General features: G+C 41.6%; 2 protein-coding genes across 2 annotated transcripts; both read left to right on the forward strand.

Moving 5' to 3' along the window:
* The first annotated feature begins 26,431 nt into the window (after positions 1-26,431).
* Positions 26,432-35,079, forward strand: LOC149455532 (interleukin-17A-like). Its single transcript, XM_089685980.1, has 3 exons — positions 26,432-26,461; positions 29,510-29,703; positions 34,863-35,079. Exons 1-3 carry the CDS (start codon positions 26,432-26,434, stop codon positions 35,077-35,079), a joined length of 441 nt encoding a protein of 146 aa, XP_089542106.1.
* A 7,954-nt stretch (positions 35,080-43,033) lies between these two features.
* LOC149455533 (interleukin-17A-like) lies at positions 43,034-50,996 on the forward strand. The gene is made up of 3 exons (XM_089685981.1): positions 43,034-43,240; positions 44,945-45,150; positions 50,631-50,996. The coding sequence occupies exons 1-3, from the start codon at positions 43,034-43,036 to the stop codon at positions 50,860-50,862; spliced, it is 645 nt and encodes a 214-aa protein (XP_089542107.1). The 3' UTR covers positions 50,863-50,996.
* Positions 50,997-72,089: the final 21,093 nt, after the last annotated feature.

The following is a 72,089-nucleotide window of genomic DNA, read 5'->3' on the forward strand; positions in this document are numbered from 1 at the left end:
AAAGCACCCAGAAATGGTTTCAGACAAAATGCTGGTGAGTACTGAACTGGCCAGCAATGAGTCCAGATCTCAATCCCATAGAGCTCCCATGGAGAAATCTTAGAACAGCAGTTGGGAGACCTGAGAGACCTGGAGCATTTGGTGAAAGAAGAGTGGTCCAAAATTCCAGTAGAAAGGTGTAAGAAACTCGTTGATGGTTAGAGGAAGCAATTGATTTCAGGTATTTTTTCCAAGGGGTGTCCTACCAAATATTACATTGAGGGTGCCAATAATTTTGTCCAGTCCATTTTTGGGGTTTTGCATGGAATGTGTCAGATTTGGCTTTTGTCTAAACATTTGTAATTGCAACAATTTTCTGGGTGAAGTGGTGAATTATCTGCAGGGGTGCCAATATTTTTAGTCATGACTGTATATGTGAACTGATTTGCTAGCCTTGTTATCCAAGCATAGACAATCATTTCTCAGGTCATTCCTCTGCTGTTATCGCTTGAAAGCAAGTTCACAGGGTTGACTGGCTTGGGATAACAGAAGGCTGATATGAAAACAGATATTGGGAGCTGTATGTAGAAAAGCATGTAGTAATCTGTTAATGACTGCTCATACACACATTCATTTTTTAAAACATCTCCTTGAATTTACCATCTAAACATTAACTGATATTTTGACTGCTAAAGTGTATTATAAAACATTTTTTAAATGATAAATTTCACTTTTCACCTTTTTGTTCATTTATTTTTCCATCTTGGTGCTGCTGATCTCCTGCCGCCTATTTCAGCTACTACCTATCTACATGTACTAGTTCCAGCAGCCTTAATGGTGTGAACCTCCTGCGCTCAACAATGCCCAACTACATAAACTCAAGAGAAGCTGCTAACATTAAATCATATACCAATGATTAACATGAACATATAAATGGAAACAATGTAGCGCTACTCACATTCACAAGTGTGCATACATCCATATACATATCGATATATACATAAATATATATAAGTGTCAAATCGTGTATCATAAGTGAAAATTAAATAAACTAATAACAAAGTGATATCATGCAAAAATCTTTAGGACATTATTGAATGTGAACTCAATCATAAACACTCCAACCGTGATGGTGATGAATATTAATTACTACTTATGCTTATTAAATGCAACCCTCAAAACAGGATACATAAAAATACAGACCAAACCGTGTAAAAATACACACATATATCTCTCTCTATAAATACCCCATTCAGTGAAAAAAATATATGAAATCAAATGTGCATATAGTGAACATAATACAGTGCAACCACAAAACTAATCAGTGCTCTTAATGTCCAATATATGCTGATGATAACCCTTAGATGAAAAGCACTCGTGCTGGTATTTGTGTGCACGTGGATATGGTAGTTGACAGAAGACAATCCGACCACCGGCTGGATAAGCCTCTCACCTTATAACTTCGACCCTTTACGGGATCCTCCTCACAGATCCTCCAAGTTCGCTGTCACTCCAAACAACCACTCTCACCGCACACAAATCCCTCAATGGGTCAGCACTCCACTATTGGCTCCTCTCCAGGTAAGATCAAGTATAGCGCCAGTATCTCATTTGGAACATAAAACACATGCTCCCATAGTGTAGTATATTTATTACATAGGGACAGTAACAGTAAAAAATGCGCACTCACATTTGAATAGCAGCAGTCATAGCTCCAACCCCATGCTTTCGGATGAGGTGAATATGTATGGGTGTACAACAGGTGTACCAAGATGGCCGCTACGCGACGCGTTGCGTCACAGTACCATGTGACTTCTTCAGGAATGTGATTCCTAAAGATTTTTGCATGATATCACTTTGTTATTATTTTATTTAATTTTCACTTATGATACAGGATTTGACACTTATATATATTTATGTATATATCTATATGTATATGGATATATGCACACTTGTGAATGTGAGTAGCGCTACATTGTTTCCATTTATAAGTTCCAGCAGCCTACCATTGCTCTGGATCGGCCTGTGTAGACCATGCCTGTGCAAGGTGTGTCAACCTGGTCACTTGTAAGGTCCATCAAGGAGAGCAATTGGGAGTCATTTGTCACCCCATTACAGGAAATGCCTAGAAAAGGTCCTTCATGGTATAGTGATAGCAAAGTCAGTTTTTGTACTTGTACCTACAGGGAAGCCTATAATAAGGCTTACCTGTATGTACTGTAAATATCTCCTAAATGCGCACCGTTTAGGAGATATTTACCTGTGTAGAGCACCAGTGCATGCGCTCTGAAGGGACAGCATGCTGAGCGATGCATACTAGCACATTATACATTGTCTTGCAGGTTTTTTTTATTAAAAAAGGTCATGGTTTACTACCACTTTAAGGAAAGTCCATATTTAAAACTATTGAAAACAATTTTTTCATTAAATGTTAAGCTATGTTAAAACGTATATGATACTTCAGTGTAAATTGGGTACTTTAATAATTATATTTTGTAAAATGTAATCTATTTCAACCCCTAAAATCTATCGATCTGAATATAACTTCTAATGTATGTTTTTTTTTATCCTTACCAGAATTTCATGTTTCAGCGACTGACAACTGTGTGTGTGTCAGCAATTTACTACATATATAAAATGCTCCATTTACTTTTTTAATATTTGTGGTTGAGTTTTTTCTGAGATTAAAAAGAAAAACATACTTGCAGTTCTAGGAATTATTAAACCTCAAAGCTAAATGAGGACGCAGGATCTTCTCATAACTCCTGCAAGCAAAAGGACCTTTTATTTTTCCCCAAGATTCTACCTGGGCCATGAGACATCATGACCATATTGTCTTCCTACAAGAGCCAACGATATCATATGGTTGCTGCTCTCTTTTAACCAAGACTGTATATAGGACAACTTCGTAGTATCTGTGACCTGTTTTTTCATTTTAGGTGAGATCACATCAGTCACAACATGCAAATCTTGTGGTGTCATTACAGAGCAAAATGCATTGCTTGGTTAATGGCCAAACTGCATGTTACATGTATTACCATAAATAACTACAGTATCCTATACAAATAAAGCTATTAAAGATGATCCCATTAAAGGAGAAAAAATATGTCTTCGGTCAGTTTAATTTTTGTTTTAGACTGCATTTATACCCGAGTTTTTCTTTTTGAACATTTTTGTGAACATATACAAGCGTTTTAGAAATGTATTACATGAACTTTACACATATTTTGAAGCTTTATGCAATTTTGTTTCTTTGTTGTCTATGAAGCTACAAACTCCCAAATCTGCCTCAAAAATACATTATATTGCCAAAAGTATTGGGACACCCCTCTAAGTCATTGGATTCAGGTGTTCCAATCACCTCCATGGCTGCAGGTGTATAAAATCAAGCACCTAGGCATGCAGTCTGCTTCTACAAACATTTGTGAAAGAATGGGTCGCTCATAGGAGCCCAGAGAATTCAAGTGTGGTGATAGGTTGCCACTAGAGATGAGCGAAGTATTCAAAAATTCGATTCGACTGATTCGGCTAATTCGTGGAAAAATTTTGATTCGAGTCGAATATATTCGCTGTGAATTTAACTTAAAAGAGGGTGTTTCTAGGCTTCAGAGAGACTTAATATTAGTGCAGAACACTGTACCTTTAATTTAAATGCCCTTGGAGTCTGCTGGGGAAGAGAAATAATACTGTCAGTCAGTATGACATGCAGATGAGTGCCGTCGATCTTAGAATCACCGCACACTTCACTCATTTGGGCAGTCACGGGGCCAAAACCAGAGTGTGGAGCCACAGTGTGGCGGTGGAGGCAGCAGCAATGGGAGGCCATACAGCACCCTATGACAAAAATGGAAACCACCAGCAGTGTGAGGAGACCTGAAAGTGGCACATGGCAGAGTGTGGCGATAGAGACAGCAGCAATGGGAGGCCGTACAGGGACCCATGACACACTCTGGACCTGGCAGCAGCATGAGGAGGCGGTACAGGGGCCCATGACAGATTACGGGCCTGGCAGCAGCATGATGAGTCGGTACGGGGGCCCATGGCAGATTACGGGCCTGGCAGCAGCAATGGGAGGCCGTACAGGGACCCATGACACACTCTGGACCTGGCAGCAGCATGGGGAGGCGGTACAGGGGCCCATGACAGATTACGGGCCTGGCAGCAGCATGAGGAGTCGGTACGGGGGCCCATGACACACTCTGGACCTGGCAGCAGCATGAGGAGGCGGTACAGGGGCGCATGACAGATTACGAGCCTGGCAGCAGCAACTTGGACAGGAGGACGTTCAGCTTCTGCACCGTCGGGTGCGTGCTCGCAAACTGTTGTCTCTTGGAAACGGATTCCAAGAAAGACTGCTGACGGAATCCGTGAAGAGGAGTAGCAGGAGAAGGAGCATCTGAACGAGCGGAATATGCCAACAAGCGACAACAGGGGCCCATGACAGATTACGGGCCTGGCAGCAGCATGAGGAGTCGGTACGGGGGCCCATGGCAGATTAGGGGCCTGGCAGCAGCTATGGGAGGCCCGTAATCTGCCAGCACCCTATGACAAAAAATGGAACACACCAGCAGTGTGAGGAGACCTGAAAGTGGCACATGGCAGAGTGTGGCGATGGAGACAGCAGCAATGGGAGGCTGTACAGGGACCCATGAGAGACTCTGGACCTGGCAGCAGCATGAGGAGGCGGTATAGGGGCCCATGGCAGATTAGGGACCTGGCAGCAGCTATGGGAGGCCCGTAATCTGCCAGCACCCTATGACAAAAAATGGAACACACCAGCAGTGTGAGGAGACCTGAAAGTGGCACATGGCAGAGTGTGGCGATGGAGACAGCAGCAATGGGAGGCCGTACAGGGACCCATGAGAGACTCTGGACCTGGCAGCAGCATGAGGAGGCAGTATAGGGGCCCATGGCAGATTAGGGGCCTGGCAGCAGCTATGGGAGGCCCGTAATCTGCCAGCACCCTATGACAAAAAATGGAAAACAACAGCAGTGTGAGGAGACCTGAAAGTGGCACATGGCAGAGTGTGGTGATGGAGACAGCAGCAATGGGAGGCCGTACAGGGACCCATGAGAGACTCTGGACCTGGCAGCAGCATGAGGAGACGGTATAGGGGCCCATGGCAGATTAGGGGCCTGGCAGCAGCTATGGGAGGCCCGTAATCTGCCAGCACCCTATGTCAAAAAATTCAACACACCAGCAGTGTGAGGAGACCTGAAAGTGGCACATGGCATGAGACACTGTGGACCTGGCAGCAGCATGAGGAGGCGGTATAGGGGCCCATGGCAGATTAGGGGCCTGGCAGCAGCTATAGGAGGCCCGTAATCTGCCAGCACCCTATGTCAAAAAATTCAACACACCAGCAGTGTGAGGAGACCTGAAAGTGGCACATGGCAGAGTGTGGCGATGGAGACAGCAGCAATGGGAGGCCGTACAGGGACCCATGAGAGACTCTGGACCTGGCAGCAGCATGAGGAGGCGGTATATAGGGGCCCATGGCAGATTAGGGGCCTGGCAGCAGCTATGGGAGGCCCGTAATCTGCCAGCACCCTATGTCAAAAAATTCAACACACCAGCAGTGTGTGAGGAGACCTGAAAGTGGCACATGGCAGAGTGTGGCGATGGAGACAGCAGCAATGGGAGGCCGTACAGGGACCCATGACAGACTCTGGACTTGGCAGCAGCATGAGGAGGCGGTATATAGGGGCCCATGGCAGATTAGGGGCCTGGCAGCAGCTATGGGAGGCCCGTAATCTGCCAGCACCCTATGTCAAAAATTTCAACACACCAGCAGTGTGTGAGGAGACCTGAAAGTGGCACATGGCAGAGTGTGGCGATGGAGACAGCAGCAATGGGAGGCCGTACAGGGACCCATGACAGACTCTGGACCTGGCAGCAGCATGAGGAGGCGGTATATAGGGGCCCATGGCAGATTAGGGGCCTGGCAGCAGCTATGGGAGGCCCGTAATCTGCCAGCACCCTATGTCAAAAAATTGAACACACCAGCAGTGTGAGGAGACCTGAAAGTGGCACATGGCATGAGAGACTGTGGACCTGGCAGCAGCATGAGGAGGCGGTATAGGGGCCCATGGCAGATTAGGGGCCTGGCAGCAGCTATGGGAGGCCCGTAATCTGCCAGCACCCTATGTCAAAAAATTCAACACACCAGCAGTGTGTGAGGAGACCTGAAAGTGGCACATGGCAGAGTGTGGCGATGGAGACAGCAGCAATGGGAGGCCGTACAGGGACCCATGAGAGACTCTGGACCTGGCAGCAGCATGAGGAGGCGGTATATAGGGGCCCATGGCAGATTAGGGGCCTGGCAGCAGCTATGGGAGGCCCGTAATCTGCCAGCACCCTATGTCAAAAAATTCAACACACCAGCAGTGTGAGGAGACCTGAAAGTGGCACATGGCATGAGAGACTGTGGACCTGGCAGCAGCACGAGGAGGCGGTATAGGGGCCCATGGCAGATTAGGGGCCTGGCAGCAGCTATGGGAGGCCCGTAATCTGCCAGCACCCTATGTCAAAAAATTCAACACACCAGCAGTGTGTGAGGAGACCTGAAAGTGGCACATGGCAGAGTGTGGCGATGGAGACAGCAGCAATGGGAGGCCGTACAGGGACCCATGAGAGACTCTGGACCTGGCAGCAGCATGAGGAGGCGGTATATAGGGGCCCATGGCAGCTTAGGGGCCTGGCAGCAGCTATGGGAGGCCCGTAATCTGCCAGCACCCTATGTCAAAAAATTCAACACACCAGCAGTGTGTGAGGAGACCTGAAAGTGGCACATGGCAGAGTGTGGCGATGGAGACAGCAGCAATGGGAGGCCGTACAGGGACCCATGACAGACTCTGGACCTGGCAGCAGCATGAGGAGGCGGTATATAGGGGCCCATGGCAGATTAGGGGCCTGGCAGCAGCTATGGGAGGCCCGTAATCTGCCAGCACCCTATGTCAAAAAATTCAACACACCAGCAGTGTGAGGAGACCTGAAAGTGGCACATGGCATGAGAGACTGTGGACCTGGCAGCAGCATGAGGAGGCGGTATAGGGGCCCATGGCAGATTAGGGGTCTGGCAGCAGCTATGGGAGGCCCGTAATCTGCCAGCACCCTATGTCAAAAAATTCAACACACCAGCAGTGTGTGAGGAGACCTGAAAGTGGCACATGGCAGAGTGTGGCGATGGAGACAACCCACCGACTGTTTTGCTCGCTGCCAAGCTGCCACCCTCTTCTCCTGATGATGCGGAAGCAATAGCCTGATGACGACGAGGCTGCCAAGTGCGATCAGCCTCATCATCATCAATTAGGGTCTCCGCCTCACTACTAGCCCCCTCGGCTGCGTGTGGGTCAGGAGACAGACCTGTCTCTACACCGGCTACCGTGCCACTCTCCTCGCCACTACTTCTTCGCCTGGCTGCTGAAGAGGCGGATGTCTCCCCCCGTTCCTGACCGCCCTCTGTTAGCTCTTCCTCATTGTACTGGATGACACCGGGAGCACTAGCCTCTGGCTGCGAATAGTGCTGCCTCGACCCCTTCCTCTGCTGCCACGTCTGCTCGCTCCTAAAACATTGCCTCCTCTGCCACTCCTCTGCATGTTGTCTGACATACTCTTTAATTAAACGATTCTGTGACCCTGAGTAACAATTCTGTGTCCCTGAGTAACGTTTCTGTGGCCCTAAGTAACAGTTCTGTGGCCCTAAGTAACAGTTCTGTGGCCCTCAGTAACAATTCTGTGTCTGTCCCTGAGTAACAATTCTGTGTCCCTCAGTAACAATTCTGTGTCCCTGAGTAACAATTCTGTGTCCCTGAGTAACAATTTTGTGGCCCTCAGTAACAATTCTGTGTCCCTCAGTAACAATTCTGTGTCCCTGAGTAACAATTCTGTGTCTGTCCCTGAGTAAGAATTCTGTGTCTGTCCCTGAGTAACGTTTCTGTGGCCCTAAGTAACGGTTCTGTGGCCCTCAGTAACAATTCTGTGTCCCTGAGTAACAATTCTGTGTCTGTCCCTGAGTAACAATTCTGTGGCCCTAAGTAACGGTTCTGTGGCCCTCAGTAACAATTCTGTGTCCCTGAGTAACAATTCTGTGTCCCTCAGTAACAATTCTGTGTCTGTCCCTGAGTAACAATTCTGTGTCCCTCAGTAACAATTCTGTGTCCCTGAGTAACAATTCTGTGTCCCTGAGTAACAATTCTGTGGCCCTCAGTAACAATTCTGTGTCCCTCAGTAACAATTCTGTGTCCCTGAGTAACAATTCTGTGTCTGTCCCTGAGTAAGAATTCTGTGTCTGTCCCTGAGTAACGTTTCTGTGGCCCTAAGTAACGGTTCTGTGGCCCTCAGTAACAATTCTGTGTCCCTGAGTAACAATTCTGTGTCTGTCCCTGAGTAACAATTCTGTGGCCCTAAGTAACGGTTCTGTGGCCCTCAGTAACAATTCTGTGTCCCTGAGTAACAATTCTGTGTCCCTCAGTAACAATTCTGTGTCCCTCAGTAACAATTCTGTGTCTGTCCCTCAGTAACAATTCTGTGTCTGTCCCTGAGTAACGTTTCTGTGGCCCTAAGTAACGGTTCTGTGGCCCTCAGTAACAATTCTGTGTCCCTCAGTAACAATTCTGTGTCTGTCCCTGAGTAACAATTCTGTGTCGGTCCCTGAGTAACAATTCTGTGTCCCTGAGTAACATTTCTGTGGCCCTAAGTAACATTTCTGTGGCCCTCAGTAACAATTCTGTCTGTCCCTGAGTAACAATTCTGTGTCTGTCCCTGAGTAACAATTCTGTGTCTGTCCCTGAGTAACAATTCTGTGTCCCTCAGTAACAATTCTGTGTCCCTGAGTAACAATTCTGTGTCCCTCAGTAACAATTCTGTGTCCCTCAGTAACAATTCTGTGTCCCTGAGTAAGAATTCTGTGTCTGTCCCTGAGTAAGAATTCTGTGTCTGTCCCTGAGTAACGTTTCTGTGGCCCTAAGTAACGGTTCTGTGGCCCTCAGTAACAATTCTGTGTCCCTCAGTAACAATTCTGTGTCTGTCCCTGAGTAACAATTCTGTGGCCCTAAGTAACGGTTCTGTGTCCCTCAGTAACAGTTCTGTGTCCCTGAGTAACAATTCTGTGTCCCTAAGTAACGGTTCTGTGGCCCTCAGTAACAATTCTGTGTCCCTGAGTAACAATTCTGTGTCTGTCCCTGAGTAACAATTCTGTGGCCCTAAGTAACGGTTCTGTGGCCCTCAGTAACAATTCTGTGTCCCTGAGTAACAATTCTGTGTCTGTCCCTGAGTAACAATTCTGTGGCCCTAAGTAACGGTTCTGTGGCCCTCAGTAACAATTCTGTGTCCCTGATTAACGTTTCTGTGGCCCTAAGTAACGGTTCTGTAGCCCTCAGTAACAATTCTGTGTCCCTCAGTAACAATTCTGTGTCTGTCCCTGAGTAACAATTCTGTGGCCCTAAGTAACGGTTCTGTGGCCCTCAGTAACAATTCTGTGTCCCTGATTAACTTTTATGTGGCCCTAAGTAACGGTTCTGTGGCCCTCAGTAACAATTCTGTGTCCCTGATTAACGTTTCTGTGGCCCTCAGTAACAATTCTGTGTCCCTCAGTAACAATTCTGTGTCTGTCCCTGAGTAACAATTCTGTGGCCCTAAGTAATGGTTCTGTGGCCCTCAGTAACAATTCTGTGTCCCTGAGTAACAATTCTGTGGCCCTAAGTAACGGTTCTGTGGCCCTCAGTAACAATTCTGTGTCCCTGATTAACGTTTCTGTGGCCCTCAGTAACAATTCTGTGTCCCTCAGTAACAATTCTGTGTCTGTCCCTGAGTAACAATTCTGTGGCCCTAAGTAACGGTTCTGTGGCCCTCAGTAACAATTCTGTGTCCCTGAGTAACAATTCTGTGGCCCTAAGTAACGGTTCTGTGGCCCTCAGTAACAATTCTGTGTCCCTGAGTAACAATTCTGTGGCCCTAAGTAACGGTTGTGGCCCTCAGTAACAATTCTGTGTCCCTCAGTAACAATTCTGTGTCTGTCCCTGAGTAACAATTATGTGGCCCTAAGTAACGGTTATGTGGCCCTCAGTAACAATTCTGTGTCCCTGAGTAACGTTTCTGTGGCCCTAAGTAACGGTTCTGTGGCCCTCAGTAACAATTCTGTGTCCCTGAGTAACAATTCTGTGTCTGTCCCTGAGTAACAATTCTGTGGCCCTAAGTAACGGTTCTGTGGCCCTCAGTAACAATTCTGTGTCCCTGAGTAACGTTTCTGTGGCCCTAAGTAACAATTCTGTGGCCCTCAGTAACAATTCTGTGTCTGTCCCTGAGTAACAATTCTGTGGCCCTAACTAACGTTTCTGTGGCCCTAAGTAACAGTTCTGTGGCCCTCAGTAACAATTCTGTGTCCCTGAGTAACGTTTCTGTGGACCTAAGTAACAATTCTCTGGCACTCAGTAACAATTCTGTCTGTCCCTGAGTAACAATTCTGTGGCCCTAAGTAACAATTCTTTGGCCCTCAGTAACAATTCTGTGTCTGTCCCTGAGTAACAATTCTGTGGCCCTAACTAACGTTTCTGTGGCCCTAAGTAACAGTTCTGTGGCCCTCAGTAACAATTCTGTGTCTGTCCCTGAGTAACAATTCTGTGGCCCTAACTAACGTTTCTGTGGCCCTCAGTAACAGTTCTGTGGCCCTCAGTAACAATTCTGTGTCTGTCCCTGAGTAACAATTCTGTGGCCCTAACTAACGTTTCTGTGGCCCTAAGTAACAATTCTCTGGCACTCAGTAACAATTCTGTCTGTCCCTGAGTAACAATTCTGTGGCCCTAATAACGTTTCTGTGGCCCTAAGTAACAGTTCTGTGGCCCTCAGTAACAATTCTGTGTCTGTCCCTGAGTAACAATTCTGTGGCCCTAACTAACATTTCTGTGGCCCTAAGTAACAATTCTCTGGCACTCAGTAACAATTCTGTCTGTCCCTGAGTAACAATTCTGTGGCCCTAACTAGCGTTTCTTTGGCCCTAAGTAACGATTCTGTGGCCCTCATTAACAATTCTGTGTCCCTGAGTAATGCTTCTCTGTCCCTAAGTAACGTTTCTCTGTCCCCAAGTAACGTTTCTGTGGCCCTAACTCTGTCCATAATACAGAGCGGTCTGCCTCTCTTGAATGACTGGAGGCAAATGAAGAATTCTAAAATGGCCGCTATTTATAGCTCGACCATTACACAGTGCTGGCTGCCTGGCTGCTGATTGGCTAATGCGATCACATGTCATTAAGGAATGCATTATGGGTCAGCGCGCCTTGTCTGCGCGCCTTCCCAGACATCCCCGCTCCGTCGCTGCACATGTCCGCCGCCATTTTAGGAAAAATTTCGATTCGCGCGTCCGAAGTAGGCTATTTTTCGGATTCGGCGCGAATCGAAAATTTTCCAATATTCGACTCGAATTCCACTTCGCCTACTTCGATTCGCTCATCTCTAGTTGCCACCTGTCCATCTGTGAAATTTCCATGCTACTAAATATTCCATGGACAACTGTTAGTGGTATTATAACAAGTGGAAGCAACTGGGAACAACAGCAACTCAGCCACCAAGTGGTAGGCCATGTAAAATGACAGAGCAGAATCAGCGCATGCTGAAGCGCACAGTTGCGCAGAAGTCACCAACTGTCTGCAAAGTCAATAGCTAAAGACCTCCAAACTTGGTGTAGACTTAAGATTAGCACAACAACAGTGCACAGAAAGCTTCATGGAATGGGTTTCCATGGCAAAGCAGCTGCATCCAAGTGCAATACAAAGCGTTGGATGCAGTGGTGTAAAGCACATTGCCACTGGACTCTAGAGAAGTTGAGACATGTTCTCTGGAGTGACAAGTCATGCTTCTCTGTCTGGCATCTGATTGCAATGTGCCAAGTGTAAGGTTTGGTGGAAGGGAGATTATGGCGTGGGGTTCTTTTTCAGGGTTTGGGCTTGGGCCATTAGTTCCAGTGAAGGGAATCAGAATACCAAGACATTTTGGACAATTTCATGCTCCCAACTTTGTGGGAACAGTTTGGGGATGGCCCCTTCCTGTTCCAACATGACTGCACACCAGTGCACAAAGCAAGGTCCATAAAGACATGGATGAGCGAGTCTGGGGTGGAGGAACTTGACTGGCCTGCACAGAGTCCTGACCTCAACCCCATAGAACACCTTTGGGATGAATTAGAGTGGAGACTGCGATCCAGACCTTCTTGTCTGACATTAGTGCCTGACCTCACAAATGCACTTCTGGAAGAATGGTCAAACATTCCCATAGACACACTCCTAAACCTTGTGGACAGCCTTCCCAGAAGAGTTGAAGCTGTTATGACTGCAAAGGGTGGGCCAACTCAATATTGAACCTGACGTACTAAGACCGGGATGCCGTTAAACTTAATGTGTGTGTAAAAGCAGGCGTCCCAATACTTTTGACAATAGAGTGTAGCTCATGAAGCTTTTGGAACTTCAGGTGTTGAGTTTCAGTGCTCATATGTGAACAGTCACCATTGAAATACATAGCATTTTGGATGTTGAGTGTTCTGGAGCTTCAAGCTCAAGCAAAAGAAAAAAAAACAAAATACACATACAGTACAATTCTGTAATGCACACACATTTGTCCTTGTTTTAACCCTTAAAGACTCTGCAAGCATAGGAAAATATAACATACATCTGACATACATCACAACTGGTTCCTGGGAAACCAATAAGAGTGACTGTTCTTGTTATATGACAAGGTCAATGAAATCTGGTGAGTGAGGAGAATAAACACTTATTGGTGGTGGCACATTGGATGGTGGGAGCGGTGTACAGAGCACTTTTTAATATTCATATGGACATTTCATAATTTTTATGGTGTTGGAACAGATGAAAGCACACACTATTTTGGACTTTGCACAGTGATAGATTTTGAATACAGATACATAATTTTTATTTGGATTCATTTCTTTCTTTAGGAGATTTTCATATTATATGGAGCGTTGTTTTGCAAGCGCTATCAGGTGTATATTTATTGGATCTTTTTTTGAGAAGGGAAAGTGGCTGCAAATATAAATCTATTTGTATTTGATTAACATAGGCACAGGTAGTTATTGGTTACTTTGGATCTTAATTACATTAATTATTTTGTCAGTGGTACAATATACCAATATTACATCAAAAGAACCCACCATGTACAGAAGAACTTTAGTTTAAATGTATTTTTACTAGAAAACTTTTGTTGGGTACAATACCTTGAAACAATTATCAAGCACTCTTAGAACATGAACAACTAATAGCCTCAGAGATAGGATATGCAATAACTGAAACAAAACCTAAAGAATTTAGCCGTAAAACAGTATCAAGAGCTAGTAGAGAGTTGCCGATGCTTATGCCACTTATGCATACAAGCCCATCAAACTCGCAACTTGAATCATGTTAAAATTGTACAACATTGGCAAACAGTTTTCCTCACTGGCACATTTAAAGTGGTTGTAAACCTGAAAAATAAAAAATAAACTAAGCAGTTTACCTGGTACAGCTAAGCATCAGAAGCCATCTGTCCTCAGTTTTACAAAGAAAAGCGAATCCAGCATTATCTCTATCTCTTCAGGGAAGCCTATCCTGCCCTCAGCTAATAATGGAATCTTTTATTCCTCCTACCAGTCCATCCCCCACAGTTATTACCTTTTGTACCACTAGCCCCTCCCTCTTAGATTGTAAGCTCCGAGGAGCAGGGCCCTCCTAACCCTCTTGTATTGAACTGTATTGTTGCTGTATTGTCTCCCGTTATATTGTAAAGCGCTGAGCAAACTATTGGCGCTTTCTAAATCCTGTATAATAATAATAATTGTTAAATCCTCTCCGCTTTCTTGCAGGGTTAAAAAGTGACACATGACAAAAAATGGTGTCACCACACCCCCCTCCTGTGACTGACAGACTACTTAATTCTCTCATGCACGAGCATGAGAGAAAGGGCCATATGTCCAGCATTCCAGCAACAGATCGTTCCCCCTACCTCTTCTGGCTCATCCATGATTGGCTGCTCTTCACCTCAGCATTATTGGCCATGCTGAAGTCAGGTGGTGCCTTCCACTAGTTCCAATTGGTCGGTACTCGTGGGCATGGCTAGCTGCATGGGGTTCACCCTGTCCTGCTGTCAGGCTAGAGGGAGTGTAGAGATGGGAGGAGAGTCCAGTAAGGTTATGACTCCGCCTCCTGAGTTCCGGCATGCAGACACGCACACTGATTGGTGATATTCTGAGGGCTCAGACAGGCGCAGGGGATAAAAATTTGAAGGTAAATGTACAGCGATTTGCTTTTGCAATGTGGACACATTCATAGAGTGCCTTTCTTTTATATAGCATGCACTGCAGGTTTACAACCACTTTAAAGTCCTTCTATAGAAAATTACCAGTTGATTTGCCATTAGTGCACTCAGCTCCTAATTTCTGGTTGTGGGCTGAAAATTTATAATCACGTGTCTATTATCCCTCCCTGAGCCCTTGCGCACATCACATCACATCATAGACAATGAACTGGACTGCAGTTATAAAGGCTGATCCATATTATAACTGCTCCAGTACTTACAGGATCCCTCCCTCAGGGATTCCTCGCAGGATCCCTGCTGGTAATTCCAGGATTCTTAGGACCTATACTATCTCTAGGACTTCCAGAGTTCCCAACGATGTTGGGCGTGTCCTTTGACCAGAAGGAATTTTACATTTTAGCCTTTGAAGTTTTATCGCCAGGCATCTGAGAGCTAAAGAGCTATAATACTTGTTTGATGCTGACCCAGATTGACCTGACTACTTTCTTGCCATGCTGCCTGTCTCAACCCCTACCTGGAAATGACTACTCTCTTACCTCCCTTTTGCCTCAATCTCTGCCTGGACTTAACTACTGTCTTGTTTGCTGCCTGCCACAACCTCTGTCTGGACCCGACTTTTTTCTTGTCAACCGCATGAAGAATAGTATTCACATTGTAGGTCTTCTGTCCCAGCAGGCTTTGAGGGCTGCAAATTGGTGCGGATTGCAGCAAAGAAAGCCAGGGAATGCTAGGGTTTCCAGTCCAAGTCCATCATCAGGAGCTCTGGCGAAGACCAATAGGTATTGAGACTCCATGCCTTGGCTGAGCCTGTGTCATCTGCTAGGAGGCTTCATAACAGTTACTCTTCTAATTAGTTTTACACTGGGAAGGTCTGCAAAATGTGCCCCCTCCTCCGTAGGTACAAATATGATAGCATACTTTATACAAATATTAGTGTATATACTAAAATCTTTCATAGGTTCTTTGACCACCAGCCACAGCTGGCTGCCATATAGTATTATTATACAGGATTTATATAGCGCAAACAGTTTGCTCAGCGCTTTACAATATAATGGGAAACAATACAGCAACAATACAATTCAATACAAGAGGGATAGGAGGGCCCTGCTCCTCGGAGCTTACAATCTAGGAGGGAGGGGCTAGTGGTACAAAAGGCAGTAACTGTGGGGGATGGACTGGTTCGAAGAGTAGAAGATTCCATTATTAGCTGAGGGCAGGATAGGCTTCCCTGAAGAGATAGGTTTTCAGAGATCGCCTAAAAGCGAGCAGAGTAGGCAATAGTCTGATAAATTGGGGTAGAGAATTCCAGAGGATGGGGGAAGCTCTGGAGAAGTCCTGGAAATGAGCATGGGAGGAGGAGACAAGGGAGCTAGAGAGCAGGAGGTTGTGCGAGGAGCGGAGAGTACGGTTTGGGTGATATTTGGAGACAAGATCGGTGATGTAATTTGGGGCAGAGTTATAAATGGCTTTATATGTTATTGTTAATGTTTTGAATTGTATCCATTGGGTAATGGGGAGCCAGTGGAGGGATTGGCAGAGAGGGGTGGCTGATACAGAACGGTTAGTAAGGTGGATGAGTCTGGCAGCAGCATTCATGATAGACTGAAGAGGGGATAGCCTGCGATGAGGTAGGCCAATGAGGAGGGAGTTACAATAGTCAAGGCGAGGTATAACAAGGGAGTGAATAAGTTGCTTAGTGGTTTCCGTGGTTAAGAACGGCCGTATCTTGGAGATGTTGCAGAGGTGAAGTCTACAAGATTTAGACAGCAATTGGACTTGGGGCTGAAAGGACAGATGGGAGTCTAGGATTACACCTAGTACCCTGGCATGAGGGGAGGGACTGATGGCTGTATTATTGATTGTGATGGAGAAGTTAGGGGAGGGGTCACGGGGTGGGGGGAACACCTAGAGCTCAGTTTTGGAAAGATTGAGTTTGAGGAAGTGGAATGACATCCATGCAGATATGTCATTTAGTAGGTTAGTAATGCAAGAGGAGACTGAAGGGGTGAGGTGAGGAGTAGAAAGATAGATTTGTGTGTCATCAGCATAGAGATGGTACTTAAAGCCGTGGGAGTTTATCAAGTGACCAAGGGAGGAGGTGTAGATGGAGAAGAGAAGGGGTCCAAGGACGGAACCTTGAGGGACCCCTAAAGAAAAAGCAAGTGGAGAGGAGGAGGCAGAGTTATAGGTAACGCTGAAGGAGCGCTGCGATAGGTAGGAGGATAACCAGGAGAGAGCAGAGTCTCGGAGGCCAAGAGAGTGGAATTTTTTGAGGAGGAGGGGATAGTCAACTGTATCAAAAGCTGCAGACAGGTCAAGTAGTAACAGTATGGAGTAGTGGCCATTGGTTTAGCAGTTAGTAGATCATTAGTGAGTTTTAGTAGTGCAGTTTCAGTGGAGTGTAGTGCGCGAAAGCCAGACTGTAGAGGGTCAGGAAGGTTGTTGTCAGTGAGGTGGGAGCTCAGGCGATTGTAGACTAAGTGTTCTAGGAGTTTAGAGGTAAATGGCAGCAGGGAGATGGGTCTTAAGTTGTTCAGATTGGTGGGGTCCAGGGAGGGTTTTTTTAAGTATGGGAGTGATGTGTGCATGCTTTAGAGGGGAGGGGAAGGCACCAGTAGAGAGGGAGAGATTGAAGATGTGAGTGAGGGAGCATAGGACAGAAGAAGAGGGTGACTGTAGTAGTTGAGAGCAGACAGGATCCAGGGGGCAGGTGGTGAGACGGGCTTCTGAGAAAACCTTAGTGACCGCTTCAGTATTAGCAAGGTCAAAAGAGGAAAGAGTTGAGGGAGGTTTAGTAAAAGGTATGCTAAGTGGGATGGATGTCTGTGCAGTGGCACAGACATCTGTGTAGTATCTCTTGTATCCCTTTAAAAAAATCTGTCACTTTCCCTAATCAGGAAAAAGTGACAGATTATTTTGAAAGGCTACCCACAATACTGATACTTACTTTACCACATTCACCCACTGCTCCGTTTGTCTGATGGTTGAAGCCAGGCACCAGGTCCAAATACTGTGAGGTGGTAATGTTTGGAAAGTCCTTAATACCGTGTATGCTCTGATATGGACCAAAACAAAGCTTACACAGGTATTAGGTTCGGTTTTCTACGGAAGAGAACAGGGTGGCTGGGGATTGCAACATAGGTTGGTATCGGTGGTGGGGGTGGTAAATGGGCAATGTGACAGATTCTCTCTGAGTATTATCTCAGAGAATTAGTTTACGTTTGAACATTTAAATCTTTCCTATAAAATGTGCTATAAAATGTAAAATTAAACAGGTCTTATCTCTATATGTTTACATATAGCAGTGCCAGGAGCTGTACTTCCATTACTTGCTAAGTGACTTATTGATAAATGGTGTCCTCATCATGCAGGTCACAGAAAATAAGACTCTCTTACTGACCTGGATTGACCCAGTTTGTTCCCATGGCCCCCACCTGAAAATTCCCATTTATAGAAATCAAGAGAATAAAAAGCCATCGCAGAGGAAACCTAAGAACTGCATACAAAGATAAAAGAAAATCAGCCTTTCATTCCATTTTGTATTCTTTATAAAGTCAGTAAAAGCTGAACCTAACCTTCTATAAGTTTTTTTTTTAAGATTTTCAAGATACAGTTAGAGATTTACGCAGATATGGGTAATATACAATGAATTCCCTGAGCATTATCAGCCAGTGTCATGGTATCAATAGGAGCCTAAAGGTTTACAAACCAATAAAATGATGTAGCAGGAGTGTTCTGGCTGTAGCAGGAGGGGTCTGCAGAAATTTGAGAAAGCGTATGGGCAGCACAGTGGCTAAAAGGGTAGCTCTTCCGCCTAACAGCACTACAGTTGTCAGTTCCTGCCTGTAGTTTGCATGTTCTCCTAGTGCCTGCGTGGATTTCCTCCCAAACTCCGGTTTCCTCCCAAACTCCAAAGACATGCTGGTAGGTTAACTGGATACTGTCTAAATTAGTCCTAGTATGTATATGTATGAATGTGAGTTAGGGACCTTAGATTGTAAGCTCCTTGAGGGCAGGGACTAATGTTAATGCACAATAAATATGTAAATTGCTGCGTAAAATTAACAGTACTATATAAGTATCTGTAATAATAAATTGATAGCAAGATGCCTGTCGTGAAAATCAAGCAATAAGCACATGTCCCAGACTTTATGGCACTGTGGTGATTGAATTATATTAATTAGAATTAGGTGATTTAATAACCTCTATCATTTCCAACCATGGTCATTTACAAGCAACATCTTCCTTGACACATTCCATGATATTAGCTTGAAAGAGCAGGGCCCTCGATCCCCTTTTTTTTTCATTGTATTGTTATTGTTCTGTCACATGTTCTGTCCCCCTTTGTAACTTTGTAATGTACAGCGCTGAGTGAACTATTGGCACTTTATAAATACTGTATAATAATAACAATAATGATTGGATTAAGATGACTGAGTTACCCAGTTGAGTATAAGTGCTGGTGTATGTTCCCGACAGTCATTATAACTAAGGAAGCTACTTGATGAATGGCAAAACACCGTCAACATTACGGAACAAGGTTCTTGAAAGAGCCTCTGCAAAGGAGCCAAAGCTTGAAAACAGCAAAGGACTTGCGGCTCATCTGAAGTGCAGTAGCTGGTAGGCCCAGGATGGGAAATGTGTTCATGTAGAATTATAGAGATAAATGAACTTATTGTGCCAACTTGGCATCCTTGGACTCTCCTAGCCACACTGAAACCAAGCAAGGGCTCTCTTGATCACTATGTTAACTGAAACACAGATAAAAAGAGACACTGAAAGAGAGTGTGGAAAGAGAAAACAAGGAACAGCCGAACTGAACTCTCCTTCTTTAAAGTTCACATTACCCAATGTCTAGACCTTTGTATGCATCCAACATAGAAGATAATTTGAAGTTGCATTTTCTTCAGGAAAATTGAGAGTCTTAATCCTTTTATTACTCTTATTTATCCATCTCTGTATTCAAGTACAGGAATATCTAGAATAGATCTAAAGCATACCTGAATAAGATAGTTTGATAAAGTGTTGCAATAAAGAATTACAAATTTTTTAAATTCTTTATTTAATAGTATGTGTCAAAATAGAATAACATATCGTGACATTACTATCGGGTGTAGGTAGACCACCATAAGCATTCTTCAAGTAGAGAACAACTTGGATTGATAACCTTTACATGACCTGTATATAATAGATAATACATTATTAAATTGGAGGCTCATTCATCAACTGCTACTGGAATGTACAATGGTGACTAAGAACTTTAAAGCATCAAGAAAAAACAAGTAGGTTGGTGGTTCCACGAACATAGAAAAAAAACCAAGAGGGTATGAAATGTGCATGGGTTATATGCAATATGGTACAGGTAAACAGAACCTCCAATCGGTTGAAGTGTTCCGATAGAAAAGGTGGCACACTAAGGTGTCTAGGTGGGGTGGGGAGACAAGAAAAAAAAGGAGGGGGGGGGAGAAAGGGGAAGAAGTGTGTGTGTGTGTGTGTGTCTGTGTGGGGAAGGGGGGGCAAGGAAAAAATGTCACCAGCACACTGAGGATCACCAATATGGGTTCAAAGGTTTTAATAAACCATCACATAGTTACACCAAGGCAATGTTTCGGAGTCTCGCAGGACCCCTTCATCAGGCATGTGACGTCACATGCCTGATGAAGGGGTCCTGCAAGACTCCGAAACGTTGCCTTGCTGTAACTATGTGATGGTCTATTAAAACCTTTGGACCCATATCGGTGATCCTTGGTGTGCTGGTTACCTTTTTATCCTTGCTGATTTTGTTCGGTTCCAGCCGACGGTCACTGCAGCACCCACTTATACACACAGCCATTTGTAAGGCAGGAACATGTGCGTTTGGATTATACACTTGCATTCGGGAAGGGGGGGCAGACATACTTTTTTTTACCTCTTTTTTATATAATTTTTAAATGGCTGTGTGTATAAGTGGGTGCTGCAGTGACCGTCGGCTGGAACCGAACAAAATCAGCAAGGAAAAAATGTCACCAGCACACCAAGGATCACCGATATGGGTCCAAAGGTTTTAATAAACCATCACATAGTTACAGATTTAAAAGTATTGAAAGTGACTTTAACATGTTAAAGTGTAAGCTCATCTGTACAGAAAAAAAATGAAAAGGTGAACTAATACTGTACACCTTCCCCACCACCCAGTTCCCACTGTACTTATCTCCGTGGGTGATGGACTGTCAATGCCCACACAGCCAGTGCAGCAGTTTGGGGATTTCAAATCCTCGCTGTTCTCCTTCTTGTTTCTGCAGTACCTCTGGGACGGATCAGTACGATTCTGATTGGTCAGCACTTCTGATCTGTCCCAGAAGTGCTGCAGTATTTAGCAAAGGAAACTTGAGAAAGAAATGGCAAAGAATGACCATTTTCTAGTTATAGAATTACTAAGAGCCTATATCTGAAGGAATAATAAAATGGTCCCATTTTGACATGTTTAACTATAACAATGCAGTGTTTGCTAATTCTGTTTAATGAAATGTTAAACTTGATATACGGAGATAAGGGTGTTTGCTTTCATTTAGTGTAGATATGGTTTGTGCTTTTCTAAATTAACACACTAAGGGCTCATTCTGCCCTTAAGCTGCCAGGGGCAGTAAAAAGTGGTTGAGCAGCAGTGTTACTACACCCCTGACTGTCCATCTAAAGAAGCCATTCAGGTAAAGTTTGGTTTTGCTGTGGCCACAAGGGCCACTGACTTCACTCAAGTGGGTTATAGATCTAATTCCCTGTGAACCTAATACAAAACTCAAAGTATTATTTAATATTTTCTTCTTCAAATCGGTCAATTGTCAGTATTTTTTGCCATCGTAAACATGGTAAAACGAACCCCACTTTTCTTGAGAATAAAAAATGAAACAAACTGAGTAAGAGTTTTTACGTGATAGTTTCACTGTTGATTTAGGTTATTGCATGGCATTGCCGATTACAAGATTTGTATTTATCTAAAAGGAATGCCGTTGAGAAGCATTTACCTAGTTAGGTGGAGTCGCAGTTAACTAAAGCAAATCTGTATGGATGCCCGCTGTAAAAATGCTTGTAAAATTTGGCACAGTGTACCTTACAGCAGTATTAGCACTACTTGGATGTATTTTTCTGCTCCACAGCTTAAACAGGTGATGGCGACAGTATGCATCCATAAGAGTTTTAAAGGCACCATACCTCCCTTCCATTGGTTTCATGTAAGAAAGGCATGGAATGCCCCTAGTGGTCTGGAGGAGAATGAGGCAGAAGGAGTTGGTGCAATCTGGATGGAATGCCATATACACGCATTGTAATATAAATTTGAAGGTGAGAGTCCAGTGAGCACAGAGGTGGCACTGTATTGTGCGAAGTTAACAAGGAGCACGTGTATATAATTTTGGTTTGTATAATGATGCACTTGTTGTGGACTTTATGGACTGATGCATTATTATTATTATACAGTATTTATAAAGCGCCGATAGTTCGCTCAGCGCTATACATTACAAAGGAGGACAGAACATGTGACAGAACAATACCAATACAATGCAAAACATGAGGGGATTGAGGGCCCTGCTCTTTCGAGCTTACAATTTAGGAGGGAGGGGATGGTGGCACAGGAGGAGATAGCTGTGGGGGATGGGGTGGTAGGAAGAGTGGAGGAGGTCGGCAAGTTAGCAGGGGGTGGGGTAGGCTTCCCTGAAGAGATGGGTTTTCAGGGTGCGCCTAAAGGAGAGGAGAGTAGGTGATAATCTGATGGGTTGGGGCAGGGAGTTCCAGAGGATGAGTGACACCCTGGAGAATTCCTGGAGGCGGGCATGGGAGGAGGAGACCAGGGAACTAGAGAGAAGGAAGTCTTGTGAGGAGCGGAGTGTGCGTGCTGGGCGGTACTTGGATATTAGGTCAGTGATGTAGTTCGGGGCAGTGTGGTGGATGGCATTTATTGAGTTTATATGTTTATACATGTTGGAATCCACTAGATATTTATTCATTTGCTTATTTTCTATGATAATTTAATTATGTGACAGGTGTTTTATATAATAAGGGTTTTTATTATCACTAACAGCTGCATCATCTATCACAGCATTCACTTCATTTAATGTGGGAACACATTTTGATGCTAGCAGCAGCAATAGACATTTAAAGAGACACATTCCAAATTCACCTGTATTTTATGTCACATTTATTGAATAGCTTAATCACTCAGTTTTAGGGAGCACGGGAGTTTAATTATTTAATTTAGGAAACAAAGCTTCTCACATTTTTTTAGCATACAATGCAAAGATTTTGGAAAGCCTTTTTTGGTAAAGAAAGCATTCGACTGATTCCAATTTACAGAAAGTAAATTTAAACCCTAATTAAATTTATTATTTTCTATCTTTTGATAAAGCGCCATGTATCATAATCAATTACAATGTTTTTTCACTATAAAATACTGACATCATCCCCTTAAAATCCACACCACACTCAAGTAAGTTGATTTACTAAAACTGGAATGTGAAAATCTGGTGCAGCTCCGCATAGAAACCAATCGGCTTCCAGGTTTTATTGTCAAAGCTTAATTGAACAAGATGAAGATTGAAGCTGACTGGCTACCATGCACAGCTGCACCAGATTTTGCATTCTCCAGTTTTAGTAAATCAACCCCAAAGAGTGTCATATGCATTTTTTTTATTCTTGCTATAGGATAATAGTTACATAGTTAGTCTGGCTGAAAAAAGACAAAAGTCCATCCAGTTCAACCATTATAGATGCTACAGCAAAAGTGACATTTAGAAAGAAAAAAAGGCACACAGACCCTTGGAAGCTGGGATAGGCCTGTCATTTGTTGATTTGTTGGCAATTTTAAACCCTTTTTTCCACTGTAAATGTCAGTGCTGCTGCAGCACGTTCTGTACATCACGATGCTCCCCTTCATGGGCAGGATTTGCCCCCCCCCCCCCCGGCATGAGAGTTAAAGGAATCTGGCATTTTTTTTTCCATAACGTTTATTACAAACAAGAAAACAATACAAGTCAAAAGTATAGCATAAGGGGGATAAAATATAGATCACAATGGTCAAGGCATGTAGAAAGGCACAAGCTTTTAGGCTATACAATTAGTCCGAAACACTCAATCAATGCATAATGTGAAGAGAGGATGTAGACTGCAAGAGATTTCATCCAATCTAGAGGAAGGGCTCTTCCAAACCACGGTTTGGGTGTAGGGCTCTGTAAAATGGCATAGATGTCTAATTGATCTGAAAACCTAATATAATATCCTGGATTCGTATGAGGATCAATGGATGGAATGTGGCACGAAACCAGGTAAGTCTACATAGGAGGGGAATGCAGATCGGTATCTCTAGAAACTGTCAAGTCAAGGGGTACATATGTTTTCAGACATGATATGTGTGCCTAGAAATATGAGGCTGAAGAAAATTAAAAAAAAAAATGTATACGGGAGGGAGCTAGCGATGGTGTGACTTGTGGGGGAATAGAGAAGAATAGGGAAATAGCAAAAAGAGGGAGATGGGGGAAAGGAACACAAACAGGAGATAGCTAGGGGAGGGGTAGGGGCAGAAAGAAGGGGTAAAGGTAGGGGAGGGGTGGGAGAGAGGGGGATAAGGAGAGGAAGAGGGAAGGGCGAGGATAGAGAGAGAAGGAGAAACAAAAAAAAAAAAAACCCCGGGGGAGGGGGGTGGGGAGGTGGACAGAGCCTAGCGAACCACTCAGGGGGGTCGAGACTGAGATCCAGTCATCAGGGGCCTGGTGATAAGGCAAGTCGCAATTCCTCTAAGAATGAAGAGAAGGGCGCTCAGATCCAAGGGGGAAGGTCGGGTAAAACATTTAATCAAGCAAACAAAAACGGGCTCCAGGATCGGGGGCTGTCAAGGAGGGAGACCCATGATGGAGCGATACTCGGGAGTCATTTGGAAGTGGATAGAATCTGGCATTTTTATTATTTCACTTTAAATATTTAAAAGATCTCCGCACCTACCCAGTTAACATTTATTTTTGCATTGGTTCATGTTCCTCAGGTCAATACCCATGCTATTTTTGGCACCCCCTTGTAAATTAGAAGTCATCTACATTAAACTGGAGAAACCATGCTTGAGCAGAAGTGGGGGCCTACTACGCCATCTCTCTTTCACATATAATGACGTTTTAACATCTCTACCCCAGCAATGTGACAACAATTCACACCTCTAGCTATGTAAGTGGAGGAATTAACACCTGTGCAGACTTCCTGACACCAAGGATGGGATATACCAAGAACAATGTGGTTCCAAAAACTTTCAAACCTCCCATCCTGTTCTTAGACAATCAGCATCAGTGATTGGATTGAGGTATCTGTGCTACCTGTGTGGGTATAAATCCTGGGGTATCTTCTTGACATTAAATTGAACTGAAGAAGTGGCTTGTAGAAGCTAGGAAACATCTTCAGCATTACAGAACAAGTCCAGTTGAATGGGGCCAACTACTACTAGTGATATGTACTGGGACAACTCTTGTGCTCACTTGGACTCACGCAGATTAGAAATACAAATGCAGAGAACTTTCAGAGCAACTTAATTCATTAAAACAACTTAAAAGTAACTTCTTTCCCACCGCCCTATAGTAGAACTACTGCTACAGAGCGGCAGAGCTGCGCAAAATCAAGTATATATATATGTGATTTGCATTTCCGGGTAGTGATGTCAATCAACAGGTCCCAACTGGAGATTCCCCGCCGGCACCCAGCAATCGTCGGGGAAAGCTGACAGGAGAGAGACCTGTGTGTAAACAACACAGGTCTCTTCCCTGTCAGCATGGACATGCTGCTTTGTATCTTTACACAGCAGAGAGAGAAAGCAGCAAGGACATGCTGCTTTGTATTTCTCTGCACAGCAGCAAAGCTACAAAGCAGCATGTTTCCCTAGTAAAACAAACACAGCACATAATGTAAAACAGCACACAGTTAACCCTTTGATCGCCCCAGATGTTAACCCCTTCCTGCCCAGTGTCATTAGTACAGTGTCAGTGCTTTTTATTAGCACTGATCACTGTATTAGTGTCATTGGGATGTCAGAAGTAGTTAGTGAGTTCCCACCATAGTCCCGCAATAAGTTACTGATTGCCGCATTACTAGAATAAAAAAATTACAATTCCAGTATATATACCACCATTTGTAGACGCTATAACTTTCACATAAACCAATTAATTTACAGTACATGTCTTGGGAAGTTTTTTTTTAGCAAAGACATGTAGCAGAATACATTTTGGCCTAAATTTATGAAGAAATTAGATTTTTTAACATTTTTTTAACTGAATATGTTTTATAGCAAAAAGTCAAAAATATTGTTTTTTTTTTTCAAAATTGTTGGGCTTTTTTGTTTATAGCGCAAAAAATAAAAACCTCAGAGGTGGTCAAATACCACCAAAAGAAAGCTCTCATTGTGGAAAAAAAGGACATAACTTTAATTAATATACAGAATTGCATTACCACACAATTGTCAGTTAAATTAATGCAGCGCCTTTTCGCAAAAAAATGGCCTGGTCAGGAAGGGGGGTAAATCCTCTTTAGAGCAAGTGGTTAATATGCAAACATTCAACATCACCTTATGTAACTGTACTCCATGGCACAATAACAAACCTAGGACACGTGATCATATATGGTTTGTCTCTTGATCCAGCATGGCACTGGGTTGCCAAGTCTGGAGCCCAATCAGGCTTCTTACCGCCATCCTAGATTCATCTAATTAGTGATATGCTGCATACCTAACCACAATTTTGGAAAGTCTCATGTTCCCTTTAAGTCTATAGAATAATTTTCTGTTCTCTTTCAACTTCAATAGAAACTTTCCACTACAGTGATATAGTTATGTACATCAGATAGGGACTTACAGCTGGGCTCCCTGGAGTAGTTAATCAGTTACCAACCTATTGTAGATCTATAGCTGAAAGATCCATATTCACATTTCCTTCTATTATAACAATAGCTATATGATGTCCACTCACTAAAGAAGCGAAATTAGAGGAAATATTACACACTTTTGTACAAAGATATTAGGTCATATGCCTATTATACCTTATATACAATTAGTGGAATTACTGGTGCTTTCTGTATATAACAACCGATCTCTTCCCTCCTGTACAACTTTACCATATATCAGCTGCAGTAAGAGCTAGAGGAAAAGATTTCACTACTATGAACAACTTCAGAAGACCAGCTGTGGTGGTAAGGATTGTGTTTTAAAGTAATGTACCTAGTGCTTTTGTTTCATATAGTACAGAGAACCTAGAATTTCTGGAAGACTATATTAATCCACTAAGAAGCATGCATCTCCGATATAAGATGGAGGGGAGGTGTACAGATGAACCTCCTGTAGAAAACTCTGGTCTATATCTTGCTCATCTGCTGCCACCTGAGAAGTGCTTAGGAATGAACTCCGTACACAGTCAAAGTAGGACTAGGGCCTGGGTGCACTTACATTGAAGAGACATATTTAAAAAATAAATTAATAAATCTATATATATACAGTCATGGCCGAAATTGTTGGCACCCTTGATATTTCTCCAGGAAATCATGTATTTCTCACGAAACGTATTGCATTAACACATGTTTTGCTATACACATGTTTATTCCCTTTGTGTGTATTGGGACAAAACAAAAAAAGGAAGGAAAGAAAGCAAATTCGACATAATGTCACACAAACCTCCAAAAATGGGCTGGACAAAAGTATTGGCACCCTTTCACAACTGCGGATAAATAAGAATGTTACAAGCATGTGATGCTCCTGTAAACTCACCTGGGGCAAGTAACAGGTGTGGGCAATATAGAAATCACACCTGAAAGCAGATAAAAAGGAGAGACGTTCACTTAACCTTTGCATTGTGTGTCTGTCTGTGCCACACTAAGCATGGACAACAGAAAGAGGAGACGAGAACTGTCTGAGGACCTGAGAACCAAAATTGTGGCAAAATATCAACAATCTCAAGGTTACAAGTCCATCTCCAGAGAACTAGATTTGCCTTTGTCCACAGTGCGCAACATTATCAAGAAGTTTGCAACCCATGGCACTGTAGCTAATCTCCCTGGTCGTGGACGGATGAGGAAAATTGATGAAAGATTGCAACGCAGAATAGTCCGGATGGTGGATAAGCAGCCCCAAACATGTTCCAAAGACATTCAAGCTGTCCTGCAGGCTCAGGGAGCATCAGTGTCAGCGCGAACTATCCGTCGACATTTAAATGAAATGAAACGCTATGGCAGGAGACCCAGGAGGACCCCACTGCTGACACAGAGACATAAAAAAGCAAGACTACAGTTTGCCAAAATGTACTTGAGTAAGCCAAAAGCCTTCTGGGAAAACGTCTTGTGGACAGATGAGACCAAGATAGAGCTTTTCGGTAAAGCACATCATTCTACTGTTTACCGAAAACGGAATGAGGCCTACAAAGAACAAAACACAGTACCTACGGTAAAATATGGTGGAGGTTCAATGATGTTTTGGGGTTGTTTTGCTGCCTCTGGCACTGGGTGCCTTGACTGTGTGCAAGGCATCATGAAATCTGAGGATTACCAAAGGATTTTGGGTCGCACTGTAGGGCCCAGTGTCAGAAAGCTGGGTTTGCGTCCAAGATCCTGGGTCTTCCAGCAGGACAATGACCCCAAACATACGTCAAAAAGCACTCAGAAATGGATGGCAAAGAAGCGCTGGAGAGTTCTGAAGTGGCCAGCAATGAGCCCAGATCTAAATCCCATTGAACACCTGTGGAGAGATCTTAAAATTGCTGTTGGGAAAAGGTGTCCTTCCAATAAGAGAGACCTGGAGCTGTTTGCAAAGGAAGAGTGGTCCAAAATTCCGGGTGAGAGGTGTCAGAAGCTTATTGATGGTTATAGGAAGCGACTGATTTCAGTTATGTTTTCCAAAGGGTGTGCAACCAAATATTAAGTTAAGGGTGCCAATACTTTTGTCCAGCCCATTTTTGGGGTTTTGTGTGACATTATGTCATATTTGCTTTTCTGCCTCTGTTTTATATTTGTTCCAATACATACAAAGGGAATAAACATGTGTATAGCAAAACATGTGTTAATGCAATACCTTTTTTGTGTGAAATACTTGATTTTCAGGAAAAATATCAAGGGTGCCAACAATTTCGGCCATGACTGTATATATATATATATATATATATATATATATATATATGGGCAGTATATAGCAATGCATACAATGAGAGCAGGTTTACCTGGAGCTAGTTCCTTTCAGCCACATACCAGAAGCCCAACATAGCTCAAGGTGGTGAACAGATGAATCTGAATCCCTGTGTACTGTCTTATTAGCGTCCAATGGCACAGAGGTGGTGTTAATATACAGTATATGGACTGGTGGCTTCTGCACACCAAAAGACTTCAACTTAAACTTATATTTGGACTGTAATATCACAGTTGGGCACCTCACATCTAAAGTCTCGCAATATTTTTCCAGACAGTTGATATCTCCCGATGAGTGTCTTCAACAAATCCATCAACACAACAATGTCAGCCACGTTAACCAACTATAAACTAGCGAATGGCCTTGCTTTATAGGTCCCATATTTGGTAACTAGTTTAGAGTTCGGGACTACACAGAGGTGCCTTGAAGTGACACTGTGGCCTCACATGGATCTGCAAATTAATACAACCTACCAAAAAGCGGAACAACTGAGGCTGTCTGATGGACAGAGGGATTTGGTCTCAAAAGAGGTATAGTTCCTCCAAATGAAGGACAGTTGGGAGCTTTGGACTTTGTAATAAATATATTGTATTTACCTGGAAGAACTATTCCTCTTAATTAGTAAAACTACAATCTCATTTCAGTTTGTCTGCATTTATGGTCTTTTCATATACTGTATATTTATGTCCACTAAGATAGTCTAGCACAGCCTTTCTAAATCTTTTTACTACACAGGAATAATTTTCAGTTCTCAGGGAATCCCTGAAAAACACAATTTGTTGGTGGTCAGTGGGAAAATGCCTTTTACATTGGTGGTCAGTGGGAAGAATGTTCTCCATTCAGTGGTGGTGAGAATGCCAACCCTACAGACAGCTAAAAAGTTCATTGGTGTCATGATGCTGGCTCTGCCAAGTATTGCTGGCCCCGGTACTATACAGGCATTATCATATTGGAGTTCAATCAGCAAAAGTTCAAGCAACTTCTAGAGGAACTCTAGTTTAGAATGGTTGGTCTAACATGTAGGAAAATGTATCTTCCTTGCTTTTATTCATTTCTGCACCCTTTTACAGTCTCTCTTTACACTGCTGGTGCTCCTTTTGACGGTCCCTAGTGATGGAAAGAAAAAACATATTGGAAAAAGGTGTCCTGTGAACAAAAATGTGAAGTTTCCATCGGTATTGCATGTCTACATGAATGTTAGCGAGGAGTTCCAGTGGCAGGTAGATGATGAGAACATCAGGTCACTCTCTCCATGGATATACAGGTAATATATTACAATGAACGCATTCAAGAAATAAGTGCACCTGAGCCTATAATATAGACATTAAAGTTTTTGCATATTCTTAACTAGCAGTAAAGAAACTAAAAAAGTACTGTGACGTCCTTAATCCTCAAAGATCCTTAAAGCCCCACTTCAGGATATATTTAAAGATTACATATTTTGTGTTTTATTTGTTTCTAACAGCTTCCAAAAACTTAATGGTTGGTTACATTAGAGGGATAGAAGACTTCCAAGCTTTTGTTTATCATAGAAAGTAAGGCTAGGTTCACACTATTGCCAGTGCAGGACGGTGTGTTTGCACACTTTCAGCCAAAATATGCTGCTCTTTAGCACCCCCCATTCTTAATGGCACCCCTATACATCTGAAAGCATGGTGTGGGACACTGCATGTTGCAAAAGCACCATATGGTTTCACGTAGCTATGTTTTTAAAAAAGGGTCCCACAGGTACAGCAGCCCATTCAAATTAATAGGCTTCTATGTCTTCGCAAACGTGAGCTGCACCACCCACAATAATGTGAACCTGGTCTAAAGTGGAAAGGAGCTGAGGCATCAGTGCATCTGATATGAATTTTGAAGATTCATTTCTCCACAATTCCTTTAGTCACAGAAGCAAAAGAGGGTTTTTTTTAATACTCATTAAAAATGTGTTAATACTTTAACATGCATAGTCTGGGCACAGGTTCACTTGAATTGCTGTGCATGTGTGGTAGCTAATCCTCCTCTTTTTAACAGTAATGATGGATGGAGACATTTCTGATTTAAGCAAATATACATGTTTTGTCCATAAAGCTCTCAATAGCCATTTTCTCCAGTTTTGACCATTTGCCAATTTTTAATTCTTTGTTAGGATGGAACTAGGCGTGTAATAGAATAAATCTATACCCACCCAACTCCCCCCTTTTATGCTGTTCTTTTTAACATCTCATGCACAGTGGACATTTAGGTATGAGTGGATAGCACAAGCTCATTGGTCTATCCCTGCTGGATGGTGCACCGAGTGCTAGTAATGTTTGGCCAATATGCACCCAGTGATGAATGCCCAGAACACAACATTGCCATAGTTGTTAAAACAGGGATCAGATGGAGGTGTACACATAGCAGCGTTAGCATGTCTTGCATTTCATTTAGGAAACATCCAACTGCTGCTTGCAGTGTTTGGCAGGAGTTGACACTTTGCAACCGCATCTATTCATTTCTATTGAAATATGCCGCAAACACACATTTCCAATTTTAGCATCACAGGAAATTTGAGGAGCATCACTTAAAGTGGCTTGAATGCCAGTACAACACTTAATGCACATTAATGGGTGTTAAAGTGTATCTAAAACCAAAAATGTATTATATTGCAGCTTACTAGTCCTTGGTGTGGTGGCTGCATGAATATGTCTTTTTTCGAGCTCCTTGTGATTTATTTTCACATTGTAATCCTGTAAATAACACATTTCCTATCCTTAGGGGAAAAAAAAAACACTCCTCCATTGTATATATGGAGGGAGCTATGATTGTCACCCTACGTCTCCTGATATGTACTACCATCATGTCTGTATCCCTTCATCTCCATTACATGGGGGGCAGGGTGATTGGTAGCTTACAGACCATAGATAAGAAGGAAGATATTCTTTAGTGCAGCTTGTAACAGCGTATACCCAGAGATGGACGCAGTTCAACCATTTTGGTTTCAACCCCCATCTTGGCAAAGGGGTTAACTATCCTGACACATATATTTCTCCCTTATCCTTCCCCCACCCCTCCCTCTCACTGAGAGGAGACATCTGGCCAGTGTGTGTGTATGTGTACTGTTTATGGGTTTATCTAGGCCCAGATGCCGGGAGGCCGCACATTTGTGCGCCAAGAGGTTTAAGGTAGAGGAGTGCACTGGACACCCAGCATATAGCACAATGGCAGCCAAGGTGTCCTCCTGCTGCCTACTGAGCCAATGGGCACTGCTGTGCCTTCCCCCTTCTCAAAACTGCCATTTATGATTGGTAACAGAATATCAGGGCTGAGCTGAAGACAGAACCAAGCTGCCTGGGGAGGGGGAAGAGCAAATCTGGGCAGGGGTAGCAGGGCCATCAATTTAGGAGAAGGTAATTTGGAGAGTATGCACAGGTACAGGGGCGGACTGACCATTTGGAAACTCGGGCATTGCCCGAGGGCCCGGGGTCAGTAGGGGGCCCCATGAGATGCTCCTGGTACCTTTTTCATAGGCTTTTTTGAGTTTGGGCAAGGACACAGGGGCCCCATGATCCCCTATTGCCCGGGGGCCCCATGAGTTGTCAGTCCGCCCCTGCAAAGGGAAGAGATACTTACTGCAAGGCTCACCTCTCTCTCTCTCTCTTCTCTATCTCTCTGTACTCTCCCCTCTCTCAGCAGTAACCTACCATGCTCTGCCCTGATGCCCCCTGTGCACTGCTTGTCACAAGTTATTTTCTTAACTTATTAAAGTATACAGTAAGTTCACCTTTTTAAAAAAATAATAAATGCACATCGGGGGCAGCTGCAATACGGGTATAACTTGTAACATGTTGGAAAAGGTGAACTTATCCTTTAAACATTTATTTTGAACATAGTGTAGAGACATTCTGTGATTAACAAATATAGTGTGGGCAGTGCAATATGCAGGCGGGGCTTTCTGTGGGTGTGACTTGAGTGTGGCCGGGGACAGCGGGGGCCCCAAGATCTCCTATTGCCCGGCGCCCTTTGTGTTGTCAGTCTGCCCCTAGTGGTGCTCCTGCCTCTGCTCCATGCTACAGACTCCTCACTTCTATAGACACAGGGTAGGCTGAAAGATGATAGGTGAGTGGGGGAAGAGGGGAGGACTGTGCTTGCTCCCACTCACACTATGCTCATGTCTCCTTCTTGGCTCCAGAGCTCACCTTTAAGGAGGAGGCAAGGAAATCCTCTCTAGGAGCACAGCATACATTATGATACATTACAGTGCTCTGGATGATTGTGTTGCTGTTTATGGTTCCATGGATTTTTACAAGAAAAAAAAAGGAAAACCCTGTGATTTATTGAATTGTTTTGCTATTGGTTGAAAAACATTTTTCAGAGCAAAACAATGAAATAATGACAAACAATAATGACAAATAGTGCAAAATGATAGTGAAAAAATGACAGATATATGCATATATACATAAATATATATACTGTATATAGAGTATCTGTCTATCTATGGACTTCTTAACATTACCACATTCCGCACTATGTAAGTAATCTCAGACTCTATTTAACCACATCCTCTCAAGCCACGCCCAATATCTAGTGCAATTTTAAGCACGCCCTCTTTTTGCAGCAGCACACCTAGCATGCAGCATTTATTTATTAATTTATTTTACTCAATCCATAGGGCCCATTTTTGATCTTGCACATCGGCCCATTGATTTCATGATACGCTCCTGAATCTAAGACATCATGAAAGCGTTCATCTTTAGTTTGCCAATAAAGGGTATCACTTATACTCCAAACTTTCTGCATTTATTGATGGCTAATTCTGTACAGTACTCTACTGTGGTGTACTAATAGAGGAAAATGTGCCCTCTTGATCTTGCTTTTTCTTTATCTGCTAAGATCAGGTTTACCTGTCTTTGAACAGAAGTTTGTAGGCAAGATTTCTCAGGGTCTTTAATTCCCTATCCATTCATTACCTCCATTGCGCTTCCAGAAAATTGTATAAGCGTTACAGGTATATGTAAAACCTCACCTTGTAAAACAACCTATTCAGTTTAAAACAGAAATGAAAGGCAAAACATTTGTGTATACATATAAAAAAAACATTCTAAATACCTTTTCCCTGTTTTATAAGTGATCACATATCCTCTTAGCTTCTTATGCAACTGAGAGCAGAGAGCTGGGAGAGGAGAAACAACAGCACACTGAATTTTACAGTGAATGGTTATGCAGGAGGGAAGGTGTGTCAGCAGAAGTCTGATCATTGAAGGAGAGCCGACTGAGTGCACAGTGCACCTAGAAAACTGGCCACACTTTGCTTTCATGCCTAGTGTAGTCAGTTTTTACTAGGAAAGCAGAGGGATTGGCTGCAATTCCAGGTATTTCACACAAAGGAAGTAATACAAAGAGAACAGGATACTTTTTCATACAAGTACATGGAACAGAAGGCACATCAGGAATATGAAATGTTGGGTTTACATATTTTTAAAACTCAACTCCAGGAAATCTGAAAAGGCCTCCTTTCTGTGGGGCTGCACCTGCACTGTGAGGGTTAACTGCTTGTTTAGGTCTAGGGAAGAGTAAAAGCACTTTTACTTTCCCGATCCTCTGCTCCAGTGGCAAACAGCACTCCCCCTAACTCTGGTGGTAGACTGTCCCTTGGCGTCATCATGTCTAGTGCAGGTCTATTAATTCTGCACTGGACCTTTGAACGTATGGGGAAGAAGACAATACTGAGTAAGTAAATCTTCTATTCTATGTTTGCTAGACCTAAAAGAGCCGTTAACTCTTGCAATATAGACACAGTACCACTGGAAGGAGGAATTTTTAGGGTTCCCAAAGTCAGATTTTAAATAAATATAAATCCGTTCTCTAAAATCTCATATAAGATATCAGATAACATGCTAATGTAATATCAAAGGTTGTTTTCAACCTCTTTACATCTGTAGCTTTCAGTATCATAATACCTGGTGATACTGCCATGAAGATCCTTTTTCAGGCTCTTCCTGTTACGGGGTGACAACAGTCTGACCTGCATCCCAATAACTTTCCTGTGTTGTCATCCTAGTGGATACTACAAGGCGTGTGCTTGCAAAACCATGTTCCAACATGTTCTAAACTGTATTTTATGAAACAAATATGATACACAGTGTTTTTGCAAACTAATTGTCATCAATTTAGGATTTACTGCACTGGCAGGTTATTCTGGAATAAGACATGATGGAGGTGTAGTACTATCTACTACAGCACTGTTGCTGGTTATTTCATTATAGCTATGGCAGAACCTCCTATCTAGCACCCATTTTTAAAGATCTCAGCAAGTGCAATGGCAGTCTATCTCAGCATCTGTAGAACAAAAGGCTCTTAACAGAAACTAGCTAAAATCCTTGCAATGTATATACTGTAATTTACTTTAAGGGTATTGTTATCTTTCCAGCCATACTTTAACAGTGTTTTGTTTTTCTTCAGCTTTGATGAAAACTACAACAGGTTTCCATCCACCATAAAAAACGCAAATTGCCATGGCAGTTGTGTGGATTCCAAGGGCAATGTAGACTTGAGCCTAGACCCAGCCCCCATCAAGCAGGAGATTCTGGTCCTTCTGCAAGAAGTTAAAGGATGCAAAACAAGCTTTAAGTTAAAGACCACAACGGTCTCTGTGGGCTGCACTTGTGTCCGACACTAATAATAAACAGAACACGCACTATATGGCCAAACGTTTGTGGATCTCTTACTGTCACACCTATATGAGCTAGTTGGACATCACATTCCAAAACCAAGGACTTTAATATGGAGTTGGGCCCTCCACTTTTCTAGGAAGGCTTTCCATAAGATTTTGACATGTATCTGCCCATTCAGCCAAATGAATATTTGTGAGGTCATGTAGTCATGGAGGATGAGAAGACCTGGCCTGTTTTCAGGGTTCCAATCCATTCCAAAGGCGTTCACTAGGGTTGAGGTCAGGACTCAGTGCAGGCAACTCACGTTACTCCACACCACGCTCATCAAACCATGTATTTATTGTACAGCGCTGAGCAAACCCTTTGGCGCTATATAAACTCGTAGTAATAATAATAATTTATGGAGCTGGCTTTCTGCACAGGGGCACAGTCATTCTGAAACAGAAAACAGCCTTCCCAAACTATTGCTACAAGGTTGGAAATGTACTATTGTCCAAAATGTTGTTGTATGCTACAGTATTAATAGCACTCTTAACTGGAAAAACCTGAACTATAAAAGGAGGGATGTCCACTCTTTGGCCATTTTTTAGAATTAAAATGATACATGCAGTAGAAATCCTTTTGTATTGAAAATCCAATTTTTTAACAAAACACACTTAACCTTACGGCTGTTGTTATTATTAGGGTTTTTTTCTGTTTGACGAGGATGTCAATTTACAAATTTTAGTTGTAATTTATTTTTTGACAGTTTGGTTTTCCAAAAGGTACAATTTTTGGAATAAACGATTCACCTTACTTGTGCACCTGTGCCTATTGCTTCAGGTTCCTTGCCAGAACATGGGCTCTGCTACCTGCCAGATCTAAAATCTGAGTAGTATATATTGCTCTAGTTACCTTACCACAGAAAGGCTCTTGTCACCTACCAGGACCAAACACTGAGCAATATCTCTGATACAATTTTTGTAAAATGAACATATTTGCCAGACAGAGAAAAACAATTAGTCCTGCAAATAACAGCAATGATAGAAAGGTTATGTTTTTTTCTGTTGAAAAATTGCATTTTTGTTTTAAAGCTAAAAAAATTACTAAAAAGTGGATATCCCTCTATTATAGATTCAGATGTTTGTAGTAAAGGGTACTATTAATACTACAGCATAGAAAAACATTTTAGACAGTTGTTGTTTTCAATCCTATAACAGAGTTTGGGGAAAACCCTTTCCTGTTCCAATATGACTGTGTTCCTGTGTACAAAACCAGCTCATTTTCATCACACCTGCACAGACCTCTGACCTCAACTCTACTGAACACCATGGGCAATTTCCTTTACTGTTCATTATTTGCTATTCTTTTGTTCTAAATTGTATTTTCAATTCAATAAGGATTTTATTGCAGGGATCTTTTTTTGGAATGCATGTGTATTACTGTATAATGTTGATTTTTTTTAATTAACTAAAATTTTCATGTGGGTTCTTGCTCTTTGAAGCATTACAAGCATCTACCTGGTAATATATGTGTGCTTCTATGGGGTGGGCATTAAGAAAAACAGAAAATGAAATAATTTGAGGAGGTGCTAACATAATCTTTTTTTTTTAGAAAAAAATACATAAAGTATTTTGAAAAATAAGTTAATAATTATTTAATTTCTATTTTACAGATTGATTAATTAAATTTGGAAAAAATTAAATAAGCACAAAACTGTATTTGTTGCCTATAACAGCCTATAGCAGCCAATCCAGACTCTTGTTTCATTTTTTTTTTAATTCAGAAGTCCCATACTAAATGTGAGATTCTATCTTATTGTTGGCAGTTTGGTTTGCCAATAGGTAAATTTTTTTAGAATACGTGGTTCACCTTACTTGTGCCTATGGGCTCTAGTTACCTTGCCACAACCTGGCTTCTGCTACCCGATAGACTTAAGCTCTGAGTAATATTTTCGTATACTTGGTAAAACGTTTGGAATGCGTGGTTTACACTACTTGTGCACCTATAACCAGGGGTGGACTGACCATTCTTTGAAAACATCAGAAATTTGGAAGCTTCAACCAAAAGTCCCATTGAAATAATTGGGAATTAGGTTCAGGCTAGAAAAGTGTGTATTACAGGGAAGAAAAAGATGCTACATTGTGTACAATGATTTCAGAAGCTCCTGGGAGATCTGTCTGATGAGACGATGGGGCCAAAAAAAAATTGTAAAAATTAAATATGGAGACACAGCTTGGAAAAATCATAAAAAACAGCACATATCAATCCTTGAAGCCCTCACATTTTGACCTTGTTAAAAAAAATCATATCATGGGTTTTAGGGGGTTTGAAGCTTTGGTGTTCTTATACATCAGCAGAAGGAATATGGCAATGAGCAATTAATGTGAAGTAATAATGCAAGCCAGGGACACTAAAATATTGACAAGTGGCAAGATACTTGGTGGTGGCAAGTTAATTACAGCAGTGAGCAAAGGTGCACAAGTAGTGTAAACCAACTTTTTCCAAAAACTGTGCCAAGGATAGCAAGATATTTCTTAGAGTTTTGGCCTGACTGCTGTCAGGAGTCTTAGGTAGCAGGTAGCAACATCAATAAGAACAGGTGCACAAGAAGTGTGAACCACAAATTTCACCAGATACAGTAATGTATTATGGCCTGGTTGGTGGAGAAAGCCTTGGGGGAGCAAGGCAACTAAAGCAATAGGCAAAGTTACACAGGTAGTCTGAGCCACGCATTTAAAAAATTGTACTAGCAATAACAAGATGTTATTCAGAGTTTGGGCCAAGTGTGTAAGGCGAGATGTTGGAGTAAAAACAGCAAAAGGTATAGGTGTATAAGTAGTGTGAGCCACTCATTCTGAAAATTGTATCAGAGATATTGCTTAGAGTTTGGGCCTGGTGGGTGGCAGGAGCCTTTGCATGGCAAGGTAACCAAATCAATAGTTATAGGCAGGGGCAGACTGACAACTCATGGATATAGGGGATCATGGGGCCCCTGTGTCCTTGCCCAAACTCAAAAAAGCCTGTTCCAGATGAGGTCTTACTAATGATTTGTACCGGGGTAATATGATCTCTCTCTCTCTGTTGTCTATACCTCTTTTAATACAAGAGAGGATTTTGCTCACTTTAGAAACCGCAGCTTGGCATTCCATGCCGTTATTAAGCTTCTGATCTACCAGAACTCCCAGATCCTATTTATTTATTATTTATTACAGGTACTTATATAGCACTGTCAATTTACGCAGCGCTTTACATACATATATGGTACATTCACATCAGTCCCTAACCTTCAAGGGGCATACAATTTAAGGTCATTAACTCACATTTATACATACACATACTAGGGACAATTTAGACAGGAGCCAATTAACCTACCAGCATGTCTTTGGAGTGCGGAAGGAAGATTTTTTCATGTAAAAAACACTCTTTTTTATTCATATATATGTCTGTTTGTGCTGCGCTGTTTTTATTGTACAGATCTGGACATCAGCATTGTCAGTCTAGGGAGAAGGGAGTGTTAGATGTACTAACAGATTTAAAGCAACAGATGCCTGTATTACCTTGTCATTCAGTGTGGTTCGATCCTCCAAACTCTTCAGCATTACAGGAATCAGCAGTCATATGAAGGGTTGGAGGATAGAGCTACAGTGCATGGAAGTGTTCTGGAAGTGTCAAATGCCGAAGACTTTGCCGGGGGTTGCAGAGCTGGAAAAGAAAAAGGTAGACTTGGATTTCCAGGTGAGTATAATACTCTTCAATTGCAGAGACATTTTATCTGGACTGTTTGTAAACCTGACAGGGTCGCTTTAAATCACAATCATAAAATAATTCAAATGACAGATGAATTAGTGGCTTATAGTAACTTTTATGTTTGATGAAATGTCTAGTAATGTGACAAAGGTGGGTCAGGTATGTGGCTGTGGTTATTTTGGAGTTTTCTTCAGACTTACTGGAAAATTGTGATGGTCATGTTTTGTCATAAGATGACTCATATACTTTGAGACACAATTAATTATCTGATGTTAACGGCAGACAATGTTTTTTAATTGTAGCGACAACCTTCTATTGTTATGGGAAGGATGGAATGTTACAATAAATTGGCAGTGTTATGCGGTTGAGCTGTGGTGGAGGTATGTAAGGCTGACACAAGTATTCCGGGTAGAGCAGGAAGGAGGCAAAAACTATGAACGGCAATTAAAAATTCTATCAAAAGCCACAATTTAAAATTATGAGAAACCAGAAATTCAGCAACAATATTTAAATGCAGTAATGATTATTGTCTTTAGACTTGTTCGTGGATTCGGACATTTACTGAGAATCCAGCCTGCATAGAAACAGTTGGAAATGGGATTTGAAATTTGGAATTTTTAGAATTTTGCACGGACTCATAATGGCCAGGGCTGTAAAAAATACCTGACTATGAATACAATATAATACCCGTCTATAGATATTCCTATACTGATGAAGCAGATTTGTTCTGGAAAACATGTCTAGAAAAGTAATATCTCATTACAATCTTTGTGACCATAAGTATTATTCTGGAAGGAAGAAGCATTACTCTACTCAGAATATAAATACTAGATAGAGGAGTGGTTGAGGGTACTGATATTTGGGAGTATATTTTATCTGAACACTTTATAGCGTCATCAAAGTATTGTTCTAATACATATTTTTATTATGTAATTTAATACATTGAAACATTTTTATATCTGATTGTTCTTCGAATGACACCTTTAAAGTCTCATATTATGTTGTAGTGTATTTGTATTATGTTATTAGGGATGTTTCCACAAAATCCTTCAGGGATCTAATTATCTGGGTAGCCTTATTATGAGGATAAAGCCAGGCACCCCTTTCATCTTAAAACAAGGCACTGTAAGAGCTTTTTCACAATGGCCCATTTTGGTAACATACCATGGGTGCATTAGTCAGTTTAGGTGCCATTTATCTTTAATGCCAAACCAATGCACTTCTGCAACACATCTGTGCTAATCACCATAGTATTCCACAACCCACCAAAACCCAAGTTGTGTATTACGGTGCACTGCACTTTAAAGTAAATACAGTAATACCTACTTTTATGTGCAGTGCATGAAAATGTATGCATTGCAGCACAGTGCAATGAGGTGTATATAGGCCCCAGTTGCCTGTCCAAGACTTAGGATAGACAGGTTTCTTATGTAAACTCCACCTCTCACCACCACTTCTTCAGCTGCTTTAGGAATGCACTAAATTTTTAAAAATAGGTAAGTAAATTTTAAGGTCATAACTCACCTATAGATTTCCTATGAGCATCCGGGCATGAGAGCATTAATCTCTTCAGACATTGAAAAGGCCTTTGACTCTGATTTGATTTTCTATGCTGGATCTCTGCTTGAACTCTGTTGACTTTCCATGTTGGATCTCTGCTTTGTAAACAAACCTGAGGAGCTTTGAAAATAGGCCAAAGCTGCCCTCTATCACTATTTTTATTTGCATTGATAATGGTACCTATGGCAATGAAGCTTCACTCCTTGACTGGAGTGAGGGCCTTGAAGGCGAATGGGAATTAGGGAATGTCTGGCCTTATATGCTTATATGTCTGGCCTTATATGCTGATGACTTCTTTTTTTGAACAATTTTAGTCCCTCGCTACGAGCAGTGTTTCTTATATTGGACAAATTTATAGATATTCAAGTTCGAAGGTCAATTGGACTAAGTCTTCTACCCTTTAATGTTGGGACGTCTACCCTCTGTGCTGGGCATCTAGCTTAATTTACTTGGGGATGCAAATTACAGCTAGAGTTTCAGACTATATGAACCTAAATCTACTACCCTTACTTACTATGCTGCCACACAAAACAGAGGCTTAGAAACATTGTTTTTAATTGGTAAAGTTAAACTTTTAAACATGAAGATTCTGCCGGTTTTATGGATTCTGAAGACATGCCCCAGTATGAGTGACATGCTCCTATTTTAGGAAGATCAACTGACTCTTTATCTCCTTCCTTTGGTAATTCTCTCATCCTCGTATTGGGATCAGGGCTCTGCAAGAACCAATGGGGCAGGGGGTACTGGCACTGCCTGACTTCTACAAGTATTTACTGGCAGGCCAAATGGTCTTTATTCTTGGGTGGCTAGTGGGCATTGATGGTGATGTTGCCACAGTATTAGAGGCTGCTCTTGTCTTATGAAAGTCTGACATTTCTGATCTACAGGAGACCTCAGGCACCACATAATGTCACTGGCTCCCCTTTGTGGCTTAACCCTCAGTTTTCACATTTCATGACCTTGCTAGATCCAGCTCTTTGGGTTAATAAGAGCATACAAACAATTAAAGATATTCTGTTAGGGCTTTTTCACATGGGCAAAAAATGGACATAAACAGACATATGGTCTGTTTTTGCTTTGGCAAAGGATGTAAAAAAACAGATGTAAACTGATAAAAAACGGATGTAAACTGATGAAAAACATGACTGAACTGATAAAAAAAATGGAACGCTCCTGTGAAAGGGCCCCTTAGGGGGGTACATTTTTGACATTTGAGGAATTGAAGGGGAAATGTAGGCTTCCCAACTGATATTTCTTCAGGTATCTACAATTATGTCACGTTTTTGTGTCACTATTTGGCTTGATCCTCCTAGAGACTCAGCCCTCACTATTGGAAAGGTTATTACTTACTGATTCTTTGGTGAAACTGTTGTCTGCAGTATACAAAGAACTGTTCCCAGTCAGACCTCCCTTAGTTGAGTGCTGCAGTGAGACATAGGTGGTTCATGTTCCTAATGTACAAGTAAATAACTGGGATTATATGTGGGACTATCCATTTCAGCATTTGGTGCCTGCTAGAGATCTTCTGATTCATTATACATTTCTCTACCGTATTTATTTTACACCTGCTATGCTTGCTAATATTTACCAATCCCTTTTGGCAGAGTGTTGGCATTGTACTTTTTCTCCAGTGGATATTTCTATTGATCCAGAAGTTCTGGACAGGGCTAACCCAAATGATTGCAGAGGTTACACATCTTCAACACCCGATATCCAGCTGTCTGTTGGGCTTAGTGGAGGGCATGGCTTAAACAGTGGCACATTGAACCTTACTGGGCATTCTGTAAGTGATCATATTGCAATGGAAAAAACTGGCAACTCCTATGCTACAGTTCTGGAAGGGGTTGGTAAAGTATGCTTTACCATTTTATAAACCCATCTATTTAAGCAGGGGGTGCCCAAAAAAATTGAAAGGGTTTGGAATTGTTGGACATCTACATCTGACACAATTGTTTAGTTCCATTTTTGTCCCTGTCAGTCATTGGGAGTGATTGGTTGGTTCTGGAATATGTATCTTAGATAATAAATAGTGTCCTGGTGGAGGACACATTTTTTTACATAATCCCTGGCAATGATCTGTTTCCCATGCAATAAGGGAGCTGTGGTTGCTGTATTGGGGGGGATTTTGATACTGTATTACGGCTATGTGAGCCTTGATATTTCAGTGGTATAAGTTATACTAGTAACTGGGTGGGGAAGGTATTGCAAAGAGAGGTGTACTTTTTATTTTCTGTAATTTGTTCTTTTTTTATTATCAATAAAAAAGAATTTAACAAAGATGGAAATTCAGATGTGTATGCCTCCATTCCAATGGGTACCATTTGTTTGTCAATGATGACATAAACCAACCACATAAATCTACTAATGGTAATGTAATTTTTCTTTTCAATATATTTTTTCTGAAAATGTGGTTATTTCTCATTTGCAACAGAATAAAAAATCACACATGTCAAATACAATACTGCTAAACCATGACCTCATTTGTCTATAAGGCAATGTGGAATACTATGCAAATTCTTGACAGACTTCCAACTCTGGTTAATAAGTTACCATGAGATTCCAGCTCATGGGCCACCAGACATTCAATTCAAGATTTCAAGATTAATAACCTTATATTTTCCTTCTACTTGTAATAAAAAGGGAAGAAAGTATGACATCCTTTAAGGTTAAATGATTGCAGAGGAAAACCGCTGCTACATTGATAAGAAACCACAAATTGTAACCACACAAAGATGGAAACCCCAGTGTGCTGTGTATATAATAGAGGGGCCCTGCACTTTGCCAGTCACTGCTTCTATTACCTCGATTACCTCTCTGCTGACACACAGGAAACACAGAAGATACATCAGTACTATGGATAACTTCAGACCATCATTGGTAAGAACTAAGATTAGTTTAAAGTTTATGCAACAAGGAAATCAAATGTAATATCTTTAAATATAGTATCTATTTATCCATCTATCTATCTATCTATCTATCTATCTATCTATCTATCTATCTTTTCATCAATTTGTCTATTTATTTATCTATCTATACAAACTAACCATTTAACTTGTAGGTAATTTAATGACAAATTTTCAGATCTAGAATGATAATTGAAGTGCTCTGTAACTAAATCCTCTCCCTAAATGGTACAATCTGAAAAAAAAACAAGATAGAATAATATCGTTTTGTTTAGATTGTATAATTTAGGGAGAGGATTTAGTTACAGAGCGCTTCACTTATCATTCTAGGTATACGCTTTCTATTAGTGTGGTGATTGCACTTTTTATGGTAGCTGCTCTGAAAAGCAGTTTTGTTTTTCTTTTTGCACTATTAATAGCACGGGGTTCTTTTATCTGAAATTTTCAGATCTATCTATTAATCGTATTTCTTATAGACAATTTAAGATCTATCTATCTATCTATCTATCTATCTATCTATCTATCTATCTATCTATCTATCTATCCATCTATCTATCTATCTATCTATCTATCTATCTATCTATCATCTATCTATCTATCATCTATCCATCTTTATCCCGTAAAGGGGCTTTTTGTATTTTGATATTGCTGTTGAATGATTTGTTGCATTACTGAAGCACATTCAAATGAATAGAGCCCCTGAACATAAAACTGATCAAATGATCTATCTGGTCTATCTATCTATCTATCTATCTATCTATCTATCTATCTATCTATCTATCTATCTATCTATCTCTGTTTGTCTCCTTTATATCTATTTTATCTGCACGATCTATCTGGTCTATCTATCTGGTCTATCTATCTATCTATCTGGTCTATCTATCTATCTATCTATCTATCTATCTATCTATCTATCTATCTATCTCTGTTTGTCTCCTTTATATCTATTTTATCTACACAATCTATCTGGTCTATCTATCTATCTATCTATCTATCTATCTATCTATCTATCTATCTATTTATGATTTGTTGCATTACTAAAGCACATTCAAATGATAAGACCCCCTGAACATAAAACTGATCAAAGTCAGAATCTTGCAGGACATTTATATCAACATTTAATGTATGATGAGGGTGACAGCGAGGATTTTGCATTGAATGCATTTAATAGTTATGCCCTTACAGAATGTTTGCATGCAGTTTCTATGTAGTTCCAAAAGAGGAATTTGATAGTGAAACCTATTGTAGGAAACCTTTAATGACTTTATCTTAAATTTGCCATGAGTGACTTAAATTTTGGCAGATTCAAATTTTCGCTGAGAAATCAAAGAATAGACTGAAACCAGGTGCATTTGTTGTTTGGATATTCCGACAGCCGTGGGAGCTGGCTGTCAGACCACAATAGCCGGCAGTGGGAAATTCATCCATCCACACCGTTTAGCGTATATGGTGGAATCAATAGACTTTTCTCGTTCAGTCCAGCAGATTTTAAGTTTAGTGTCAGCTTTACACCTGTTGATTATTTGAACCTTCCTGACCCTAGTAAAAATGTAGGTACATTTTCTGTGCTATATTGATTACATATTTATCTTGTCTTGTATACACAGTATATTGTACAATAATTTCAACACTGTATTCAACTTTCAGCAAAGTTAATTTGTTATCTTCCTTTTTACAGTCTCTTTTTACATTATCACTGTGTCTTGTGGGTGTTATATTACCTGCTTACACTTTGGCCTCACAACAACTCAAGAAAGTTGGATGCCCAATCACCAAAGACATGCCGTTCCCATCTTCGGTCAAAGTCAGTCTGAACATCAGTGGCCAATCTCATGTATCAGTAAGCGATGTAAGGAGAAGATCCATCTCTCCATGGGACTACAGGTAATTGGACCATACCACCTATAAACCATCCTCAAGAAGGGGGTCATTTCAAGAGGGATCTGTATTCTGAATTCTAAGCAGATATAAAAGATGTATATTGACTAGTTTAAGACACAATGGGCTCCATTCACTAAAGCATATTGAATACAGTATTTAGGTGATCTGACACATTTTTCCTAAATAGTACATGCAATGCTGAAAAAGTCAATTCACTATCACCTTATGTGGTATTTACCTCAAAACTCCCCAAACGCTCAGTAAATACTCTATATAATGGCATTAAAGTCAGTAATTTCTGATTTACTTAAAGTATAACTAAAGGCAAAAGGTTTTTTTGGGGGGATAGATTGGAGGTGGATAAGAGTACCTGTAGATTTTTTATCGCTCTCTGTGTTCCCTTGGTGAGATTCATCCTCTCTATTTGTCCTGTTTGCTGTTAGCATTGAAAATGAAAGTAAAAGAAAATCATATATTTTGGGTATATAGGGAATATAGTCCAATGAGGACACTAATTCTGATGACCTGGGGGTCCCAAAGTATTCCTTTAATTTGCAGCGATTTCCTCTCACTTCCTGCTTTGGATATGGGACAGGAAGTGAAGGTAAATCTGCCCAATAGGATATCAATGGCACAAAAAACCTCACAAGGGTTATAACCCTCCTTTACTCTATCCAAAATGAACATTGCGCTTATAATTTTACTTTAAGGCAAATAGACTGTGCACTTGGCAAGTTGCTCCAGAGATTAGTAAATGAGGTAGTTTCACTTTACAAAGGATACCCAATCACTTGCACGGAAAATGTGAAAAAAATATTTTTTTCTAGCACATAATTGGATGATGGAATTCAGCAGAGCTTCTCATTTACTAAGCTCTGGAGCAATTGCACTTGCAAAGTGTTCAATCTATGTGCCTTTAGTCAATCCACCCCATTAGTTTAAGTAAATCCCCCCATTACATGTAATAAATCTACCCCATTACTTGCAGTGAAATATATCTATTTTCTCCTGTCATGTTGACAGATTTTCAGAGACTTTTTTGTATATTTAAGGATAAACATCTTTTGCTACAAAAAAAAACTCCCAGTCACTCCAAACATAATACAATGTACATGTATATCACAATGGTCTAATCCCTTGTTAGAACATATACTGTATGTCATATACACTATAGTCGGCCATACATGTGTTGAATTCCGAAAGCATTTTCTTTTAAAATCTTTTCTAAGAATTTACATTCAAATTTCACACCATTGGTGGGTCACAGAAATGGCCGATATTCACGTAACCATGAAATATGAGTGGTCAGGCATGTTGGAAATACTTTGAAAAACAAACGAATTTTGAATCAATGAAAAAGAAATAAATATAAGCTGTGCCCTGGAAAGAAAAGAAAATCCTTGGCCACGAAAACTCTTTTCTGTGGCAAAATGAGATGAAATTGAAGGCTTGGTTGGTTGAATTTCGAAATCCATGGTGGTACCATCAGATTACAAAACACACAAAATTTCCAATTTTCTAAAGAAAATTTGTTCAAAATTCGACCCATGTATGGCCTGCATAAATCTCCAAAAGTATTGGGACAACTCTCCAAATCATTGGATTCAGGTGTTCCAATCACCTCCATGGCCACAGGTGTATAAAATCAAGCACCTAGGCATGTAGACTCCTTCTACAAAGGCTGATTTAAAGTTTAACCATTTGCCCTCCAGAGGATTTACCCCCCTTCCTGACCAGGCCATTTTTTGCGATATGTCACTTCATTACTTTAACTGACAATTGTGCGTTCATGCAACACTGCACCAAAATTAAAAATACATCCTTTTTACCCCACAAATAGAGCTTTCGTTTGGTGGTATTATATCACCTGTGCGTTTTTTATTTTTGCACTATAAACAAAAAAAGCCTGAAAATTTTGAGAAAAAATAAATATTTTTGACTTTTTGATATTAAACATGTCCAGTAAAAAAATAAAAAAAATCAAATTTCGTCATAAATGTAGGCCAAAATGTATTCTGCTCTGCTCTGTATTTTTTTTGCTAAAAAAAATCCCAATACGTGTAAATTAATTGGTTTCCATGAAGGTTATAGCTTCTACAAATGGAGTTATATATATTGGAATTTTTGTTTTTTACTAGTAATGTTGGCGATCAGCAACTTGAAGTGGGACTGCGGCGGGCATTCTGACACTGGAGGGAACAGACTTGGTGTCACTGACCTCCCCAGTGACACCAATACAGTGATCAGTGCTAATAAAAAGCACTGACGCTGTACTAATGGCACTGGGCAGGAAGGGGTTAACATGTGGGGCGTTCAAAGGGTTAACTTGTGCTGTTTCACAGTATGCTGTGTGAGTGATTCCACTGTAAGCACACTGCTTTGTATGGCTTTATTGTGCAGAGCCATACAAAACTGTGTGTTGGAGCTGACAGTGGAGAAATCTGTAGCGAGATACTCACGAGTAATCACTGGCCGGGACCCGGTGAATTGACAGCTGAGGCCGCGAATGGGGTGTACGCGCCCTACCTGGAACTGCAAAATCATGTGTATATACATGATTTTGCTCACCCGTGTTACCCTGCAGCAATATTTCTGCAATAGGGTGGCATGGAAGCGGTTAACTATAGGCAAAACTTTCTTTTTCATTTTGGATAGAGTAATGGAGGGTTAGAAGCCCTATCAGGTTTCTTTGCCATCTGTGTCCCGTTTGGAAGATTTCCCTTTACTTCTTGTCCCATAGCCAAAACAGGAAGTGAGAGGAAATCCCTGCAAATTATAGGAATCTCTTGGGGACCCCCAAGTCACCAGAATTAGTGTGCCCATTTGAAGATTTCCTTCCAAGATATTCTTTTACTTTCACTTTCAATGATAATGGTAAACAGGACAAAAATAGAGGATGAATTTCCCTATTGGGGACAGACAGGTATTCTAATACCTCTGCAATCTATCCAAAAATGTTTTTCCTTTAGTCATACTTTAATCAAATACAAAATACCTTTCTAAATGTCAAATATTGAATGAGAATAGTATAAAAAATCACACACATATATATATATAAGACAACATTTTTTTTATTGGTGAAAAAAGGGCATTATTATATGTGTTATTTATTTATACTATATTCATTCACTAATAAAATAAACTTATATATAAAATCTATATATAAAATCGAGCGCAGTGTATAGGTGTAAGTACGGTAGCTGCTTGCACAAAAAGGCACCTCGGGAACCTCCAAAGTAATTGATAAAGAATGAGAGTGCAGCGCTAACCCAAATAGCGATTAAACATATGATAGACCACATATGATAGTGGATCAGTAAAATGTCAGTGTAAGTTCATCAGATGTGCTGAAAATGCATACAGTCTCCAATATGTAAAAAACCCAAAAGTAGTGACTTTCAGAAATGATAATAGCCAAATAATGCACTAACCAGATAGCGCATATTAAAGCGCATGGAGCATTTAAGACCTGCCCCTGGTGCTCAGCCACTGTATCACTGGAGCCAGGAGATGTCATCTATAGGGTGACCACTAGATGTCATCTATCCGGATGGAAGCTGAGTCCAGCCACTGTATTAGAGGATCAGGCGGATGTCATCTATAGGGCGACCACTAGATGTCATCCGTTCCAGGAGGAGCTGTGTCATGGATCCAGGGATGTCACTTGCAGATGTGTCCTTTGCTCAGCACAGCCCCAGGACTAACAACGGTTCAGCTGCTCATAAACGGCCAGACCAGAGGTACATGTACACAGGATATAAATTCCCCTAAGGGAAGTGCCAAGCTATTTATATCCTGTGTACATGTACCTCTGGTCTGGCCGTTTATGAGCAGCTGAACCGTGGTGTGGTCTGGGGAATTGAAAGCCCTGTTCTTCTTCCCCTTCTTCACTTTGGGCTTCTTAGATGGATCAGAGCCATTATGATTGGCCATGTGCTGGTACGTGACCATTTTGACCAATCAGAATCACGTGACCTATCCAGGAACCCCTATGGCAGTGTTTCTCAACTCCAGTCCTCATGGACCCCCAACAGGTCATGTTTTCAGGATTTCCCTCAGATGAAACAGCTGTGGTAATTACTAAGGCAGTGAAACTGATCAAATCACCTGTGCAAAATAATGGAAATCCTGAAAACATGACCTGTTGGGGGTCCATGAGGACTAGAATTGAGAAACACTGCCCTATGGGAATAAGAGAGAGCAGAGCAAGGCTTTCATATACCCAGATGCAGTGGCTGCGTCATGCTTTTCCTTTATTTTTAGCAGCTAATCCTGCTAGTAACACAAGTTCTTTTCTAGGGCCAGGGCCAGATTTAGACTTTGGGGGGCCCAGGGCACTACAGGTTTTGGGGGCCCCTCATACACAGAGTTGGTTTACATTCTCAATGACAGTCACACATTTTCAAAATGCATGACACAATCTTGTCCTGAGGACAAAGTGTGGTTCACTTGAGCAGCCAAAATTAGTTTTTATAAATTACACAATATACCAGTTCAGAGTAAAAGCTTTTACAGATGATGGCAGGCAAAATATTACTTCCCAAGATACAGTTGATAAAAGAAAGTCATTTTTTATTATTATATATTTTATGCTGTTTTATTATTTAAAAAAAATTAATTTTATATAATTTTATACTATTTTTGTATAGAGGGGATGAGCCCTTCTGTCAAGGGGGACCAAGGCAGTTACCCCTTTTTTGCCCCCTTATATATCCAGCATTGGTAAAAATACTCACACATTGTACTATATCAGTGGAGGATCACCCTAAGACAGAACTACAATAGCCTCTCATTTTGTGTTTCAAAAAATGTGTGTGTGTGTGTGTGTGTGGGGGGGGAGTTCTGTAGTTCTCAGTGATGCTGAGAACAATGTAACTGAAAAAATCCAGCACAGGCAAAGTGCTCAGGAATGACTAGCACACAGGATTTCTAGAAGGATCAATTGTTGCTTTTTTGCATTTACCAAACAAAAATACCAAAACTCATATATATTGAACAGACCAAAAAAGATGAAATAAAGATGTTCATTGTTAGGGTTTACAAAGCCTTTAATGGTACAAAAGGTGGAGCTTTATGGGCACAAATGGGGAAACTTAACAGCACATCTATTAGGTTTTAAAGAGCTTTTACATTTTGACAGTGAACAATACATTCTTTTGACCCCTGCATGAAATCCCTACCAATTTAAATTGCCTTGGCACCAGCTTGGCAAATATTAGCTTCCAATGTTCCATAGACATTACAGGTACTTTAAAAGATGGGACAGTACACGATATAGAGCATACACCATCATTATCATCATCCCCAGGCAGTTCATACATTCTCCATAGTGTGGAGGATCCTGAGGAAGGAATTGACCCCAAAGGTGCCTCAAACGGTAGCCTCTGCCACTTATGTTTCTGCCAACCACGGACAATATGATGACTATAGTATCTGTATATAGCTACTTCAAAATAAACTAACTCCATTTTTTAAATTCACAGCCAAGACATTAACTACAACAGGATCCCGTCTGTCATATCCGAAGCCAAGTGCCGCCATAATGGATGCTTAGATGCAGATGGCAACATAGACCTTACCCTGAACTCAGTCCCCATCAGACAGGAGATCCTGGTCCTTCAGCGTGAGGTGAAAGGCTGTGCTCCCAACTTCAAATTGGAAAAGAAGATGGTCACTGTTGGCTGCACCTGTGTCCAGCCCAGACAGCAGTCATAACTACTGGACGTTCCATGATGCCTCCGTCTCTGTTGCCCATGCATTGTGGAAATACAGAGAAAAAGTAGCACTGATATAAGTGCACCCGTTCCGTAGCAATTTTATTGCACAGTTCTCATTTTTGTTACTATTCTATTATATTTATATAAAGTATATGGTTGTTAAGAGTTATTTTTTTTGTATTTATTAGTGTCATGTCCCAAAATGCATGCTTATTTTAAATAAAATGTGTAATGGATTTTATATTTGCTTGCTTGGAGTGTTAGTTATTATATTAATGACATGGTCTAGGCCAGTGGTCTCCAAACTGTGGCTTGGGGGCCAGATGTGGCCCTTTGCTTGACTTTATCCAGCCCTCGAGGCATTATTTCTCCCACTGACACCAATGATGGGACACTATTCCTCCCACTGACACTAGTGATGGGACACTATTCCTCCCACTGACACCAACGATATGGCACTATTCTTCCCACTGCCATCAATGGTATGGCACTATTCCTCCCACTGACACCAATGATGGGGCAATATTCCTCCCACTGATGCCAATGATGGGGCAATATTCCTCCCACTGATGCCAATGATGGGGCACTATTCCTCCCACTGATACCAATGATGGGGCACTGTTCCTCCCCCTGATACCAATGATGGGGCACTATTTCTCCCACTGATACTAATGATGGGGCACTATTCCTCCCACTAATACCAATGATGGGGCACTGTTCCTCCCACTGATACCAATGATGGGGCACTATTCCTCCCACTGATACCAATGATGGGGCACTATTTCTCCCACTGATACCAATGATGGGGCACTATTCCTCCCACTGACACCAATGATGGGGCACTATTCCACCCACTGACACCAATGATGGGGCAATATTTCTCCCACTGATACCAATTATGGGGCACTATTTCTCCCACTGATACCAATGATGGGGCACTATTCCTCCCACTGATACCAATGATGGGGCACTATTCCTCCCACTGATACCAATGATGGGGCACTGTTCCTCCTACTGTTACCAACTATTTCTCCTCCAAATACCAAAGATGGACCATTGTTTATTCCCGCTGGGCACAGTCTGCCCCCCCTAAAGTAAGTCTGAAGGACAGTAAAGTAGCCCTTTGTTTAAACAGTTTGGAGACCTCTGGTCTAGGCAATAAATTCATTCAATTATTTCTATCCTGAAAGCCAGTAATAACAACTCCTTATCCTAGTTTACAATGCAGTTTGTGTAGTTCCATCATTTTGGGTTGGTCAGCTTTCTCAGATCACGTGATCACAAGCTATGTATTTTGGTGTGTGTATACGTATATGCGTCTGACTTACATTGCAGAGGTCTTAGCAATAGGTGTTCTTGAACAATATATTGCTGGTATCAAGTTGATTACATTAGAGTTAGAATGATTAAGCCTCTTTATTTGCCTCATTTACTGTTCACTGAGAGTAAGAATGAAAGGAAACCCAAAATTTTGGGTTGTTCCCACAACAGGAATAGAGGAAAAATCTTCCAATGGAGGGAGTCACTAGCTCTGGTGACAATCAGGGAGTCCCTCACTTTGAGGGGATTTCTTCTCACTTCCTGTTGGGCTATGCAACAGGAATTGAGATAAATCTCCCTAAAAGGACACAGATGGCAAGAAACCTGACAGGATTTGATAAAATTCTTGTCCCAGCACCTGCGGTAAACTTTCCATGCTGCTGGCACCTGCTATTTCAGTGCTGCTTCCATGAATTTCTGGTCCTCACAAAAAAGAGCTAACATTGGAAACTCTGGACGTAAATTTCATTTGGGTGCAACGTTGCATGACAGCGCAGTTGTCAGTTAATGTAAAGCAGCGCCGTAACGCCGCACCCAAATGCAATTTAGTCCTTTTTTCCCACAAATGGAGCTTTCTTTCGGTGATATTTGATCACCTGTGAAATGGCCTGGTCAGGAAGGGGGGTAAATCCTCTGGAGGGCAAGTGGTTAGAAAGACTGAGGGTTTGATGACACTTTAAGGGCCCATGCACACTGGCTCAAAAAAAACTCTGCTCCTAGAGGAGTTTTGCCTGTAGATGCTCCAAAGACATGCTGGTAGGTTAATTGGATCCTGTCTAAATTGGCCCTAGTATGTGAATGTGAGTTAGGGACCTTAGATTGTACACCCCTTGAGGGTTAGGGACTGATGTGAATGTACAATATATATATAAAGCATTGTGTAAATTGACGGCGCTATATAAGTACCTGTAGAAAATAATAAATAAATAAAAGCAACCAATATTATCCTATTTTTCCATGCACATTAGGTCATTTAGAGGCATATTTTAAGCACAGCGTTTAGAGGCAGAAAAAAACCCTTCCTGTTTTGCATTTTTGAGAGTGGTTTTCTGGCAGAAAAAAGGTAAATACTCCTAAACGTTAGTACAAAAAAATGCTCAAAATTAGCAATTTTTTTTCTGCCAAAAGCAATGAATTTTTTAAAGGGTAACTCCACTTTCATGGGAAAAAAATTAGCAAGTATTATTATTATTATTATACAGTATTTATAAAGCGCCAATAGTTCGCTCAGCGCTGTACATTACAAAGGGGGACAGAACATGTGACAGAACAATACCAATACAATGCAAAACATGAGGGGATCGAGGGCCCTGCTCTTTCAAGCTTACAATCTAGGAGGGAGGGGATAGTGGTACAGGAGGAGATAGCTGTGGGGGATGGAGTGGTAGGAAGAGTGGAGGAGGTCGGCAAGTTAGCAGGGGGTGGGGTAGGCTTCCCTGAAGAGATGGGTTTTCAGGGTGCACCTAAAGGAGAGGAGAGTAGGTGATAATCTGATGGGTTGGGGCAAGGAGTTCCAGAGGATGGGTGACACCCTGGAGAAGTCCTGGAGGCGGGCATGGGAGGAGGAGACCAGGGAAAAAAAAACAGCATAGTATATACAATTGCGACCCAAATCATACTGCAATTAAATGTTAATAAAACCTACCTTTCTTTTTCAATCTGCAGCGCTGTCATTTTCTGTAAATGCAACGCAATATGGCAGCCTGGAGGCGTTCCGTACACAGATGGTATACAGAAAGCCCAACAGAAATGTCATTTCCTGCTTGTGTGATTGGCTCACTGATTTTCACAGAAGTCTGCACTAAGATACAAATCAGATTTTGGGCACCCCCTGCAACAAAAATGTCATTTTTGGCGAGGTACTCTCAAAGGGAAATCACATCTAAAGGGATGCAGACCCTGCCACTTTTCTCATTAGAGCCCATCAGGTGCAGCATTTGACTGATAATTCTGAAGCCCCTCCCATATAGATTCACTTTGCACATGGACACAGACAAACAAACAGCTATGTCTTCATAATAACAAAAGGTAGGAACAGGGACGGACTAATAAGTCATGAGGCGCCTGGGCAATAGAGGATCATGGGGCCCCTGTGTCCTCGCCAACACTCAAACCACACCCAAAAAAGCCTATGAAAGGTACCAGGGGCATCTCATGGGGCCCTCTACTGACCCTGGGCCCTTGGGCAGAGCCCAAGTTTCCGAATGGTCAGTCCACCCCGGGTAGGAATCTGCAACACAGCTTGATAAAATCCCTGCAATGTAAATAGATCACCCAGAGGGGAATGCTATTTTTTTCAATATAAGTGGAGTTACTCTTCAAGCCAGTGTGAATGGACCCTAAGTGTTTCATTAATCACATATTTTGAGTGTTTTTTATTATGGATTTTTGCCTAAAACATTTTTCGATGTAACTTTTTTTGTTGTTGTTCTGTATTTCCATTACTACATTACAAGTGCAGATTGTAGACTGTCCCTCTAGCGGTCATCTCTATATCTGGCAGAATCACTCCTTGATTAGCAACCACTGAGGTTACAATCTCATTGAGGGTACATTGTTTTAGTCAGTCGATCTTACTGGTAGACTTGAAGTGTCATAAGGCACAACCATTGTGAAGCGCTACTAAGCCTGTATGCATATATGACTAATATATAGAAACTAAACCTTTAAAACATTAACAGACTTTGATATAATTGTTAAAGTGTTACTAAACCCAATACCCTGCATCCACTATATCTGGTCTCCCTGGACCCTGCATCCACTATATCTGGTCTCCCTGGACCCTGCATTCACTGTATCTGGTCTCACAGGACCCTGCATCCACTATATCTGGTCTCCCTGGACCCTGCATACACTATATCTGGTCTCACAGGACCCTGCATTCACTATATCTGGTCTCCCCGGACCTAGCATTCACTATATCTATTCTCCCCGGACCCTGCATTCACTATATCTGGTCTCCCAGGACCCTGCATCCACTGTATCTGGTCTCCCAGGACCCTGCATTCACTATATCTGGTCTCCCCAGACCCTGCATTCACTGTATCTGATCTCCCAGGATCCTGCATTCACTATATCTGGTCTCCCCGGACCCTGCATTCACTATATCTGGTCTCCCCAGACCCTGCATTCACTATATCTGGTCTCTCCGTACCCTGCATTCACTATATCTGGTCTCCCCGGACACTGCATTCACTATATCTGGTCTCCCCAGACCCTGCATTCACTGTATCTGGTCTCCCCGGACACTGCATTCACTATATCTGGTCTCCCAGGACCCTGCATTCACTGTATCTGGTCTCCCCGGACACTGCATTCACTATATCCCCGGACCTAGCATTCACTATATCTGATCTCCCAGGACCCTGCATTCACTATATCTGGTCTCTCCGGACCCTGCATTCACTATATCTGGTCTCCCCAGAAACTGCATTCACTATATCTGGTCTCCCCGGATCCTGCATTCACTATATCTGGTCTCCCCGGACCCTGCATTCACTATATCTGGTCTCCCCAGACCCTGCATTCACTATATCTGGTCTCTCCGTACCCTGCATTCACTATATCTGGTCTCCCCGGACACTGCATTCACTATATCTGGTCTCCCCAGACCCTGCATTCACTGTATCTGGTCTCCCCGGACACTGCATTCACTATATCTGGTCTCCCCGGACCCTGCATTCACTGTATCTGGTCTCCCCGGACACTGCATTCACTATATCCCCGGACCTAGCATTCACTATATCTGATCTCCCAGGACCCTGCATTCACTATATCTGGTCTCTCCGGACCCTGCATTCACTATATCTGGTCTCCCCAGAAACTGCATTCACTATATCTGGTCTCCCCGGACCCTGCATTCACTATATCTGGCCTCCCCAGACCCTGCATTCACTATATCTGGTCTCCCCGGACACTGCATTCACTATATCCCCGGACTCTGCATTCACTATATCTGATCTCCCCGGACCCTGCATTCACTATATCTGGTCTCCCCGGACCCTGCATTCACTATATATGGTCTCCCTGGACCCTTCATTTATTATATTTGGTCTCCCCGGACCCTGCATTCACTATATCTGGTCTCCTCGGACCCTGCATTCACTATATCTGGTCTCCTCGGACCTAGCATCCACTATATCTGATCTCCCAGGACCCTTCATTCACTATATCTGGTCTCCCCGGACCCTGCATTCACTATATCTGGTCTCCCCGGACCCTGCATTCACTATATCTGGTCTCCCAGGACCCTGCATTCACTATATCTGGTCTCCCCGGACCCTGCATTCACTATATCTGGTTTCCCACAATACACACAACATGAAAGTGCAATTATTTTAGTAAATATAAACTGCTAAATACTTTTTCTCATCAGAAGTTAGAGAAGTCTTGTAACTTCAGAAGAGCACTGGTTAAAGCTTGTAGGAGGAGTTTTCTTTCTGCTCTAGGTGGATGCAGAACCCCTGACCTCTGTCTGGACATTGCTGATTGAACCTGTGCTGATCACATGCACTCTACCAAGAAAAAAAAATCCTCTCTAGTAATACACACCAAACTGAACATGTGTATGTGACTATGGATTCATTCTGTATCAGGTTGTCATTTTAACAAGAGGAGGGGCAGAGAAGAGAGAATCAAACATCTTTTTTACACAATGTAGAGGATTAACCCCTTAGGTTCCACAGTGAGTATAACAAGCATGCTTTACTGCATATATAGACTGATTTTACTGTTGTGGGTTTAGTAACACTTTAACTATTCAATTTTCCAAGTGCAATATATCCTTTTACCCTTGTTTATATCTGTAACAACCCCATACTTTCGCTCCATTAAGGAGGATGCAAAACCCCTGATCTCTGTCTGACCAGTGCTGATTGGCCCTGTGCTGATTACATGCACTCTCCCAAGAAAAAGAAAACCTCTCTAGCAATACACACCAAACTGAGCATGTGAAAAATGCCTACGGTTCAGTCTGTCTCATCAGAAGATAAGAGGTGCTCGCCTAAACAAAGGGAGGAACAGAGCAATCAGGATCAAACGGCCATTTTACACAATGTGGAGGATTAACCCCTTCGGTTCCACAGAGAGTATAACAAGCATGATTTACTGCATATACAGACTGATTTTACTGTTGTGGGTTTAGTAACACTTTAATACTAAGCTGATCAAAGTCTGCACAGTAAATTGAAAAAAATGATTATAGCCTCTAACTAAATTCATTGTTAAGGTGGTGTAAGATAGGCTGATGTACAGGACTGTTCTAAAAACCCCAGAAAACAAGTCATTTTTGCCAGGCTGGATTTACTGATATTTGCATTCTATCATCTGTCAACATCACTAAGCATTTTTTAAGCACCTAGAAGCTGTTACTAGCATTTATTTTTCTGCTCCCAGAAGCTAAATATCATCATACTATGTGTCCATGCACACTACTTTAGGCTATTAGTGTTTTTCAGCTTGTGTCTAGGAGCAGAAAATAATTGTTTTTGTAGAGTTTTTTGGAGCATTTTTCCAGCAGAAAATAACGCTTAACGCTGCTAAATGCTACCAAAAGTTTTTCTTCTAGTTTTTTTTCTACATGTACTGTAAAAATGCTAATAGAACGTTAACGCTCCTAAATGCTCCTAAATGTTCTAAACGCTACTAAAACATGCTATTACTAGCTTTTTTTTTTACGTAGCATTTTTTTTCAGCATTTTTTTCAGCTAATGTGCATGGAGCAAAAGTGCTAGCAAAGAAAAGGAGTATTTTCGGGTGAATGTGCGGGGGAATGGATTACTTTAGGTGTCCATAGTGATTCAGCTGTAAACATACCTGCCAGATGTCTTAGATTTGCTGGTACAGTTCCACATCTTGGCCCTCTGTTCCACCAATGCTCTGCATCAGCCTTACTTGAGTTACTGCACATGCACAATCCTTCCAATAGCCATATAACACTGGTCATACTGGGGCAATTTTCTAACAATTTCATCCACTTTAAAGGCTAAATGAGTATTTAATTGTGCTGAGAAATTAACAACTTTGCCATAAATGAAGATTCAATTTAAGCTGCTTAGTTGAAAATTGCTCCTTTTTCTTTTTATTTAGTGCTATTCCTATTTGCATTTTTCATTTTATTTGATTTCTATGTGAACTGTCATTTTAAAACATTTTCATGTATTTTTTGGATGCCTATACCTATTGCTGCTTGGAAAGGACAAGGTACTTTGAGTTTCCCTGTATCCACTACCTTGCTGATTGGAATTTTATTGACCTCTATTATTGCATGAGGTCCCAATTTCTAGTGAGTTTCCATCCCTACCATCTGGTGATGGTGGTGTCTGCTTTTCATTAAAGGAGTTGTGGTCAATATACCTAGTCCGTGGTTCTCTCACCCACAGCAGGATTTAGAAGAAGCATGAGGGATATTGGGTGGTCTCAATACTAGCACTGCAATTTGTTTCGAATGTCATTGTAATGACTACATATGTTGTATATCTTTCCTTTTGCAAGATGCTTCTATTTACAGCAGTGGTTCTCAACCTTCCTCATGCCGCGACCCTTTAATACAGTTCCTCATGTTGTGGTGACCCCCAACCATAAAATTATTTTCGTTGCTAACTGTAATTTTGCTATTATTATGAATCGTAATGTAAATATCTGATATGCAGGATGTATTTTCATTGTTACAAATTGAACATAATTAAAGCATAGTGATTAATCACAAAAACAATATGTAATTATATACTGGGAAATATTTTTATCACCCCCATAAAAATACACCTGCCCCCAATAATGATGATTACCCCACCCCCCTCTATAATGACCTATCACCCCCATAAAAATAAATCTGCCCCCCAATAATGATTACCCCACCCCCCTCTATAATGACCCATCACCCCCATAAAAATACATCTGCCCCCAATAATGATTACCCCACCTCCTCTATAATGACCTATCACCCCCATAAAAATGCATCTGCCCCCAATGATGATGATTACCCACCCCCCTCTATAATGACCTATCACCCCCATAAAAATACATCTGCCCCCAATAATGATGATGACCCCACCCCCTCTATAATTACTTATCACCCCCATAAAAATGCATCTGCCCCCAATGATGATGATTACCCACCCCCCTCTATAATGACCTATCATCCCCATAAAAATAAATCTGTCCCCCATTAATGATGATTACCCCACCCCCTCTATAATGACCTATCACCCCCATAATAATACATCTGCCCCCTAATAATGATTACCCAACCCCCCTCTATACTGACCTATCACCCCCATAAAAATAAATATGCCCCCAATAATGATGATTACCCCACCCCCCTCTATAATGACCTATCACCCCCATAAAAATAAATCTGCCCCCAATAATGATTACCCCCTCAAATAATCTGCCCCTCATCCCTATAAAAATGCCCCCCCCAAATGATAGTTTGTCTGCCCTTCTTCCCCTCTATAATAATTTATCACCACCATAAATTATATATCTGCCCCCCATAATAATTTATCTGGGGCGGGGTACAATGAGAGCCGCTCCCACTGTACGATGGGGTAGGCACTAACCTGGATCTGCCCCGATCTTGTTGGGTGATCCGGGCATGACATCGGTCACGTTCAGGCAGTTCCTGGGGACGGTTGGTCGGGTCATTCAGGGCGGGAAACTTCAGAATGATCGGAGCGGCGGGAGATCTCCGCACAAATCCTCCGCTTCAAACAGCTGCGCGTGCCAGGACAAAACCCGACCAATCATGGACGGACCGGTCTACCAATCAGCGAAGGCAGAGGGAGTTAAATCCCCCTACCGGGAGAGGGGGGCGTGCCCAGGTGTGATTGACACATGTCTTGACAGCGGTGTCTCGGTTCCTAAGACCGTCGGAAATATGTTTTTTCCGATGGTCTTAGGCGACCCCTGTGAAAGGGTCGTTCGACCCCCAAAGGGGTCGCGACCCACAGGTTGAGAACCGCTGATTTAGAGGACAGTTAGATACAGGGGCGGACTGACCATTCAAGCACTCAGGCACTGCCTGAGGGCCCGGGGTCGGAAGGGGGCCCCATGAGATGCCCCTGGTACCTTTCATTGGCTTTTTCATGGGCTTTTTTGGGTGTGGGCAAGGACACGGGGGCCCCATGATCTCCTATTGCTCGGAGGCCCCATGAGTTGTCAGTCCGCCCCTGGTTAGATATACTGTATTTGTACTGCCATTTTACAAACTTAGCAAATGAATCCCACATGGGGTTACTAAGCAAGTGCAGAATTCAGGTGCTAAATGTTTGGTGGTTAAGGAATGGCGTAATTCCTAAACAGTACAATTACATTTTAATACAGAAGGGATAGGAGGGCCCTGCTCATGGAGCCTGCAATCTATGGAGGGGTAGGTGGTACAAAAGGTGATAGCTGCAGGGGATGATCTAATGGAAGTGGCCCAAATATAGTTTTTAGGTGGAGGTCAAGGTGTTGTAGGCGTCTTTGAATAAATGGGTTTTTAAGGATTTCCTTAAGGCAGACAGGGTAGGAGCTAACCAGACATATTGGGGAGAGGATCTGGAGAGTTGCTGAAGAAGTCCTGGAGGCAGGCATGGGAGGAGGAAACAAGGGAGCTAAAGGGCAAGATTTCTTGAGAGGAGCAGAGGGGACAATTTAGGCAATATCTCTAGATGAGGTTGGGGATGTAGCTTGGGGCAATGTTGTGGATGGCTTTGTATGTTGTGGTTAGTATTTTGAATTTTATAAGTTGGGCTAGTGGAAGCCAGTGAAGGGATTGGCAGAAGGGGAAGCAGCCATGGATCAGTTAGTAAGGTGTATAGGTCTGACAGCAGCATTCTGGATAGACTGAAGGGGACATAGCTTGTGTAGATGTAGGCCAGTGAGGAGGGAGCTGCAGTCGTCAAGGTAGGGTTATAACCAAAGAGTGAATACGTTGTTTTTTGGTGTCCTTAATCGGGAAGGGGCGAATTCTGGAAATTTTGCTAGGGTTAAGGAGGGACAATTTACCCAGCGATTGGGTGTGAGGCCTGAAGGATAGGTCAGAGTGTAGGATTACACCTAGCATCCTGGCATGTGCGGAGGGACCAATAATTGTGCTGTTGATCTCAATGGTAAAGTCATGGGGGGGGGTATTGGGGGGAAGGAAAGATTACCAGGAGGAACAGATTTATGTATTTTAGAGTGCTCTTTAAACCACATTAAAAGACCTATTCCCTGATGAATGATATTTTTTTTGCATTGGTCCATTTTCTCCATGGCATTGTGGCACTGTCCATTTACCCGTGCCCTTTTTTACCAAAACCTTGCAAATTGGCCTTAAAAAGGGCCAGAAACAAACTAATAAATTTGGCTCCCATAGACTTTATTGGGATTCAGGCGCTATGTTTGGGGTTGGCTCATTTTTTAAGTGTTCTGCCATGTCCAGTGAACCACACTTTGCTCAGTTTGGTCACCACTATCCACCAAATCTAAGGACTGGTAAGATGCAGTATAATGAATGTTAGTTATTGCGTTTAGATATGCTTTAAACTTTTATTAGAATTCATTATAAACAAAGACTTCTTATCAATGTTCCAGTAGAATTACTGCTAAGCTGTATCTGGAATTCTGCCAAACACACTCCGGTCATGTAAGAACATGTCTGCATTCTATTCCTACAGACCATTTTTATGTCATTAAGTCTATTTGTACACTCAATTTTTGTTTTAGGATTTTTTGCCTAGTGACCTGATGTGCCTTATATGTAGTATGACTTTTACTTTCATTTATCCAGTGTATGTTGAACAGTAGACATAAATTAATAGATCTTAAAGCAGTATTAAACCAAAAATCAAAAATGTACTGTAGTGCTACCCCTGTAGGGGCCATTGGTATTAACCTCCCTAGCGGTCTGATTATGTCCATATTTCTGTGCTCAAAGCGGTTTTTGCATGGAAATATGTATTTTTTTTATTGTAGACCTGTAATTTTTAGGAATAACTCAGTGAAATCTGTCCAAACAAGAGTCTAGTAAACATCCCGGGTATGTTAAAATTTGAAACACGAAATCATAAATTATAATTTAATAAATAATCATAAAAAATAATAATATAATAATAATACATTTAATTCAATAATATAATCAAACCAAAAACACTGAAATTTGAAATATAGCGCCAAGTTCGCACATCGCTGAGCAAAGTCGCAAAATCGTTTTCAGTGTCTAATGACTAATTTCCCCACGAATCATTATCACTCAATTCTGCAAGTGGTTCTGATTTACTATCGCTGGTCTCTAGTTGGTCTAAACCCGCTTTTGACCTAAAGGGACACTTTTTGGACGCCATGGACATTTCTCAGTTTCCAGGCAGAAAGAACAGTAAAAATGCAGGCAGGGCACAAGACAAAGCACTCGGGACAAAATGTATGTGAAATGGTTTGATACAGTAATGTTTTACTATGTGATGTTAGTGTATTTAGTGAATGTCACTTTTTGTCATTTGTAGAATAGTGCCCGAGTTTCCAAATGGTCAGTCCGCCCCTGCTCCTAGGTTGAATTTCTCTAACATCTGCCATAAATAATCCTACTCCATACTATCAAATGCCTTGACAGCATCTAAAGACAAAATGGCTCTGTTACCAACATTACTAGGTGGAATCTGAAGGTTAAAGTACAGTCTACATATGTTAACCACTGTCAACCTATCAGAAATAAGTCCATATTGATCTGGATGAACAAGCTTTGTTAAAACTTTAGACAGATGGGTAGCCAGCACCTTAGCCAGAATTTTGAGATCCGTCGTCAATAGAGAAATTGGTCTATAAGAATCTACTACTGTTGGATCCTTTCCTGCTTTCAGTAATACCACAATACTTGCTTTATACATAGATTGAGGGTGTCTGCCCTGTCCTTTAGCTTCCATTATTATAGATAATAACTCCTGGAGAAATACATCACCAAAGATTTTCTAAATTTAGATGGGCAACTCATCACTCCCAGGGGCTTTTGACCTGGGGAAGGTCGTGACTGCTACTTGTAATTCTTCCAAAGTGATGGGTGCATTCAGAAACCTTCTATCTGTTTCCCCTAGCTCAAGCAAAGTAACTTTATTCAGAAAATTATAGAGAGCCAGTATATGAGACTTATAGGTGTAGTGGTCTTCAGAAAACATTCTAAACCCCTGTATAATCAAGGAGGTATCTATGACAATACTATCTGTAGTGAGACACAGAGCAGCTATATGTTTGTTTTCTTGCCACCATTGCTAACAAATGTCCTGTTTTTTTCATTTCCTCAAAAATTATTTGAGAAGTAAAAAAAACTTTTTTTTTTCTACACTACGTACAGCTTCAGAGTGGTAAAACTGCTGAGCATCAAGTTATTCCTGTTCTATTTCCCTATTAGGATTTGCCACATATGCCTGCTCAGTCTCCCCAACCCACTGCCTAGCCCTTGTTTCCCAATTCCTGGTGTAAGTTTTAATAGCTGATACTTCCTTTAAACATAAACCTCTTAAAAATGCCTTTAATGTATCCCATTCTATTAAAGAAGGGGCCGAGTGTCTATAATCAGTTAAAAAGTCTTCCAAATGTGGTGATATCTGGTCAACATGCTTAAAAAGGGAAAGCAAAAAAAGGATTAAATTTCCAAAATGTTCTTAGGCCTTACCTGCCCTGGATTAATGGTCAGCAAAGTCGGTGAGTGATCCCACAACCAGGTAGGGTGGTTATTGGAAGTTCCTCCTTTCACCAAACCCATCTTGTGTCTCCCCATTGTCATGCACTGGAATGCTTTAAAACCCTGTGATCACCCTGTGAGGACTCCTGTTGAGGACCCAGTGATGGACAATTGGGGCAGCCAACAGGCAATGTCCAAATCAAAAGGAAGATATATGGGGACTGCAGAATGGACTCTTCTACACTTCAGATCAGAATAAAAAATAAAAAAGACCTGGGACCTAGCTTGGCAAGCATGTGACCAAAAAAATTATTTACCAAAAACTTTTAGGTAGATTATAAAAAAAAAGTAAATAATTGGAAGTATTAGATAGATTTAAAAAAATTAAACATATAGATTAGGTACAGGTGGTGGAACAGGAGAAAGTTTTTTTCTTCTTCTTCTCTTCCTGGAGATAAGCTAGCTGGACCACATGTTACCGGTGGCAGAATCACCAAAATTCAACTGCCGAGGAAGTCTGAATGACTAGTGTGAAAGGCTTAAGGGTCTGCCTAACAAAATAGGGTGTCAATGGCATGAGCACTTATTTGTACAAAGGACCAGTTGTATACAATGATATTAAATGTATGAAAAATATTATTGTGAACAATGCAACACTACAAGCACGTGAACATTCTAAATTTGTGTCAAACAATTTTGCTGTTACACGTAGTATAAATTGTTGGTAAAGAAGCTATTACTATTATCATTATTGTTATTAATATTATCACTAGTGGTTAAAGCAGTGCAAACATTATTATATATTGTTTCTCCAAACTACCTGTGACAACTGTTGTTCAGCCCTTTGTGATGTCACTTCTTTGTGAATAAGTGATGTAACTGATATAGTGCAAAGCCAAAGGACATTGTCCAAGAGGAAGAAGTCAGGAACAAAGAGGAATTTCCTCTGTCAGTCAACATAATTACACTTCCATTTAGTGCCAGGTTAGCAAGATATAAACATTATATAGACTTTTACTATGTTTAATAATATATGAAATTCCAGTTTCATGTCTGGAAATACGTATGTATATTTTTTCCTCCAGTATCAGGAAATTATCCTCAGCTAAAATTCATCTGAAAGTACAGAAACCAAGAGACAATTTGGGAAAAACTTTAATTATTTGCAAACATGACTGTTTCTAGTGAAGAACAGGAGCAGAGTTGGAGTTGCCTAATTATCCTCTATAGCAGAAGTCAAGTGACCAATATGCTTGGGCATCTGGCCATGAGACTGACCACCATGTTATCCTAGAGCAGAAGAACACATTTTTTTGTGGTTTTTGCTACAGTTTGGGCTCATGTGTATAGATGTCTCTTTTCGTTGTTCCTTACAAATCCATACAAATTCAAGATCAACTTGAGGACTGTCATTGCACACTTTGTGCTGCTTAAACCAGCCAGGTATAGATTCACATTTGTGTGTGCTTGTAGTGCCTCCTTACTGCAGGTTTTTTGGGTCATTTCCCATGCCAATGCCTTAGGTAAACAACTTCGGTGATGGCAGGCCTGAGATTTAAAGCATAATTTCTCCAATTAACTCTATTATTCAGGTTCATCCCTAAGGTCACCCTAAGGCCAGGAATCAGTCTGAAACAACAGTCCAGTATCAAGTACTTGTCCATGACCAGCTGCCAACTCAATCTTGAGCATCCCAAACACCATCATAGGCTCCATTTTCTCCCCTCCCACAAGTAACTCTGCTAATTCTACCAACTTTGCCTTTCTTCTTGCCCACCACCTTTCATTTTACTCAGACACTAATCACAGCATGATTCGCAACCATGGACACACCAATTCTTCGACAGGGGCCTATCATGCTGACTTCAACAAAAATCTGTAACACCGACTTACAGCGAGTTTTAAACCAGTTGTAGCACTGAATTGTTCACTTCAAAACCAAACTCAAGCTAACATTTTTAAGTGGTTACAGCATCATTTCTTTTTCTTTTGGTAGATAGGTTTTACGTACTGTATGTATGTATACTGCTGACCATTGTGAGCACCCCCTTCAGTGTTATATGGTACAGTGGGGATCGAAAGTTTGGGCACCCCAGCTAAAAACTTGTATTAATGTGCATAAAGAAGCCAAGGAAAGATGGAAAAATCTCCAAAAGGCATCAAATTACAGATTAGACATTCTTATAATATGTCAACAAGAGTTAGATTTTATTTCCATCATTTACACTTTCAAAGTAACAGAAAACAAAAAAATGGCGTCTGCAAAAGTTTGGGCACCCTGCAGAGTTAATATCTTGTACTGCCCCCTTTGGCAAGTATCACAGCTTGTAAACGCTTTTTGTAGCCAGCCAAAAGTCTTTTGATTCTTGTTTGAGGTATCTTTGCCCATTCTTCCTTACAAAAGTCTTCCAGTTCTTTGAGATTTCTGGGCTGTCACGCACTGCTCTTTTAAGGTCTATCCATAGATTTTCAATTATGTTGAGGTCAGGAGATTGTGAAGGCCATGGCAAAACCTTCAGTTTACGCCTCTTGATGTAATCCCCCGTGGATTTGGAGGTGTATTTAGGATCATTATCCATTTGTAGAAGCCATCCTCTCTTTAACTTCAGCTTTTTCACAGATGGCATCAAGTTACCATCCAAAATTTGCTGAAATTTTATTGAATCCATTTTTCCTTCTACTCGTGAGATGTTCCCTGTGCCACTGGCTGCAACACAACCCCAAAGCATGATTGATCCAACCCCATGCTTAACAGTTGGACAGAGGTTCTTTTCATTAAATTCTGTGCCCCTTCTTGTCCAAACGTACCTTTGCTCATTCCGGCCAAAAAGTTCAATTTTAACTTCATCGGTCCACAGAACTTGTTTCCAAAATGCATCAGGCTTGTCTATATGTTCATTTGCAAAGTTCAAACGATGATTTGGTGAGGATGTAGAAGAGGTTTTCTTCTGATGACTCTTCCATGAAGACCATATTTGTACAAGTATCTCTTTATAGTGGAATAGTGTACCACAACTTCAGTGTCTGCCATATCTTTCTGGAGGGATCGTGCAGTCAAACGTGGGTTTTGAATTGTTTTTCTCACAATCCTGAGAGCTGTTCTGTCTGATATTTTTCTTAGTTTTCCTGATCTTGTTTTAACTTCCACTGTTCCTGATGACTGCTATTTCTTAATTACATTCCGAACAGAGGATATTGACATCTGAAAATGCTTTGCTATCTTCTTATAGCCTTCTCCAGCTTTGTGAGCGTCAACTATTTTCAGTTTCAGTTTTCTAGACAACTGCTTAGAAGAACCCATGGTGCTGATTGTTGGGGCAAGGTCAGATGAGTCTGGGTATTTAAAACCTTTGAGATTGACATAACCTGGTCTTCCCAGATGATGATTGAGAACAATCCATGACACTGGCAGGTCTCAGCTTGGCAAAGGGGGCAGTGCATGCTATAAATTCTGCAGGGTGCCCAAACTTTTGCAGACGCCATTTTTTTGTTTTCTGTTTTTTTGAAAGTGTAAATGATTGAAATAAAATCTAACTTTTGTTGACATATTATAAGAATGTCTAATCTGTAATTTGATGCCTTTTGGAGATTTTTCCATCTTTCCTTGGCTTCTTTATGCACATTAATACAAATTTTTAGCTGGGGTGCCCAAACTTTCGATCCCCACTGTATGTCGAAAACTCTGTAGCTGTCAAATTTGTTCAGCAGATTGACTTGCATGTAAATGTGGAGAAAAATATACATAGCGAAATAAAAAGAGGAATTTACACACGGAACACAGTCATTGCATTCATTAACCCCATACAGAAAGCATACAATATTTTTTGTGTATGAATGTGCTGCACTGCATATTCATACACATTCTTATACCTTCAGGCAAGTCGGGGTGCATGCAGCTATAGTTAAAAATATAGAGAAGCTGTTAAGCAATTTTTTTTTCTTTATCTCAAAGAATACAATATTTTTTTCTGTATTGGACTTTAAAAAGTAAAAACTTGGGTATACAGTGATTTCCTGCAATCCCATCAACCTGGAGTCCTTCTTTCTGATAGGTGAACCTGGAGGTTGTTGGTTATTTTTAAATAATATCATACATGTAAAAGAATTGTCCAACCTACACTGCGGCATCACTGCTATTTACATACTCCACTCCTGCTTATGTCATAAGATAACTATTATTAGCATCTCCAGACCTAATAACATTCTATTATTAGATGTCTGAGGTCACACAGTGGCCTATCACCATTGATCTAGAACAAAGATATAGCACTTGTGCTTTTTAACCATTGAGGCTTTCGCAAGTCAGCTTTCCAGTAAATAAAGTGCAATCATGACACAAACAATCTATTTGACTAAGACTGTTCTGCATTTGTACGTGTAACGGAAAAATTAAAACAGAACCTATTCGTGAATTTTGAAATTTAAAGTAAGCGCTACAATGTGACCTAGTTTCTAAAAAAATGTACACTATACTGAGATCACCTTTTTTCTTTTATGCTGGCTTTGACAAGTGGGGAACCTATCAATAAATCAATATCTGAAGACCGTTAAAGTAGAACTAATGGCAAAAGTTTTTTTCATTTTGAATGGAGTAAGGGAGGGTTATAACCCATTTTAGGTTTTTTGCCCTCTGTGTGACATTGGCCCATAGCCAAAACAGGAAGTGATAGGAAATCCCTTCAAAGTGAGGGAATCCCTGGCTGGCACAACAACTAGTGTCTTCATTGGACGATTTCCCCTCTATTACTGTCCTGGAGACAACCCAAAAATGTGAGATTTCCTTTCACTTTCGATTATAATGGAAAATATGGCAAATAGAGAGAGCGCATCAGGTGCACAGACAGCAATAAAACCCTGACAGATTTTCTGGGGGGGGGGGAGCTACTATGAAAAGTTTTTTTTTACCTTAAAGCAAAGAATGCATTAAAGTGGTTGTGAATCTTAGACATGAAAGAAGAAAAAAGCATATACCTCTATAGTGTTTACTTGACTCAATCCAGAGTACTAAGTGTAATTTCTGTCTGCTGCCTCATTTCTCTGCTATCTGCATGAGTCACTTGTGACAAGTTTTCCTGATACCAAGAGAAAAATGGTGACAGGGGAGGGACCTCCAGCAGATTGACAGCCTCAGCTCTGTTCTTGTGTGCTGTGTGAAGGGGGTGTGTCACTTCCCTCCAATCAGCATTCAGGGCTCTCCTCACTGTAATTTCAGCTCCCCGCCCCCTACTTTTCAGAGCTGAAAGATTCTGTGTAATTGCTGCACTTTGAATGATGTAGTGGAAAGATGGCAGTAGATAAACATGTACAACTTATGTAGGAGGATTTTTTCATCTTTGTGTATAATCTGAGACCAGTAACTTCACTGGGTGTATGAGAGGGTTTACAACCACTTTAAGGTAAAATTATTATTATTATACAGGATTTATATAAAGCCAACAGTTTGCTCAGTGCTTTACAATATAAAGGGAGGCAATACAGCAACATACAGTTCAATACAAGAGGGATAGGAGGGCCCTGCTCCTTGGAGCTTACAATCTAGGAGGGAGGGGCTAGTGGTACAAAAGGTAGTAACTGTGGGGGATGGACTGGTTGGAAGAGTAGAAGATTCCATTATTAGCTGAAGGCAGGATAGGCTTCCCTGAAGAGATAGGTTTTTAGAGATCGCCTAAAAGTGGGCAGAGTAGGCGATAGTCTAATAGATTGGAGTAGAGAGTTCCAGAGGATGGGGAGGCTCTAGAGAAGTCCTGGAGACAAGCATTTGAGGAGGAAACAAGGGAGCTAGAGAGCAGGAGGTCATGTGAGGAGTGGAGAGGACAGTTTGGGTGATATTTGATATTTGGAGACAAGATTGGTGATGTAATTAGGGGTAGAGTTATAAATGGTTTTATAGGTTATTGTTAATGTTTTGAATTTTATTCGTTGAGCAATGGGAAGCCAGTGGAAAGATTGACAGCGAAGGGTGGCAGATTTGGAACGGTTAGTAAAGTGGATGAGTCTGGCAGCAGCATTCATGATAGACTGAAGCGGGGATAACCTGCGATGAGGTAGGCCAATGAGGAGGGAGTTACAATAGTCAAGGCGAGATATAACAAGGGAGTGGATAAGTTGCTTAGTGGTTTCCGAGGTTAGGAACGGGCGTATCTTGGAGATGTTGCGGAGGTGAAGTCTACAAGATATGGACAGTGATTGGATTTGGGGCTGAAAGGACAGATGGGAGTCTAGGATTACACCTAGTACCCTGGCATGAGGGGAGGGACAGATGGTTGTATTATTGATCTTGATGGAGAAGTCAGGGAAGGGGGCATGGACTGGAGGGAATAGTAATAAAAAAACCTTTTACCTTTACAACTACTTTAAGAGATCTATTTGTGGTATTTACCTTCAGTTCCTTTAACACAGACATTCTGTGATGTAATCTTAGTGCTCTTTCCCTGGCATTTACATTCAAAGTGAAACCTGATGTTTGCCTATAACTAGTAGCTGGTCAGCCATGCCTATCAATTTTATCTTTGGAGGTATTGTAACTTTAATGGTGAGTCTTTCTGTTGGAAAAAAAAAAGGATAATTCTTTTGTAGTATGACTTGCTAAACAGGTATTGTTTGTACTCAAGCAATATAGCTTTGATTTTAATGACTTAGACCTTCTGAATACATGAAAGACCTGTGAATCAGGTCTATGGTGTTTTCATCTGACTCTTTAGGAGGATCTATAAAAAATCCACATTTAGCTATGAATTTAGGATGAGCATTAGATATTAGAAGGGTTTTGTACTCCTGGTCCTCTCTGTGTCCCTTCCTCCCCTTGCCTACATAGTAGGCTGACCATAGCCTGCTTGCATAAAGAAGTGGATTCTCATTATTTTTGTGGGGTACCATTGACTGTGTACGCACTCATCATTGGGGCCAGGCAGGGCTGCATTCATGTGAGAATCAACATTAAGGTGGAACCCCATATCCTGTGTGCAGCGATTTGACCTTCAGAGTCACTCTTTAAATAAACTGTCCCGTGTTACTACACACCTTGCCATCAAGAGTTTGCATTTAGGAGGGACACTGCAGAGCCTATGCCCTTTCCATCTGTCCACCTCACTCCCAGTGATAGAATAGGATCCCACCAAGCACCTAGTGCGGACCTCATGCATGCTCTTAGTTAACTCCTTCTGCTCTCCATACCATGCAGCTAGAACGTGGGTCTTCATAACACAGATTAGTTCCTCAACTTTTTGAAACCAACTGCTGGAGGATTAAAGAAGTGGATTCTCATTATTTTCGTGGGGTACCATTGACTGTGTACGCACTCATCATTGGAGCCAGGTAGGGCTGCATTCATGTGAGAATCAACATTAAGGTGGAACCCCATATCCTGTGTGCAGCAATTTGACCTTCAGAGTCCCTCTGTAAACTGTCCCGTGTTACTACACACGTTGCCATCAAGAGTTTGCATTTAGGAGGGACACTGCAGAGCCTATGCCCTTTCCATCAGTCCACCTCACTCCCAGTGATAGAATAGGATCCCACCAAGCACCTAGTGCGGACCTCATGCATGCTCTTAGTTAACTCCTTCTGCTCTAAATACCATGCAACTAGACTGTGGGTCTTCATAACACAGATTAGTTCCTGAACTTTTGTGAAACCAGCTGCTAGAGAATTAAGTCAGCACACAGCCCCCTTCGCTACTGAGGACCAATCACCTGCGCCAGGCACCTAGCCAGCTACGCTTCTGACTGGCTGCTGTGTACTATGCACTAGTTACAGGTTACTCCTAGCAACAACATTTCTCCTCCAACTTGACAAGATAACCTTTAGTAGTGGTTTTTCTTCATATCCATTTCTTCATATGTGCTTTGCAGACTCTATTCTTCTGATACACCAAAATCTACCATGCATCCCTTAATAACTTCAGACCATCAACCTTAACTGTCTAAACTGTAGCTGCCCAGGCATACCTTGAAACAGGTGATAGTCCATAATTGGCATCCTCCACAGGTTGGCAGTTCACCAATCTTCTGGGCCGAACCTGGCCTACGATATCAATTTCGGTTGATATGCATACATGTGCTTCTACAGATGCAGGAAACATCTTTTTTTAAATAGACTATATCTTTGTGCATAGAAATATTTGGCAACAGATCTTTTCAACTCATTCTCCTGTACAAATTCTATGTGTGTAGTGTGTGGGGGGGGGGGGCTTCTAGGACACATTACCCCATCCACTAGACAGACTGCTGCTTTCTGAGAGGCTTCCTGGCCATAGTGGGAGGTACCAG

The sequence above is a fragment of the Staurois parvus genome, unplaced genomic scaffold, assembly GCF_062004578.1.
Source record: "Staurois parvus isolate SC_StPar_1 unplaced genomic scaffold, SC_StPar_1.0 ptg000390l, whole genome shotgun sequence".
In the NCBI taxonomy this organism is placed as follows: domain Eukaryota; kingdom Metazoa; phylum Chordata; class Amphibia; order Anura; family Ranidae; genus Staurois; species Staurois parvus.

Excerpts from the sequence above, each read along its gene's own strand:
- LOC149455532 (XM_089685980.1), top strand. The coding sequence starts at position 26,432 with ATGAACAACTTCAGAAGACCAGCTGTGGTG. Across the intron at positions 26,462-29,509 it reads TCAGAAGACCAGCTGTGGTG|TCTCTCTTTACACTGCTGGT; the intron begins GTAAGGATTGTG and ends ACCCTTTTACAG. Across the intron at positions 29,704-34,862 it reads CTCTCTCCATGGATATACAG|CTTTGATGAAAACTACAACA; the intron begins GTAATATATTAC and ends GTTTTTCTTCAG.
- LOC149455533 (XM_089685981.1), top strand. The coding sequence starts at position 43,034 with ATGATTGCAGAGGAAAACCGCTGCTACATTGATAAGAAACCACAAATT. Across the intron at positions 43,241-44,944 it reads ATAACTTCAGACCATCATTG|TCTCTTTTTACATTATCACT; the intron begins GTAAGAACTAAG and ends TCCTTTTTACAG. Across the intron at positions 45,151-50,630 it reads ATCTCTCCATGGGACTACAG|CCAAGACATTAACTACAACA; the intron begins GTAATTGGACCA and ends TTAAATTCACAG.